This window comes from Vigna unguiculata, chromosome 3 (assembly GCF_037176805.1).
Source record: "Vigna unguiculata cultivar grain cowpea cultivar isolate G323 ecotype 2 chromosome 3, ASM3717680v1, whole genome shotgun sequence".
Lineage (NCBI taxonomy): Eukaryota > Viridiplantae > Streptophyta > Magnoliopsida > Fabales > Fabaceae > Vigna > Vigna unguiculata.
Window position 1 is genome coordinate 47230356 of NC_140794.1, and position 72089 is coordinate 47302444.

The 72089-nt window shown below is 29.4% G+C and overlaps 5 protein-coding genes across 6 annotated transcripts in view; all 5 read right to left on the reverse strand.

The window, feature by feature from the left end:
- Positions 1-23692: 23692 nt before the first annotated feature.
- Positions 23693-25082, reverse strand: LOC114176768 (GATA transcription factor 5-like). The gene is made up of 3 exons (XM_028061920.2): positions 24970-25082; positions 24599-24892; positions 23693-24523 (listed from the first exon to the last, which is right to left on the reverse strand). Exons 2-3 carry the CDS (start codon positions 24884-24886, stop codon positions 23921-23923), a joined length of 891 nt encoding a protein of 296 aa, XP_027917721.1. The 5' UTR covers positions 24887-24892; positions 24970-25082; the 3' UTR covers positions 23693-23920.
- A 6494-nt stretch (positions 25083-31576) lies between these two features.
- On the reverse strand, positions 31577-35830 carry LOC146887915 (uncharacterized). The gene is made up of 2 exons (XM_085670759.1): positions 34837-35830; positions 31577-31644 (listed from the first exon to the last, which is right to left on the reverse strand). The coding sequence occupies exons 1-2, from the start codon at positions 35828-35830 to the stop codon at positions 31577-31579; spliced, it is 1062 nt and encodes a 353-aa protein (XP_085526885.1).
- A 10968-nt stretch (positions 35831-46798) lies between these two features.
- Positions 46799-48969, reverse strand: LOC114179812 (uncharacterized). Its single transcript, XM_028066276.2, has one exon. The coding sequence runs from the start codon at positions 48813-48815 to the stop codon at positions 46902-46904; it is 1914 nt and encodes a 637-aa protein (XP_027922077.1). The 5' UTR covers positions 48816-48969; the 3' UTR covers positions 46799-46901.
- An 8468-nt stretch (positions 48970-57437) lies between these two features.
- Positions 57438-59001, reverse strand: LOC114176947 (uncharacterized). The gene has a single exon (XM_028062151.2). The coding sequence runs from the start codon at positions 58802-58804 to the stop codon at positions 57527-57529; it is 1278 nt and encodes a 425-aa protein (XP_027917952.2). The 5' UTR covers positions 58805-59001; the 3' UTR covers positions 57438-57526.
- A 12991-nt stretch (positions 59002-71992) lies between these two features.
- Positions 71993-72089, reverse strand: part of LOC114178021 (uncharacterized) — a 4665-nt gene continuing 4568 nt past the window's right edge. For both annotated transcript variants that reach the window (XM_028063695.2, XM_028063694.2), the window contains exon 8: positions 71993-72089. This exon is cut by the window's right edge and continues 325 nt beyond it. The gene's annotated coding sequence lies outside the window, so the exon portion shown is untranslated.

Sequence of the window (72089 nt, forward strand, 5' to 3'; positions counted from 1 at the left end):
TTTATAAAATATATACAAGAAGATTAATATCTGTACAAAAAGATGCGATTATATATGGTTTTGATTGTAAGAAATATACAATAATAACGTGGAATGAAATACGATCTGTGTCGGGAGTTTTCCGAATTTAGAACGCATTTCAATAATTTAGATAAGAAACTACCCCGATTCCGAATCAAAGACTTCAAATAATTTTATTATTTTAGTCTAATAGGAGTCAAACAATTGAGTGTGGTTTGGCATTTGAATACTTTATACAACACATTAAAAAGTGAGTTTTTTTTTTTTTCAGTGCTTTGCTGTTTATTTGGACTGTGTGACTTATTAGTCCACTTGCCTGCCAGAAGTTCAAATATTTATTGAGAATTAATAAAATATTAATAATTTGTTGGAAGATGCCAATTAGTACCCAAGGAATTCCTTCACATGTGACAGAAGTCCAACGCAGAGGTTTTTCATTTTCACACTTTTATATTCTTGGTTGAGTTTTGTTGCCACGTTGGGTGATGGAAAAGTTCATAATATTATTTTCTTGCACCCTCGTCTGTAACAATTTTGTGATCCATTCTCAGTAAAAGGTTTCCAAACTAAAAAAATATTTTATTTATGAAATTTAAACGCTCATCAATTCAGAACGAACCTAATACCTTATATTTTCTTTACCTTAAAATATTCTCAAACTTTTTTACTTAGATCTAAACTTTGTTCGAAATTTTAATGAAGACATCGTGTTTGTTATATTATTTCGCGTCTTTTTTTCTTTTATTTCTGATGAAAATTTAAGTGCGAGTTTGCGTTTTATATTAGATAAAAATAAGATAATGAAACACTTTATAAGGATGAAGATCCATAAACTTATAGTCTTAATAAAATTTTGGATTTGTGAGTGATGTCAATTTTTTATGTGATTAGATTTACCTTTCAATGTTGTATCTCTTCAGTGAACTTTCAATGTTGTATCTCTTCAGTGAACTAATGAACCATCAATGTAAAGATAATTAATACATCTCTTTCTTCATACATTATGTATTGGACACCACCTATGCTATATATTGAAGTTATGGAGGTAGATGTTTATGGTGTTTGTGGATGTTGATCACTTTGTCCCTCCTCATAATTTGGAAAAACAATATACAAAAAAGACAGCCTAGCTTTATCATTTGGAATCAATAATGGAGAAAGATTAGCTAAAAATCTTATTACTCAACCACAGCCACTCCCCACTTTATCTCACTAGTATTTGGATGGTATTTTTTTCAATACTTGGAGCATTTTTATTTTTGTTTTCAATTGAATGGTGAGTTAAAATCTTAATTCAGTAACTTGATCAACATCTTAACTTGTAAACAATCATCTAAATGTAATCTGTTAAACTCGAATTTGATAATATAATGGTTTTACGCTTTTCAAGTGTGAACTTTTGTTTATGAATAGTATTGGCTATAAATGGAAACTTCATGCTTTTAGTGATTTCGTGATTTCGGAGATATTAAAAATATAATCATAACTTGAACCTTGTTCTTGTTCTATTAATCGGGTAAAAGTAATCTAAGTTGAAATTAAAATAAATGACCACTAAATTGATTAAAGTAATCCTTCAAAATCATTTTGAAAACACAATTAATTACTTGTACGGATACTCTCTCAATAATAAAACTTTTTCATTCATCAAATTGGTTGACGAGTCTCATTCCTCGCTCTTGATATTGGAAAACTTGTGTACTACCTTTCCTTTCAAAATATTAATAAATATCTTCAAGACATTTATAGATAATTTCTTATAATATGATAACTAATTATCGGATTCTAGGTAACATAAAAGATAACCAAGTGGCTTAATAGTCTTTCTGGTTCTCATATTTGTACTAACAATTTAATATTTCTTCTCAAATTTTTATTCAATGTGATCTCTATCTCTTCAATTAGGTTAATATTGTTAGGTTTAAAGAGGGGGTTTCATTAGGGGAGATACAAATACCAATGACACATTAATCCAATTATATAAGGGATTAACATCACTCTCAACCCAAAACCTTAAGACAATAAGATTATGGGTCTTTCTCCTCCTTATATAGTGCTCTACTGTCTCATTTCTATTCAATGTGGGACTTAGACTCACACTTGGATTCCTAACAATCTCGCCCTCAAGGGTGAGTCCCTTCAACCATATTGGTGCACTCCCCTTCTAGCAAAAACATTATTCCCAACAACGAGTACCCCTTTTCGTACTGTCGTTCATCTTAACGGAACACGCTTACCTGAAAGCCTTGCTAAGAAGACTTTCCATATAGGGACTGCATTCATCTGAGTCGATTTTAACTATCAACTCTGATACCACTGTTTTGTTCGTAGGATTAGATAATAAACACATAAAAAGAATGCATAATTGTATTAATAGATGTCAGCTCATATAATCCTCTAAACTACAAGGATCACATTAAGTCTTAAAAAAAACATAAGAATCACGTTAAATTAAAAATAAGTGGGGAAAAACTTGACATAATTGCTATAGAATATAGGGGGTCAAAAATAATTTTAAAACTAACTAAATATACTCTTTATCCATGGGTTCAAATCGGAGATACCAAACTTAGTCAATTTTATTTCTTTACTCATTTTTATATTATTATTCTATATTTAACTATTTCCTTTAAATTCTTATTGACTTAATCAAAATTATCAACTCAATTTCTGAAAGTCTCATTTCGAAAGTATTCCACCCAAATTTGATAACATGTAGAAAAACAACATCATTGTTCAAAAATGTTTTTTCAACTATCTTTACAAGATTGTTCTCATTGAAAATGTTGGAATCTAACTTTCGCATATTGAACAAAAGTATTACTATAGTGAAATCATTTCTTCTCGCCAGTTCTAAATCACCATATAGAAGTTATGAATTGACACAGTAAAATAATGGTACACCCTTTTCTAATGACAAACTATCATATATGATAAATTTACTCATTCTATAATAATTATCTTAAAATCATATCAATGACAAATTGTGAATGAATGACAAAACTAAGAAGCTGTTTACACCACATGATCATTAATCACTTAAAACAAATAAAACGGTAAATAGTTAAGTTTTTTATTATTGAAATTAAACTTCAACATATTTGACAATTAGGAAAAAATAATAAATATTTATTTTAGCAAATAATTTTTATTCATTTTAAGATTTATAATTTTCAAAATTTATATTTTAAAAAATATCATATGAAAAAGGGGGCTTCTCCCTACACCTCCAAAGACTTCTACTACACCTCCAAAAATTTCAAAATTCCAATAATATCCCTCTGAACCTTTCACTGTTCAACGATAAAAAAAAAGTTAAAAAAGATTCTCTGCTCTTAACTCACGGCTGTCATAAATCCCTCCTCCACTTTCTCTTCAATAAAAGTTACCTTTATTAATCTCACACCCCCAAATTGAAAGCAAAGCTTCTGTTGCTAGGAGAGACCCTTTGCATCCAAACCCACACCAGCCACTGCACTGAAGATCTGCAAGGAAAGGTTCTTTCTTTTTCCAAGAGTGATAAATTATTCTTCTATTTATGATTATTGTTTGAATATACTTGTATTTATGATTATTGTTTGAATATACTTGGAGATGTGAATGAATATGCTTATTGTTTGAACATGGAAAAAATATATCGTGTAACATCGTTTATAGCATCGTCCTTAGAAGTTAAAAACGGATTTGGGTAGAACGGGTCTCGAAACACGGTAAAATATTTATCCGGCTTTCTAAACCTGGTAAAAACTTTAACTTTCGTAACCCATGGTGCACCAGCATTTGAAATCCAGTGAGTGATTAAACGGAATTCAAACTCCATTTTATTTGTGGACTGGCATTGGAAACCCGGTTTAATTTTCAACCGGCATTCGAAGGCCGATTTAATTTTCTACCGACAATCGAAGCTCGATTAAGAAATTAAAAATTTACTTTTTAACCAGCATTGATAGTCCACTGATGATTTAAATTTTCGTATTTTTTTATTCATTTGTTTATAAGTTTTAATTTCTATTATTCTATAATTTATGTATTAATTATTTAATTTTAGATTATTTATATTTTATATAAGTAGGTTAAATAAATTTTTATTATTTTAAATTTTGTAGTTATTTTTACTTTGATAATTTTTAACTAATAATGATAATTTTTTATTTAAAATATTTTACTTTATAATATCTAGATTAATAATATTTAATTATTTTTGAATAATTTTGACTTATTTATTATTTGTTACCTCTTAATGTTTTTATTTATTTATATAATTTTATTTATAAGATTTAATTTCAAAATTTTTATATTATATATTAATTATTTAATTTTTATTCTATATTAAATAAAACTATATACCGGTGATAGAAATCCAGTACGTTAACTATTTTTTTATTTAAAATTAATATTTGTGTACCGGCATTTCAATTCCGTTAATTTTTTTATTTATTTATTTTACATATAAAATTTAATTTTAGTTTGATTAATATTATTTAGTTATTGTTTAATTGTTTTTAGAATATATTTTATTAATATTTATTATTTCTTGAATTTTAAACTTCAGTTTTTATGTATTTATTTTTATTTTTTAATTTGTTAATTTTTTTATTCATTTAATTACTTTAATTTTATTTTTATTTTTCATATATTTTTTAGTTACATATTTTATAGTTATTTTTACTTTGTTAATTTTTAATTAATAATGATAAATTATTATTTAAAATATTTGTCATTATAATATCTAGATTAATTATATTTAATTATTTTAAAGTTATTTTTAGTTATTTATTATTTGTTAGCTTTTGATGTTTTTATTTATTTATCTGATTTTATTTATAAAATTTAATTTCAATTTTTTTATATTTATATATTAATTATTTAATTTTAAATTGTTTATATTATATATATAACTATATTAAGTAAAATTATATATCAGCAATGGAAATCCGGTTGATATTTGTATACCAACATTCCAATTCCGGTAGTAAAATTATATGATACACAATAAAAAAACTTTAAAAAATAAACAAAACATAAAAAAAAATATTATTAAAACAATAAACATTAAATATAACATTTTAAAAAATAACAAATAAAAAATTATTAAAAAATTATTTAACATTAAATTAAAAGGAAATTAAATTTTCAACCAATTAATAAAATTAAAAATAAAAATATAAAACAAATACGTTAAATAAATAAAATATTATACCTAAAGCTAAATAAAAAAAATCCAAAATAAATACCGAATTTCGATTTCACCGTGGGTATCATTACTACTGGAAGTTTGGTTTGTATTAAAAATAAATAATTAAAGATTTAACGAAATATTTTATTTTTAAAAGTTGGAAAAAGAAATATAAATTAAATAAAATATATAATGAATCACAAAAAATATAAACAATTTAAAATTTTAACAATTGAACCATTTTCATAAAAATCGGATATCGAAATCCGTGTAATTTGGGAAGCGGATTTCTAAATCAGTTTTTGGTTAACCGGATTTCGAAAGTCGGTGTACGTGTACATAGAAAACCGGATGCCAAAATCCGTTTAAATTTTTAACCGGATTTCTAAATCCGTTAATGTATGTGTACAAATTCGTTTTGTGTAAAACCAGATACCAAAATCCGTTTAATTTTTGTACCGGATTTCTAAATCCTTTTTGTGCATAACTGAATGTCGAAAGCCGGGTGTATGCTTTCTAAGTTTTTTTCTTTTTTCGATCTCGTTATCTATCATTGTCTAATTGTTTATCAGCATCTTCAAACACAAATCAACCATTCATAACCATTCACAAACATGCATTCACTATATACAAAACTTTCAATTCACCTAATTCAGTAAATATTTTAATTACTTTTACCTACTTAAGAGAGAGGTGAGTCAGAAGGGTAAAATAGACTGTGCAATTAATATTTGGGGTGCAGTAGAAGTCTTTGGAGGTGTAGGGAAAAGCCCCTAACTTGAGCATACCCTAACTTGAGCCCATGTGTATATTTTACTTTCTACACACCCGTAATTTAGGTTTGATTAGTTGCTGCATCTTATATTCTGGGCATGTTAATGTTGGGCTATGATACAATTTTTTACTTGGGTTTATGTATTGGATTAGGGTGGTGGTGTATATTACAATTCCATTTAGGTTAATTCTTCCTTTACATTTATTAATGGATAATTTTCTTCATAATATAGTTTTTATGATAAGAAATGTGTAAAAATAAATACAATATTTAATTCATATTTTAGTTCTTAAATTAAAAAAAAAAACGTTTTTCATTCCCTCAATACTCAATTTGAGAAATTAAAAAATATTTTAAAATTTGAAAAACTAAAATCAAATTCACTCTTTAATAAACTAAATTTGTAATTAAAATTAAGTAATTTTTTTGAAATAATAATTCATTAAATAAATAGAGGATAGAAATTTATATTAAAAGAAGGTATGTGAAACACAAAGGTCAAAATTTGTTAGAATTGAGAAAATAGAGCAGTATATAAGAATAAAAGACTTATAAATTCATTGTCTTAAGGTTGTGGATTGAGAGTGGTGTCAATGCTTTATGTGGTGGGACTCAGATCTTATTAGTATTGTATCTTCCCAATATCCCCTCTGTAAACCAAACATAACCAACTGATACACACATCTATAGAAATCTTGGAATACTATTGTTAATAAATAAAGTTGAAGAAGGGAGATTTTATGAATTCTTTCGGAAAACATAATATTACATGGCTTAGCATCCTTCGTATCGATTTAATTCATATACAGACTCGTTTAGAAAGAAATTTTCAATATAGGAATTTACTAATTAAAGTTGTATAGCTTCTAAGGTTAGTGTATGCATAGTCTAAAAATATTAGAAATTTATTTAGTTGAAAGTTGCATGGTCTATAAAGTAAATATAATATTAGATATGACTTTAGGTTTATTTATATATTACGTTTTAAAGGTGAATACTCATAATTGAGTTCAGTGTAATTGATAATACCCTTTAAAATTGATGTTATGTTTGATAAAAGTAGTTGTAAATAAGGAAATAGCCTAAAATAGTAATTTGGAATGTGATTAATTATTGAATGGAATATTTACGTAAGGTAATTATATATTTTTGATAGTTATACATCTCTATATTTTTAATTTATTTTAAAAACTTTATGATCTAAAATACATAAATTAAATTTGAAACAACATAAAACTTCATTTTTTTATAATTCAAAATAGTTATTGAAAATTTCAATTTCTAGAAACATTCTATCTATTTCATTCATCCGTATTTACATCCGCCTATCTATACCCACACCCAGCTTTATATCCACCTGCTTTCACATCCACCCATCCATGCCCACACCACCCCACCCACCGTAGACCCACCAACTCCCACCTCACCCCACCCATGCACACACCCCATCCACACCCACATAAAATTATCATATTTTCATATCAAATAGTATATATATATATATATATATATATATATATATATATATATATATATATATATATAATTATTATTATTATCATTATTTAGTATATCATTGTTAAATACGGTCACCTAAAATATTATATGTTCTTGTATAATAGATGATTATCACATATTAAAGATAATGTAAACCACAATAGGGTTAGTTAGTAATGTATTAAAATTACCATACACTTATAAAATCAAAATTTAACACATTTTCACACCTCATTCATCATCTAATTAATATCATTCAATAACCACATCATTTAACCTTGGCTATGCTTCCAGGGAATTCGTGCATTAAGTATATTCATTGATCATGCACCTTTCATACTATCTTCGCTCACAAAGAGTTATACGTCAAGAACTAAGTCCTTTTCATATGATTGGGTAAATACCTTACAAGCTACCAGATACGATTTTTTTAGACATTGTACTCCAAGTTTTAGGAACCTCTATCAACTCTCAAGACTTAATATCTTCTTCTATGTGAATCCAATATTAATAGAGTCAATATAATCTCTTATAAAATCACCATTCCATGCATAACCTATTATATCAACAACTCAATTATGGCCACACGTCGTGACTCTACTTGCCCTCATACATATACAATTAATAGATTATGGCTACACCCCTGATCTTACTTGGCTACACACACATAAATAGTAGATTGTGGTTTAATCCCTAACTCTACTCAATCTCACACACCACCATCAAGCATACATGTATTCTTATACCTCACAATTAATCATTGATAAAACCTAGAACATTTAAACACATTTTTGAAATTAATTTCATTTATTATACTCTCTCAAAAATATCACTTCTCACTCAGCAAGCTCCCCTGCTCACCTAACAAGACAACTATAGGAGTTTTTTTAAAACTAAAGCTCGTCTAGCGAGACCATACTCTATTAGCGACCAATCTCCTATGAGCTCTCTGAATCTTTATCAAATAAATTTTGCTCATTGAGGGATTTGACTTGTCCAACAATAAGGTACTAGGAGCTCTTACCAAATTAATTCACTCAATGAGACCAGACTTATCCAATGACCAAGTCATCTCCATTGGTTGCTACCCATTTTCAGTTTACAAACCACACAAATTCTTTTTAGTTTTCAAACCCTTAAATTCTAATTTATCTAATGTCTTCACTTCTCATACTTTTTCTTATTGTTGTATAACATAGTATTTCTATTGTTGTTCTTGACGTAGGGACCAACACAGAGATGTTTGTCAAGACAATAGTTATTGTACCCTTTAAATACCCACATGTTATTCTTTCCTTCGTCCCTTTTTTCAATTATCCTTACTAACTCAAGTAAAGCCTACTAATGTTGGATTTTAAATGTCCTTACTACTCTGATTTAGCCATGTGTATTTAGATCAAAATAACTCTTTTTGTTGGTGTCGCCATTTACCCCCCTTTGCTTTATGTTCTAAATTAAGCTATGATGAGTAATTGTTAATCCCAACTTAGCTTTTGTTGAAAATCCATGTGATTATAAGTTCCATATAAAAATGAGAAATTTGAGCACCGTATAAAGATGGAAACCCTTAAATCTATTAACTTAAGGGTTTTGGTTAAAAGTGGTGTCAATCCCTTATGTGTGGGTTGAGCTCATATTTCATTAGTATTGTATCTTCATGATAATCCTCCCTTAAAAGACCTATCAACTTCTTACATACAACACTTCTTTAATTTAACATTATTTATCCATACACAAATTAGTTGAACACATGATCGCTGAACTATTAAAAGTATAGAAAAGCTTAACATCACAACACAAAATTGCTAGACTATTAAAAGATTGACATTAATAATGCCAATCAGGCTAGATGCCCCGACACAAGAGAAACTACAACTGGTTGGTGCATGTTTTTAGGCGATTGTATGATCTCCTGGAAGTGCAATTGTATGATCTCCTGGAAGTGCAAGAAGCAAGACTCAATGTATAAATCTCCTACTGAAGTAAAATATCATGCAATGTCTACAACATGTTATGAGATGATTTAGTTGTGTGGTTCTTTCAAAACTTGGCATCTTATAATAACAAGACCAACTCTATCATATTGACAACACAAGTTCCATACAAATTGTAGCAAATCCTCTATATCATGAAATAATCACGCACATATAGGTAGATTGTCACTTAATCAAGAAAGCCTATGATTGTTAAATTATGACTTTGTCATATTTCTCTACACCGGTTCAACTTTCTAATATATTCATCAAATTCCAATGATTTCTAATTAGGAAATTGTTGATTGTTGACTTACGACCATCAATTTAAGGGGGATATCAAAAATTTGATTTGGTCAAATATTTGGAATTTATTGATAGAATATTATCTATTACTAGTGTAAATTAGTTCATAATTTTACAATTACAATTATATTACTATTACATAGGTTAGTTTTAGGATTAACATTTATATCATATTAATGCTATGATATTATAGAGATTGTATTATTATTATTTAAATGAGAAATCTCTAGAAGGAGAACACATAATTTTCAACTCATTTTCTTGTAAGCTTACTACACGCAAATCTCTCTTAAGAATCAATAGTAAAGCTAGTTTTGAGTGTTAGAAAAAACGCATCATCAATTAAGACGTTATCGTCTTTACTCTCAAGAATCACCTTAAATCACCTTATTAACATAGAAATAAGATAAAAATAAGGAATACAAGAATATGATGTGGAAATTCCAAAAGCAGAGAAAAAACCACAACCATTGTCCAAAGACAACTAGAAAATAATCACTATGTAAAAATTTTTACAACACACATAAAACACTATGAACCCTTTGATCTCAAGTACACTTACACTATCTAGAGCAATAATTTAACTACTCCTCACAACACCCTAGTACAAGAGTATAAGAAAAGTCAAACACTAACTCGAAGTTCTTTGACTTTGGATAATAAACACCATTGATTTAGAGACCATTATATAGTCACAAACATCTATTCCCTAGTTAATCCTAGATGTTGTAAGACTTTTCAAGACGTATTATTTTCATTGGTTCAAGTGTGAGAAATTTGCTTAGGAAGGTTAATAACAATTTGAGTTTTGTGTAAAAGGAAGATGAGAATGGAGGAGTCACTAGTGCAGGGAAGGGAAATGACAACGATTATTTTCACCTTTTGACTTCGGGTTAAATACCGAGGCATATACTACCGAGATAAAAAGCTAGTTCTTTATGCCTCAGTTATGAACCCGAGGCATATTAAGTTGTTACTGCCCCGGTTTCTGTCAAATCGAGGCCTATTGTGTATCAGAAATAAAAAAAAATGTGTAAACCCTAATCCCTTCCGCTCTCGCTGCTCTCGAGTCCCTCTTCCAGGAAAAGCTCGAGCTCGACAAGGATGACGAGGCGTCAACCTAAGGCCTTTCAATTTGTGCAGACAGCAATATATAAAAAATAATAAAGGTTGGTGGATCCATTGTTGGAGCAGCAAGATGCAAGAAGAAGAAGTGGTTCTGGTCCGCCATCGCCCTCCTCCTTGCATTCTCCGCAGCACGTTCGTTCACTTGCTATTCGACGTGGTTCTGCATTGGCCATGACTTTGGCCACTACAACGTCATGCTCAACCGCCACCTTAACCGCGCCGTGCAGATCCTTTCTGGCAACGTTCTCCCCGGAATCAGCATTGCCTGGTGGAAGTGGAACCACAACGCGCACCACCCGCGTGCAACAGCCTCGACTTCGACCCAGATCTTCAACACCTGGCACCGGAAATGCCTCTTCGACGGTGCAACAATGGTGCGACGGCGGTGCAACAACGATGGAGGCAGAATGGGACGACGCGCAGTGGCTGGATTCTCGAAGAAGAAGAAGGGACGACGTTGTGCAGTGGAATGGTTTGGGGTTTTTTAACCCTACGAAGCCCCACTTCATATTGCCTCTTTAATTTTTTATTATTATTATATAAAGCTAATATGCCTTGGTTGGCAGTTTGACTGAAGCGTAAAGGTTTTGCTATCTCGGTTCAATTAGAACTGAGGCATATTCAGTGAGGTAAATGAAAAAAATATTAAAATACTGCAACTTAGCTGCATCAGGTGAAAAGTGACTGAAGCAGAAAGCATATTATGCCGCGGTTGAAGAGTACCCGAGGCATAAAACTATCTTATAATTTTTAAATTCAAAAATAGTGGGAATTGTAAAAAATTTTGAAGCTATATGCCTCGGTTAAAATCATAATTGAGGCATAAAAGTTGAATTTAATTTCAAAAATGCCATCGCATGTTTATATGCTTCGGTTGCTCAAGAACTGAGGTATATACTGCAATGTAAAAAGTCTAAAATGCACTAGTGAGTTATTTCATGCTTTAAGATTGGCCCAAAAGAATCTCCTTGTGTGTAGGGAAAAAATATAGTTCAGCAAGCAACAAGAGAGTCGGTGTTAAATGATGGTATATAAGTAGGATACAACTATGTATTTATCAACTAACTAACTTGAGAATTAAGTTATAGATTCAAACTTATGATTAAGTTCTATTAATTCAAAGAAAAGGGTGGTTCTGAATTCTTCATATTTCTCCACCATAGAATTTCCTTTTGCCTTTCTTGATATACATTTCATCTGACTCAACTAGTTTTTTCAAAAACACTTTTTAGAGAAGAAACACAAAATAAAATAGAGAAACTATACAAGAAATTCTCTACAAATTACCTTATGCAGAGCTAATTTAAAAAAAAAATCTTTCAAGTGCTTATGGATAAACTTGCCCAAATAGATTAATAGTTCACTAGAGGATTGTTGATTGTCACATTTTCTCTAGCAGTTCTGCTTTAATACATAAGGAATGGAGATTTACACATTAATCGTTTGATGCTGCCTGGTTCTTGTATTGAGTTTACAATTAGATTGATCATCTTGTTATTAGGCTGACAAAACGAGACTCAAGGAGCTACTAACTGATCTGAAAGACCTGAAACGGGTGTTAGATGCCATTGAAAAATGATGTCAGAAGAACTACACTTTCAAATTTGAATTTTCCTATTCAAATTGCAAACAACTGAAAATTATCTAAAATTGTTGGTTAAAAAAAACTTATTCAATCATTGGTAAAGGTCTTTTTAGTTTATTATGAGGTTCCTCGTGAACATGACGGGCAATAGCGAGACAACTAGTTATGGTTGGATCATTCTTATTCATGATTGAAAGAGCGGAATTCTATCCGAATGTGAAACATCTAGCATGATTGAAAGATGAAGAATACTGTACCCAAAACCAATCAAAATTAGTCTTTTATTATGATGGAAATAGCATACAAAATTTTTGTATAACAAGACATATCTCACTCTTCCCTATTTTAGGTTTTTCACCAAATGTAAATAACTAATATTAGGGAAACTTCAACTCATAGAAATTTTATTGGCACAGGTCATATAACATAGTAATTAAGTAGAGAAAACACAGTTTATTCAGAACAAAGCCACACCTACAAATACTTTGGTCATTCAAGAGAGCAATTAACCCTTATCCCTTAGAATTTGTTGATTCCATTCCTTTCTTGTAACTTCTTCTTACCACATCCCCACACCCAACATCTCACACTGCCATTTCCTCCACCACCTCCTCCACCCCAACCCCAACCCTCACCACCACCACCACCACCTCCTCCTCCCCCTCCCCCACTTCCACCACCACCTCCCCCTCCTCCACCACCCCCACCTCCTCCTCCTCCACCCCCTCCTCCACCACTTCCTTCACCCCATCCATGACCTTGTCCATTTCCTCCTCCTCCTCCTCCTCCACCACCTGAACCTCCTCCACCCCCACCTCCACCCTTTCTTTTTCGTCCTTTATGTTCACCTCCTCCTCCTCCTCCACCTCCACCTCCATTTCCTCCACCCTCGCCACCACCTCCTCCTCTTCCACCGTTCCCCCCACTGAACTTCATTTCACCTAATAAAACTTCCGACGAGTTCGTCCCACTCACACCAACATCTCCCACCAAACCACGAGAAACTTCAGCGGTAGAGTTGGCCATGCCATTGCCACCCTTTAATTCATGAAAATCATTTCTCACATTACCTGAACAAGGCCCTACAATCACAACAGTCACCAGAAACACCCCAAACACACTCCTCACACACCCCATGTTTTGGTTTTCCCACATCACAATGCATAGCACTTACCTTACACCACCCTTTTATACCCTTCTCATAGCACCGGGAACACTCGTGTATTCCATTCACAAACCTAAATGAAGTACAATATAGTCCCCACCCGTAACCCTTCCACAAAGCTGCAAAGGTTAGGCCACAGTGATGATGATGATGAATGAAGACAAGACCTGCAACTTTGATTTCCCTTCAAGTGCAATTTGTCCCCACCTCTATTTTCCCAGCAAATTTGTTTGCACTCCATGCAATCCAGAAACATATTATTGATAACACTAGTACGTAAAATAACTTAGTCCCAGTTCGTGTCTATCACACATATAATTACTCGAACTGAAAGTTCTTAATCACTTAGCTGACTTATTTTTGGAAAATGTTTCTTCATTATTGGAGCACTCAAGCATGAAATGCCTCATTGGTTTAAGCAGGCTATTGTCCAATTAAGAGCATATAAAATGTGGTGTAATAATGGTCAAATTTTTTATTTGACTTTTCATGTATCACGTAGGTTTCCATACAATTTAGAAACTTCAACCCCTTTCGACAACGTAATTAATTATCCTTGATTTCATTGTATTTATATTGATTTCTATGTTAATCTATAAAATAAATAAATTCTGACATCAAAATTTATTAATGTAGTTCTATTTTATTTAAAGAATAAATTTGTTCATAAGGATTATACTGTAATTGATAATTTATTTAATCGAGAAAAAGTTAAAAAATAATTAAATAATAAAATAATTTTAAATGTTTAACGCTTTATTATTTGTGGTTGATATACTTATAGTTCTTTAAATCTAAGAATGCATTGTCTTATGAAAGACACTAAAGTTATAAACATACACTAAGAACTAGGTGATGATGTCTAGATCTCCAAATGCCTTCCTTTCTTAGTGTATATGTAAAACAAATCATGTATATATATATATATATATGATAACACATGATGCTTAGTCTGCATTGTGTTTGATAGCAGTGCACTAGAGTGTTGTATTTTCTGCACTAGATTAGTTTAAATTTCTGAGCTAACTGCATATGCGTAGCACTTTGTGTATTACAGTTGATATATCCATTAAGTAAAGAGATTGACAAAGAGATTGACGATACTATATATGTATATTGCGTAAAGCACATATGTTGTTGGGTGGGGTGGTGTTGGCTTTTTCTTGAAGATTAGAATTTTGGTGGAAGCTGTGGTAGTGGCCGCGTGACAAAGATTGCATGTGGTGGACATCAATAAAAACAATATCGAATACATGTCAAAAGAAAGATTGATAGTAGTGGAAGTAATGTCAATGTTGCATATTGGTGCAGTTTCTTGGATTTTTGAAGTGCATTCTTAGACAGAAAACAGTTCCAATATGTGGGTCTTCATTTCTTCTTGTCTGTTATCATTTCTAAGTATGGAGCAAAAATTTCGTTCTCCTTCGGTGGTGGCTTGTGCTTTAGCCTTCCAGAGGCTCTCATACTAATAATCGTTTCACGGAGAAACTTGACTAGTGATTTCACGAAAATGAAAACGACAAATTAATTATAATATATTTATTAAACCAAGATAAGTACGGTACATTTTAATTATAAGATTGTGGAATTTGTTACGAAAGAAAGTTGATATTACCAATATAATAGCACTATATATATATTTTTTTTTATTTACCACAGTTTGTGGTCACGACATAGCTGACGCAAACTATATACATACTACATAAAGTTAGGGTTAAATATGTTTTTGGTCCCTTAACTTTCAATAAATTTTGGAATTAGTCCATTTTGAAACTTTGGATCAATTTAGTCCCTCATCTTTCGAAATACGTGGATTTAGTCTTTTAATCAAATTTTGTAAAGTTTATTTGATATCTTGTACACATTTTAGGATTGTATTTGAGTTGTTTATACTGTTTGACATATTTTTGCTTTAATGTTAAGTCAAATACTATTGTGAAACACGTTTGAAATGTCAAATAAACTTAACAAAATTTGATTAAAAGGACCAAATCCACGTATTTCAAAAGATGAAGGACTAAATTAGTTCAAAGTTTCAATATAGACTAATTCCAAAATTTACTGAAAGTTAAAGGACCAAAAACATATTTAACCCCATAAAATTATAATGGTTGTGATAAAAATTAATTAATAAATAATTCTGATAAATTTTGGGATGAATAATATCATCTTTTATTATGCCATTATTAATAAATTTCATAAAAAAAAACATTTAAAATGTGTCAAATTATATGGAAAATGATATTTTTGTAACGATAAGCATCTCACAAAATACTATTACATAATTTGTCATAAAAAGAATGTAGTTTAAGTCTATGAATTTTTGCTTTAAACAGATGAAAATATGTCCATACATTAAGAATGGTAAATTAACTCGTCCCGACAATCCCAAATTTTCAGAAAAGCCTTTTATCTCAAACATTAATTTTTCATCGATCATCTTCCTTTTTTCTTCCAAATCCCTAACACATTCACATGCTTTTATAAAAATCCAACACGAATGGAGTCATGTAAGCGAAAAACTCTATTAAAACCTCTAATCGATCTCTCATTGTAGGTAATTTCATTTTCTGCCATTTTGCCATTTATTTCTCGTCTCTGCATGCAACTCTTTTTTTCTCACTACATGGTGTTTTCCTTCTTTTTTTTTTTTAAATCTCCTCCGACAGAGATACTAAAATTGTTCCTTGATCGTCGATTGGGTCTTTGATTATGTAAATAAAATGTTTTTCACATGTGACATTGTTTAAAGGAGAGAACTAAACTAGACAAACATTATCACGTAGGAGAAGCTAATTTAATTAAAAAAAATTAAGGTCTTATGGTTGAATTTAGAAATCTATGGTGTGAATGTTGTCTTTATATGTTTGTTGAAATTTGGAAATAATCTTTATGGTAAGGGTGATTTTATTTGAACGGTGAAATTATGAAATTGTGTTGAGAAACTATAGTTTTGGATAGATTAATTTTTTTTTTAAATGGAGTGGTTATGAATGTGATTACAAGAGAAATTGACTTATGAGAAAAAAAAATTGATAGTTAAGCGTGGTTGATAATTTATTAGCGTGAAATTTCATATGTATGGAAGAGTTAGCCTATAAGATGAGAAAGGAATAAGTGTAACTTTGATGTTATTATGGTAAGACTATTGTTTGGATTTGTAGGACTGGATGTTTTTGGGTGGTACAATAATTTTTACAGTAATTGAACACTTAAGTTTAAAGAAATTAAAAACATGCGAACTTTAGAATATTGCTACAAAAGTTATGAATATGTTTGATTGAATGTTTGTATTACAATAATGTATTATAGAATGTGGCATGGTATTTGTATTTTGAGATTTGTGATATGCCCATATGATTGTTATAAAGTGTAATTAGAAATGACTTATAGTGTTGCTAAATAGTTTTCTTATAAGCTACCTAAGATAATTATGATTGTATAAATTTATGTTTGCTAGTGTATGTGTATATGTAAAGTTTTTAGTGCGTGTGATAGTAAAGTTAGTATTTTCTAAGGAAAATGCTAATATAGGTTAAGTTTAAAGGTACATTGAAGAGGACTTTGGGAGTAAGACTATCCTAACTCAACTAGTATCTCATTCACATTGAGTCGGTATCTCACTCACATGTTATAGATGAATTTTTTATTATAGATTTCATTTTACAAAACTCAATTCTATTATTAAGAATTATAATGCAATTAGTTGGCACATAATTATTAATGTTGCAGGACTGATTGATAATTAAGCAATATTAAATGTTTGTCTCAAATTTATGGATGGTTGCATTTTGAGTTCAGTTTATAAAAATCAATTCTATTATTAAAAATTATAATGTGAATTAGTAGGCACATAATTATTATTGTTGGAGGGATTGTATGATAATTAAGCAATATTAATTGTTTGTCTTAAAATTTTGGGTAATTACGTTAGTAATGGTAACAAGGCACTAAATGGACAAGTTTCATTATCTCAGTCACATTTAAAAATTCATACACATCCACGTCCTAAAGTAAAAGTTCATATTCATTCAAGTTCTTTATCAAGTAAGTATAAAGTTTTTGTCTCATTCTCATCTTCATCAAGTAATGGGTATATATATATATATATATATATATATATATATATATATATATATATATATATATATATGCACTTCATATCCACTTTTTTATAGTTTCAATATCAATTAGTTACTTTTATAAAAAAAATATCACAAAAAAAACATGATATTTTCAAATACTCAATATCAATATCAAAATAATGTATTCAATGAAAAGTATTTAAAATAAAATGATAGTTATATAAATTTAAAATTAGAGTACCAAATAACAATGAGAAAAAAGTGATAAAATTATATAAAATATTACACAATTACACATAAATAAAATTTCATGACAACCAAAACATTCAATTAATTTTGAAAACATGAAATCAAGTTGATAAAGTTAAATTTTTTTTTTAAATTATAAAAAGAAAACAAACATTCAAGTTTAGAAATATTTTAAATATACCTTTACTTCCTTTTTTATAAATTATAATGAATTTTTTTATACACTAATAAAAACTACAAATACTTAAATAAAATCACACATAGAAAAAGAATAAGCTAGTGATAATTAAAATTTATACATAGATCTTTCCTCTTTTCAACTTTTTGACAATGCCATTAAGTTATTATATTATATTACATTAAATTAAATGTTTTTATACAATTATGGTGATTAAATTACATTTATGAAATTGACTTAGAAAATAAAAAATAATTATATAACAAAATTAAAACAATATTATACGAGATAAAAAAATATCAAATAAAAATATTAAAAATAAGTAAAAATGATAAAATGTGTGTCTTGATATATAATTGAACGAAATTGCACACACAAAAAAAAGAAATATAATTAAATGTATCATAAGATATAAAGTACTCTTCATATATCGATCTGTTAAAAGGTAGTGAAAATTATTTGAGTGGAAGAAAAAAACTTTAAATGAAACAGAAAGTAAGGATAAAAGAAAGAGAATAAAGAAGATAATTTTTTCTTATATTATCAAGTAAATGAAATATTTACATGATTGAACACTTAAAATTGAGAAAGTGAAACATTCTTATGTGAAAAAAATAAATAAAAAATAAAAAATACTAAAATGGACTAGAAATAATTGAATGTGAAACTTAAAAATTATTTGATTCACTAAATTGATAATATGTCATTTAAACATACATAAAAAAAAAGTATAATTAAGATTACGATAAGAGAAAAGTACATATAAATGTAGATGAATTTTGTGGACGTAAATCAAGTTAAATAATTAGAAGAGAGAACCAAAAAGTTGTGTAGCTATGGATAAACCTTAATGGTGAGGTGACATAGGAGAATCTTGACTCTTCCAAATTGTTTTGGTTTTTTTTTTTTTTTTTCAAAACTTAAAACAAATACTTTACATGTTCTATTCCTGAGTTGACTCTGGATTTGAACCTAAATTGAACTTAAAAAAAATCTATATTTTTTTACACCTATAATTTGGAGCAATATTCTCTATTTTATGCTATTTTTTAAATTTGGAATTTTTTTATAATATTAAATGAACCTTTCGAAGTATACAATTTAAAAAATATTTGTAGACGGTATAACCTTAATTACATTGAGAATTTCAGATCTGACTATGAGCAAAAATAAATCTTATTCAATTAATAAATGTAAGGATGATATATGCAAATTGGACTATCTTAAAAATAAGTTATACCCTGCCATCTATTCCTGAAGAGTTAATCCAAAAATATTCTTTTATTCTAAAATAATTTCATACATAAATATTTTTTTCATTCAAAAAATTAATTTCGAAATAATATTTTTTATGTGGCGGAGTAAAATGTTTTTTTTTTACTATTTCACTTGTTTACTACTATGTACTGACATTTTTTTTTTTGTAATCTTTTTTAAAATTTGTCTTGAAATTTTATTTATATACTTAAATTTATGTGAATCTTATTGTTACGAGTTATACATGTGAAATATATTTTTGTTAAGAAGGTTGATTCAACACTTCTAAAAAGTTTAATCTGAAAATTAATAATACAATAAAATAACAAAGATATTATATTCTTTTCTAATAAGAGTGAGATGTTCTTAGTGGGACTTAGTGAGGGAAGGAAGACCAAGAGTTAAAACTCCCCCTTAAACTCTTTAGAAATCTAAAATTGTCCAAGTTAACATGTGATCTAAATAAACCAAAAAAAGTTAAATGAATAATTGTAAAAAAATATTTAACTTTTGTAAATAAAATTAGTTTAATTTTAAGATGCAATGATTTAATACATAAACATGCTTAAATAAAATACCATTACTTTTAATATTTAACTTATAATTATTATTTTTAAAAATTGTTTGGTATAAACTTAGTTAGGTCACCAGGTAAATAAATATTGTCAAATTGGTTAGTTATTATTTATTTTATATTACTCAACCATTTTATTATAATTTATAATGTTACTTTTTAAAATGCTATTCTATTTCCTCAATTTTTAGTTTACTTAATATTATTCTTTTCATTTTCAATATAAAAATTTGAGTGAATTTATAAACAGAAAGATTTTAAATAGTTTTAAATATATAAATATTTATAAACAAGGATTTTTTTTTATTATAAATTTATTTCATGTGTAAACTAGGTACAGAAACCAATTAGTTTATTTAGGCTTATTAAACCCAAATAAGCTATGGGTATAAGTATTGGAAGGCAAAGTAACAGAAAATTTTAAAGTTTATCAGGTTCAATTTAATTAGGTCTTCAAATTCTTGACCAAAGAGTTGTACATGAAGACAAGGAGTGCATGCAAGGATGCAATAGAAATATGATACTAGCAAAGCATGCTCAAATTTTTATTATTGTCTTTTTTTTTCTTTAATTTTGAATTTTAAATTTATCCGTCTTTGTAACTCAAATTTTAGGCTAAGTAACTTACTCTTTTTTATAAAAGAATTTAGATATATTGAATCAACTCAGAAGAGTATTTTTAAAGTTTTTTGAAAATTGGAATTTTTTTTTTAAATCTTTTATTTAATCATTAGATCAACTCGTGACTACACCAACATTTACCTTGAAACATATATAAGTATTTTGACATCTTTCATTCTCTTATAAATTTCTCTTTTTATTTTTGTCATTGGCCAGTGATCGATCCCGCCATGGGCAAGGTACACATCCAGAGAATGCACATGAAGCCTCTCACATCCCTAGAAGCTAAGACTTGAGGGATTGTGTGGTAGTAGATCCAATGGTAGATTTGGCATTGGTTCAATGACCAATCCTGCCAAACGATATTAGGGAATAGGACTTATAGGGATATAAGCCAATGACATAGTCAATATTCAAAATTAATGTTCATTAGAGGAGGCATGACATTATTGAATTGAAATTGTCTAAGATGAAAAAAAAAACAAAGAGATTGAAACCCCTACAAAGGAAAGACAAGGATCCCAGGAAAAAGGTTAAAAGGGAATCTGAAATTACGAGAAGGGAGATCACATTTTTTAGTATTTCTAACTGATCGATCTTAGTACCTTTTGTTAGAACAATTTTCATTTTTTTTCCTTTCAATTGTTGGTTCTACTTATTTTTATTTATTTATCTTTATTTTATTCGTTTAATCTTACATTCATCGTCTTCTCTTAAACTTTTACATGTTACATGTTACATTCTCTTAAAATGACAAGATTTAAGAAGATCTTATTCTACACTTTCATTTGTTTTATTATTATTATTCTATGTCCGTACTTTTACTCCATTCTTAAATGCACAATTTCACACATATTTAATATTATGTGTTAAATTTGTGTTAAATGATGAATACCTTTAAGTTTTTTATTTGTGGTCTAAAATTCATAAAAATATAAAGTAGATTCAAATTTCTTTAAGTCTAATCTACTAATTTAGGTTACACTTTTATAGCATATAAGTTAAAAATTTACATTGAAAAATTAAAGTAACACAAAGTATTAATCATTCACAACTTTCTTCTAGTTTATTAGCTTAAGGTTAATCTCGTTTTTACATTATAATCTTTTTATTTGCAAAAATTTTACATACAAAAGAAGTTAAAGACATAATTTTCACTAAATATATTGTCTTCACAACTTATGGAGACATGATACTTATCTATTATATAAACATTTCAGGTTATTAATTTTTAATTTTCTTCTTGTTTTTATAATAGTTGTATTCCTTTACATTTCCTTTCCCTCAAGTGATCTAGAATTCAAACTCTTGTATATAGTGGACATAGATAACATTTAAATTTTGAACTATCAACTAAGTTTTTGAATCATTTGAATTTTTGAACCATCAACTCTCTTCACTGTATTTTCATCCTTCTTTCCCTCTTTCTCTTTCTTCGTTTAGACATTTTGCTATTTGAATAGTAAAACATTTGTTTAAGATTTTCAACTTCATCATCACACTATGATTCTATTCTTCTTCGTTGTTGTTGTCATTAAATGATAACAGTATCTTATTATAGTTTAAGAAAAAAACATCATACTCATTGATTTGTAACTATGTTAGTTTATAATCTATTACATCAAATTGTTTACAAGCTTTTTATTTATTTATTTTCTGAATCCAAATAATTTCTTTATCTATTCTCTTTCCTTCTTTTTATTCCAATCCCATATTTTCACAAGATCATGAAAGTAATGTAACAGAAGGATTAATCAGGTGGTTAGAAAAAAATAGTCCGAGATCTAAATTAATCTTGAATTATTATTTTTTGAAATTTCTTTTTCAAACTTTAGAGATAGTTTGAGACGGAAGGGGACAAGAAGTAGGCATACGTAAGCAAAATTATACAGTGTGCAGATGGAATCCTTCAGTAGTAGCAGCCATCTCGATGTGAAATTTTGTTTGCTATTTATTCTCTTAATTTTTCAGCTGCGATTAGAGACCACGTTACGGAAGTTGTTGGGAACGGGTGAGATATTGTCATCACGTGATTGTCACGAAACAATAAAGGGTTTTTATATTTTTGGTTAGTTTTATTTCGGGGAAATAAAAGGCCACAACTTTTATAATACGCACTTCTGGAAATCATTGTCATATCAGTACATTTCTTCTAAAATAATGCTTTCTACACCTATCATCATATCTTTACACACTCTCATTTACCCATCCATACTTGCATAATCAACGATCAGATAAACAACGTTGACTCTCTTTTTTTTTTTTTTGTTACCAATTCGTTTCAATCCTTACCCTAAACCTAATATAACGTTTTATTGAAAGAAAAGAAAAACTTTACTTTCGATCCTAGTATACTCCATTTTACTAGAAAAACCTTCTTCACATTTTTCATAAGGAAAAAACTCACTGGACTGTTACCTTGCGCTATGTGGGATCCATTACAAGGTACAACGTTCTTTTTATTCACTAGTTTTCCTTTTCATAACCGCAATAATTAAAATTACAAAATCACTTTACAATGTCTCAAATAAAGCTTAAGATACGGTTAGCAACTAAACATTCAAAATTTCCGTTCTCCTTTGTCTTTAAGCCGCAAAACATGGCAAAGGAAGCTTCAAAACTCAAATTCCTTGCTTTATTTTTGTTAGATTTTCTTTTCCACAAAAAAGAATAGTAAAATAATGGAGACCAATATAAAATTGAAAATAAAATAAAAAAGCAAAATGTGAAAATTCACCTGTCAGAGGGTGTGCCCCGTGGATCAGGCAGCACCAAAATCTAGTTAATCGCAAAAGTCCAAATGAAAGGTTTGGAATTGGTAGCCCGAAGCACAATTCTTTTGTTGGAATGGAAGTGATGTCGAAAGGTTGAGTTCATGACTCCTTCCAGCATCTTGCGTGCAACTTCCACATGATTCTATTTCAGTATACCCACTTTGCAAACAAACCCTTTAACCACTTCTACGCTCTTTCCATTCATTAACTACATGTTTTCCAACCAACACTTCCCACTTCCAAACTCAACCGCAAACACAATGCATCCTTTCTATCTCATTACATAAATCACACTGCAATTTTTCATAATCAAAAAACAAAAACCAACTTCAATATCCAATCTCCTAATCCATAACTCCAAATCAATATCAATAACAACATAATTTAATGTCTATCAGCTAACATTAACAGCTACCTACCGCACCCAACAAGGTTAAAATTAAATTATAAGAAAAATTATACACACTAACTCAGGGGCCCACGGAACCGGCTCCGTTGGTTTATCTCTTCCTATCTAGCTAGTCTCATAAAAAAATACAATAAAAATTAATAATAATCAAAAACCGGGAACCGACGGTGGCGAACCGGTGTCCGGTCCAGGCTCCGCCTCCTTCTTCTGCCGCATCTCCAAAACCTTCCGGTGGTGGTTCGAGTGCAACTCGCTCGAGAAAGTAGGGCTACACGCGGGTCTATATTCGGGCAATAACCGACCCGACTTGTACCGAACTCCACAGGCATTGCACAAGGTCTTCGCCCCGAGCGGTCCGGTTCGCCATTGGGGTGTTTTCTGAACGCCGCAATGGCTGCACCGTCTCGCCGCCCCCCCGTCCGACGCGGCCCGTTTCTTCGCCCTCTTGTCCTCCGGATGCTGGCGGTGGACTTTGGACGTGGCGGCGCAAATTAGCAAAGGGCTGAAGGGAGACGACGTGTTGGTGAAATACGAGGGTGACCTTAGCGGCCAAACCCGAACACCGGTTCTGGTTCGCTTGCTCCTTGGCTTCGCCGGAACGAGGGTTTTAAAAGTGAAACCGGCGTTTCCCGGTTCCGGCGGTTTCTCAGCGAGGCTCTGCGTGACGGTTGCGGGGAAGGAAAGAGAGTATTTGGAGAAAGAATCTTCGATGAAATGAGACACCCATTCCAGGTCCGCAACTTCCTCCGCCTGTAAAAATGAAGACTTTGGTGAAAACAGAAGCGAGAAATTTGTTAACGCGAAATGGGAAGACAAGACAAGTACCGGAAGAGTGAGTTCGGCATTGAAATTGTCGTTGAAGGAGGGTTTGCAATTGTGCATGGTGTGGTTGTTGTTGTTGTGAGGGGAAACAGAGGTTGAATGATGGCTGTGTTTGTGTTGGTCGGGTTCTTCGTTTTCGAGGAGCGAAAAGTCGAGGAGGTCGTCGACGAAGAAGTCGTCACAAGAGGTGACGTTTTGCATGTTAAGGTCCTCCGGGAACGCTTGGGGGCTGAGTTTGAGGGCCATTTCTTTTCTGAAACTGCTCTTCAACACTTCTTCCAAACACTCCATTGCAAGCTAAAACACAAGTGGGTTGATTAATTTTTACGAAAAATTCAAAATTGAAAACAGAATTGTGGAACTGTGGTTGTTACCTGAGAGAGAAGAGAGGGAAAGGTGAGGGATGAAATTGAGAGAGAAAGAGCGGAGGATGGTGAGTTGGTTAAGGCATCATTGAATGAGGGCTGAAATGTGCCTCTTTCTTTGCCCCAACAATAAATAATAAATAAATGAATAATTTTACTTTTTTCCTTTTTTTTATCAGTCTCACCACCAATGTTGTCCTCCCAACTCTTCACCCTTTCCATCACCATTATACAACTTTGTTTTACACATTAAGAATAATAAATAATAAAATAGCAACGGTAGATGCTCTTTATTAATATACAAACATTATTTATAGGATTAAACATAAGTAATTTTTTAATTGAAGTTTTATTAAATGTTTACGGATATCATATATGATAATTATGAGGTTGAGGGTTTTTTAAAATAAAATGAAATAGTTTATAAGTTAGTAAATTTTAAAACAATATTACTAAACACTACCAAAAACTCTCATAAGATTTTTCTTACAAATTTATTAAAAAAATATATAAGAAAAGATTTTTTTTTCTGTCATTTTTATTAAGAATTTTAATTTGTAATTGATTCTTTCATGGATAATCATTTCTTACAAAAATTATTAAATTTGTAAATATTTTTTATAAAATTTGTTGTAAAAAGTATTTTATAAAAAATATTTTACAAAAATATTAGTAGTAATTTTTTATAACATTTTTTTCACAATAAAATTTAAAATTTATAAATATTTTTTAAAAAACAACTCAAATAAAATTGATAGGAAATATGAGTTTTTTAACGGGTGAAATGTGTATTAAAAAGTAAATTATATTAAAATATTATATCTAATGGTATAATTGTTAGAAAAATGGGACGTTATATTTTCCATAACATTTTAGTTTAATTTTGTAAGAAGGTTGGCTTTTTAACATGCTCCAAATTAAGACAAAAACAAAAATAAAAATTTGTGGTTGTTGTTATAATTTTAAATTTGAAATGTTAATTTGATTATCGATGTTTATAATATGAGCTTATTATAGTCTTTTCATAAAGAAATCACCATTATATATTTCATTATTATTATTTTATTACTTTTGTTATCATTATTTAATTATTTTTGTTTTATTTATAAATTGAAAATTTTAAATCTATAATTTTGATTAAAATTAAAACTTCACGCCTCATAATACAACATTATATACATAAATTGAATAAAAAATAATATTTAAAATATGAACATGATTTAAAATCTATTATCTGAAATAAATACAAAATTGAAATTTTAAAAATCAATGTTGAAAGAAGAAAAAACATCTTCGTTATTTTAATATTTTTGTTTTTCAAAATTTTTAAATATTATTTAATTTTAATTATAGAAATAGTAGTATTTAAAATTTAGAAGATAAATATAAATTAATAAATCAAAACATGGAATTCAAATTTAACTTTCAAAAATTGAAATCATAACAAATATATTATTATTAATTGTAATAAAATACTAATCATAATTATTGCTACCTGAATTTAAACTTGTAAATTCATTATTTGTATACAATCAAAACGGTTAAATAAATGAAAAAAAAAAATGTCTTGCGTATAGCAAAATAAATAATAATGAATATAGTTTTAATTGATATATTTATGTAATAAGTTACGTATAAAATATATGTTATGTACTAAATAGCATTGATACAAGAGTTCAGATAAAATTATTATTATTTTCTGAAACTTAACATTTTAAACTTTGAAAATTCGAGAGAAATTTAAGTTTACAATTTAAAATAATTATTTTTATATATAATTATTGTTATAAATTTTAAAATTTATTGCATAATTAAGTATTGTAAACAATCATTTGTCATATTAGAATAAAATAAATAATTATAATTGAATTTTTTTATTTTATTTTAAAATAATTATTCGTACCAATAAATAGTTGTTTACTAATGTAACCGACATTTTTTATGAAATTAAAATGAATTTTTAGTGTAAGTCCCATTTCTAACCAAATGCCTTTTTTCCATTTGTAGATTCTATCCAGTTCTCAAAATAAATAATTAATAAATTAATATAATAAGAAATTAAAGATAGAGAAAAAAACAGAAGGCATCGTGCTCATCTTTTCGACCTCGAACTTTTTCTTTTCTTCAACCTTCCACCCTTTTCATTTTACTCTCAAATTGATCTCCCTTTTTCATCTATTTAAAAAAATCAGAGAGTAATATATAAAAATTGAAGTTCCAAGAACTAGAAGTGATCATGGATTCAATTTTTAATAATCTGATGTACATTTATTTTGGATCCAAATAATTGAATTAGATTTTCGATCCAAATCTATTTTTTCAAAAAAAAAGTATATTGAATTTTTTAATAATCCAGATCCAAATATTTAGATCAAGTTTAAATCCAGATCTAAATATTTGGATCAAGTTCAAAATCCAAAATTCATTTTTCATAAAATAAATTCAAATTAAATTTCTTAAAACTTGTGTCCATAGGGCTGACATCATCGAATTTGGCAGATTTTTTGTTGGGGCCAATGAGGCCAAATTTCAGCATGGGATTAACTTGGATGACTTTCGAACGAATTTCGGTCGAGGACGACGTGACCAAATTTGGGCCAAGGTCGACTTGACAAAATTTCAGTCGAGATCAATTTGACTGAATTTCGGTCAGGGCCGATTTTGCCTAATACGACCAAATTTTGGCTAGAGCCGACTTGGCCATATATGGCCACATTTAGGCCAGGGCCTGATCAGTCAAGTTTCGGTCAGAGTTGACTCCACTAAATTCGACGGTCGGGAACGACTTGACTGAACATGGCCAATTTTCAATCACAGTCGACTAAGTTGAATATAGTCAAATTTCGTTCGGGACTTTGGTCATGACCAACTCGACCAAATACGACCAAAATTTCGTTCGGGACCTAAATTTGGGATAGTGTTGACTCGACCAAATTTTGGTCATGACCAACTCGACTAAATTTGGCCAAATTTAGGTCAGAATCGACTCGCCTAAATATGACCAAATTTCGGTCGCGATCGACTCTAACGAATACGATCAAATACAAGCCAGGACCAACTCAGTCAAATTTTGGTTGAGGCCAACACGACCAAATTTTGACTGGAGTCGACTTGACTGAATTTGGCCGAATTCCGGTCGTGACAGACTCATTTGAATACGACCAAATTTCATCCTAGGCCGTCTCAGCAGAATACGACCAAATTTTGGTCAGAACCGACTCAGCCAAATCTCAATCGGGGCCAACTCAATTGAATTCGATCGAATTTTGACTAGAGCCAACTACGCTAAATACAACCAAATTTTGGTCGTGGTTGTCTCGGCCGAATACGGTCAAATTTTGTCTAGGTCGACTCAGCCCAATGCAGTCAAATTTGGGTCGGGGTGAACTCAACCGAATACTTCCAAATTTTGTCCAGGACCAGTTGGGCCAAATTTCAATCGGGACCGACTTGACAGAATTTGGCCTAATTCAGCCAAATTTTGTATAGGGTCACGCCAACTCAATCAAATACGACTAAATTTGGGATAGTCCGTCCCAACCTTGCCTAACCTAACCAAAAATATAAACTGAAGATTTGGATTAGATATTTTGGATTATCCATTTTGAAAATATAGATTTAGAGTATGGATATACAATCCATAAAATATATAAAATGTAGATCAGATTGATATTCAAATCCAATAAAATGGATTGGATTTTTAATAAAATGAATATTAAATGGATTGGATCATAGCAAAAATGGATTGAATCATGAAAATTAGATTTTTTGCCTATCCTTAGTTTAACTTTTTAGATCATCCTATGCTTCCTTCCGCTCATTTAAGAGTTCAATAAATATAAATTATTGTTGTTATCCTCATAATTTTTATTTTTATATGTTCAACAAACATTAATTATTACTTTTACCCCCATATTTTTATTCTTTCACTTTTATACGTATTTAATATATTTTTATTAATACATTTTTTTACAAGAGTATAATTTAAATTTGTTAGAACAAATTTATTGATATATTAACAATTCTTTTCTTAAACTTCTGAAATTTTCAATTAAATTGTAAGGTTTAAAGTTTATGAATATAAATTTCAAGGTTTAGTGTTTACTCACGTCGCACGTTGTATGTCTCTCACGTCTTACGTCTCATGTCCCACGTCTCACTTGTCACGTCTCACGTCCCACATGTCACGTCCCACGTTACACGTCTCACGTCCCACGTCCAACGTCCCACGTCTCATGTCCCATGTTCCACGCCTCACGTCCCACGTCTCACGCTCACGTCTCACATCTCACTTTTCACATCCCACATCGTCTCACATCCCACGTCTTATGTCCCACGTCCTACGTCTCACGTTTCACGTCCCACGTATCTCGTCCACGTCTCACCTTCCACGTCCCACGTAGCACCTCTCACGTCCCACGTCGCAGGTTTCACATTATTACACTGAAATTGTGACGAAAAAAAAAATCTAATTACTTATTTATTACATTATACTTATAAATATTTAGAGGCAAAAATTTATACACTAATATATAATTATATTTAAAATATTCACATTTATATATATATTTACAATACTATATACTTCCTATATCCACATTGTTTAGTACATTTTATATTTCCTATACTGGAAGAGGAAGAAGGGTTATTTATTTACAGTTTTCCCCTCATATGCGGTTTATCAAACAGGTGGAGGGAAAATGTTATGGATAGGATTCACTTGGACTGTTAGGGGTAAATAAAAGGTAACTCCGATTTGTCCTTCGATGACAATCGGTGCATTCGAAGCAGAGAGAAAAGTAATGGTAGAGTTTCCCGTTCCCTGAAATGTTACAGAATTATTCACTACATTGGTTTGCCATGCATTTCCCGGAAAAACAACCACAATGTCGGCAAAGAAGGGATCAGGCTTGTTCGGAGCAGCCATCTATGATAATGTTGTAAAATTTTGTTTTTCGCACACAATCAAAAGAAATAGGGAAGTGAGACAAATATAAAAAAAAAATAACGTATCATAATAAAATAAAATGAAATAAAAATTCTCCCAAATCCATGAAACTGAATTTTTATTATACTTTTATAAAGATATTGATTAATTTTGTAGTGACTAGTCAAGATAAATGAGCTTATGGCCAACAAAGTAACTCAAGAACATATCATCTTGAGTAATACTAACTCGTTTAAATCCCCAAGGTCATACCTCCAACTACAATAATCAAATCTTTATTTATCATAAATTTTACTTCAATATTAAATCATATAATTATATAAATAAATAGATAGGATCAATGAATAATTAAAATATATATAAATGAATAAAAAGGGTCAATACGTAACTAGAGATAAATATAAATAAATAAATGAAAGTAAATATAAATTGAATAAATAGGACCAGTGCATAACTGGAGATGAATATAAATAAATAAATAAATATTGGGAACTAAATATAATTTAGAATGAGGTTAGGGACACCTCACTTAGGGTAAATATCGAGATAAAATAATTACGAATAGATAAAAAAAAATAATCAAAGTAAAAAGATAAAGTGATGGATGTCTCCTTCCCTTACCTTATTTATCGTGAAAATTATACCAAGGTTGTACTAAGACTTTGATGATAAATTAATTTTTCTCCTTTTTTTTTTCTTTCTCCTCTTTCTTCCTTCTCACCCGCAGAGTTTCTTCTTCTGTTCCTCTTTTTTTTTCTTCTGTGGTTCTCAATATCTCTTCTTCATTCTATTTATACTCCTATGTGTAATGATTACTTTAGTTCAACATTAACCTCATTTTCTTTGGTTTTGCTTTTTACGTTCCAATTCAACTACTCGTTCGCAGATCTTTTTTTTTTCACAATAATCTGATAAAGTGGCATTTATTGTCATGTTATCCTTTCATATTTTATTATTATTATTATTATTTTTTCAATAGCTTTTACGTTATCTACTTATCACTCTTTTATTCTCTATACATATATATAATCTTTTTTTTTCTTTAACAGAATTACCTTATACGGTAATCATTTATTATTAATTCCAATTATAAAGTCTGATAGTTTAATTTAAATATATATATATATATATATATATATATATATATATATTTAGATGTTACACTTACAGATTTTGTTTAAATGAATTTAATAGTGGTATGAATAGGTAATCTTATTTACAGTTGTGCATGTACAAAGAAAATAATTATTTTTAACAACTCCAATGAAGTCAAATATCTAATAGAATATTTATCAAATAAAAATTTCACTACAGTGGTAAAGTTGCCGTGTTTATAAGTATCAAAATGTTGATAAAGTAATTTCAACTTTCATGTCCTTAATTTATCAAAATGTTTATATTATTATATATATATATATATATATATATATATATATATATATATATATATATATATATATATTTTGGATATTACAATTCTCTCCTACTTATAGAAATTTCGTCCTCGAAATTTTATTTTATTTTATATATATATATATATATATATATATATATATATATATATATATATATATATATATATATATATATATATATTTTGACTAAAATAAATGAGGATAAATTCCTCTTATTTTTTCTTCTAATTCCCATGTAATATCTCCATTAGCTTCATTCCACATGACCTTCACTAGAGGGATTCGTTTGCCTCTCAATTCTTTGATCTTCTTGTCCATAATCTGTACAGGCATTGCGTCAAACGTAAGGTTATTCTTTAATTGTACTGTATCAGGTCTTATCACATGAGTTGGATCAGAAATATATTTTCTTAATTGAGACACATGAAAGACATTATGGAGATTGGAAAGGAACGGAGGTAAGCAAATTTGATATGCAACAAGACCTATTTTTCTAAGAATTTGGTAAGGGCCAATAAACCGGGGAGTGAGTTTCTTTGATTTCATCACTCTACCAATTCTAGTGGTTGGTGTTACTTTCAAGAATACATGATCACCTTCTTGAAATTCAAGAGGTCGTCTTTTCTTGTCAGCATAACTTTTTTGTCTACTCTGAGTTGTTCTCAATTTTTCCCTAATCATTTTGATTTTCTCAGTTATATGTTGAATCATGTCAGGACCCAACACTGAATTTTCACCGGTCTCAAACCAACACAAAGGTTACATTTCCTTCCATATAATGCCTCATAGGGTGCCATACCTATGCTAGAATGGAAACTGTTGTTATAGGTGAACTCAATCAAAGGCAGGTATCGATCCCAACTATCAGAATTTTCTAACACACAAGCTCTCAGCAAATCTTCCAAAGATTGAATGGTTCGTTCGGATTGTCCATCAGTTTGGGGATGATAAGCTGAGCTAAGGTGAAGCTTGGTACCTAAGGCTTGATGTAAACTTCCCCAAAATTTTGAAGTGAATCTAGGGTCCCTATCAGATATAATACTTATTGGAACTCCATGTAACCTGACAATTTCTCTTATGTATAAATCAGTCAATTTTTCCAATGAATACCTAATGTTAATGGGTAAGAAATGAGCAGACTTTGTTAACCTATCCACGATAACCCATATGGAATCAAATTTTTGAATGGTTCGTGGGAGGCCAACTACAAAATCCATTGCTATACTATCCCATTTCCATTCAGGTATATCTAAGGATTGTAGCATTCCCGCTGGCTTTTGGTGTTCTATTTTAGCTTTTTGACAAACTAGACATTTTGCTACATATTGCGCCACTTCCTTTTTCATTTTGGGCCACCAAAACATTTTCTTGAGATCTTGATACATTTTTGTTGTGCCCGGATGTATGCTTAATTTGCTTTTATGTGCTTCTTCTAGAATCATTTCCTTAATTTCCTCATTATTGGGTACACACATCCTGTCCTTAAATCTCAAAGTTCCGGTTTTATCTATGCCAAAATTCTCCCCACCCCTTTGTCCTATCAATTTCTTTTTCTTATTAATTAACTCATCACTTCCTTGTGCCTCATGGATTTGCTTTTGTAAATTGTTAATGACTTGAACGGAGTTTAATTGCATTTTATCATGGCTTAGGGTGACCGAAAAATTCATGTCTCTAAATTTTTCTAACAAATTCATTTCATGATTCATTAGTGAAGAGACATGTAAAGATTTTCTACTTAACGCATCTGCCACTACATTTGCCTTACCTAGGTGGTACTGTAATTCAAAATCATAATCTTTCAAAAATTTCATCCATCTTCTTTGTCTCATATTTAATTCTTTTTGGTCAAACAAGTATTTGAGACTCTTATGATCACTAAAAACTTCAAACTTTCCACCATAAACATAATGTCTCCATATCTTAAGTGCAAAAACAATGGCAGCTAGTTCTAGATCATGGGTTGGGTAATTTTTCTCATGTGTTCTCAGTTGCCTGGAACTATATGCCACTACCCTTCTATCTTGCATAAGAACACAACCTAATCCCATTTTGGAAGCATCACAAAATATAACAAAGTGTCCAGTAGGATCAGGTAATGCTAAAACAGGAGAAGTGATTAATCTTTTCTTGAGTTCTTGAAAACTATTTTCACATTTTTCTGTCCATACAAAAGCTTGGCCCTTTTTGGTGAGTTGGGTTAAAGGCAAAGCTATTTTAGAAAATCCCTCAATGAATCTCCTATAATATCCTGCCAAACCGAGAAAACTGCGAATCTCAGTCACCGTTTTTGGTGGTTCCCATTGTAAAACTGCTTCTACTTTGGTCGGATCCACTGACACTCCGTTATTGGAAATCACATGTCCTAAGAATTTAACTTCCTCTAACCAGAATTCACACTTAGACAATTTAGCATATAATTTCTTTTCTTTCAAGATTTGCAAGACAATTCGAAGGTGTTCCTCATGTTCCTCAAGAGTCTTAGAGTAAATAAGAATGTCATCTATAAAAACAACCACAAATTGATCCAAAAATGGATGAAAGATCCTATTCATGTAATCCATGAATATTGCAGGAGCATTGGTCACACCAAAAGGCATCACTTGATATTCATAATGACCATACCTAGTTCTGAATGCAGTTTTTTGTATGTCTTCTGCTTTTACTCTAATCTGATGATATCTGGACCTTAAATCTATCTTAGAAAATACAGAGGCTCCTCTCAATTGGTCCATCAAGTCATCTATTCTAGGAAGAGGGTATTTATTCTTTATGGTGAATTTATTTAATTGATGGTAATCTACGCACAACCTAAAACTTCCATCTTTCTTTTTAACTAACAAAACAGGGGCTCCCAAGGTGACACACTAGGACGAATGAACTGTTTTTCAAGTAACTCTTCTAATTGTTTCTTCAATTCTGCTAATTCAGAGGGTGACATCCTATATGGTGCCATAGAGATTGGTCCAACTCCAGGCATCAGATCTATGGAAAATTCAATTTCTCTGTTAGGTGGTAAACCAGGAATATCATTGGGAAAGACTTCAGGAAAATTTTGAACAACTGCTATATTTTTCAACTCAACTTCCTCTTTTATTTCCATAGAAGATAATAACAAGTACCCTTGAATTTCATTCCTTAAAGGCTCACTTTTTGAATTGGTAGGTGATTTTAGAAGATTCTCAGAGTTTGGAAATATCACTGATTTCTTAGCACAATCCAAAAGGACTTGATTGGAAGATAACCAGTCCATACCTAAGATTACATCTAATTGAGATAAAGGTAGACATATTAAATTTACAAGGAATTTTGTATTCTCAATGAACAGTGGGCAGTCTAAACAAACTCTATTGGTTATTACTGAGTCATTTGTAGGAGTTGAAACAACCAAACTAGTTTTTAGAAAAGAGGTCGACATATTAAGATGTTGAACACAATGATTAGAAATGAATGAGTGAGTTGCACCTGAGTCATACAGTACATTTAAAGTTTTTCCTTTAATAAAACAAATACCTTGAATTAGATCATGGTTTTTAGCAGCTTCAGCTCCAGTCATGGTGTACACTCTTCCTGTTGTGGTAGGTCTTGTCTTGGTTGCAGTTGGATTGAAATGTGGCTTTTGTTGTCCACACTCAGAGAATATGTGACCAGGTTTCCCACACTTGAAACAGACTGGTCCTTTAAGGTGACAATCTTTAGCATGATGACCTTGTCCGCATTTAAAGCATCTGATATGATCATATACAGGTCTACTAGAATTTCCTGATGAAGATTGGTTGGATTGGGTCCTCCATTGTGGGCGATTGTAAGGTTTTCCCTCATTGCGTTTATTTTTATTTGTCTGGGGTCCAAAATACTTTGGTTTGATATTTTGGTTGTTCTCAAAATCTTCCAAAAATCTACACTTGTGAATAAGCATAGGAAAATCAGCAATTTCTAGTATCCCTACTGCTTTTCTCAACTCATCTCTAAGTCCATTTTCAAATTTTATACATTTCATCCTTTCCTCTGGGTGATAAAAGAAAGTAGAGTATTTTCCTAATTCTTCAAACTTGGAAGCATATTCCCCTACAGTCATACTTCCTTGCTTTAACTGCATGAACTCTATTTCTTTTGCTCTCCTCACATCATTAGGAAAATATTTTTCTAAAAACCTTGTTCTAAATACATCCCAGGTAATAATTATTCTTCCTCCTTCAAGTAATCTCCTGGTACCATCCCACCAATATTCGGCTTCTCCTATTAACATAAATACAGCATAATTCACCTTTTGGTTGTCAGCACAGTTCATAACTCGAAATATTTTCTCCATTTCTTTAATCCATAATTCAGCCTTTTCTGGATCATATCCTCCAGAGAATTGTGGGGGTTTGTTTCTCCTAAATTCAGCTAATCCTTGTGATTCAGGGTTTCCTTCAGGTCTTTGATTCCTCATTAGAGCAGCAGCCATGTCTCGGATAGCTTGCATTGCTTCAGTTAATTCATTGTTTCTTCTAATGTTTGCCATCTGGAATTATATGAGTTAGAGAAAAAAAATAATGAGCACATTTCACAGATCTCGCATGAAACGTCGCTCTGATACCATCTAATGTGACGAAAAAAAAAATCTAATTACTTATTTATTACAGTATACTTATAAATATTTAGAGGCAAAAATGTATACACTAATATATAATTATATTTAAAATATTCACATTTATATATATATATATATATATATATATATATATATATATTTACAATACTATATACTTCCTATATCCACATTGTTTAGTACATTTTATATTTCCTATACTGGAAGAGGAAGAAGGGTTATTTATTTACAGTTTTCCCCTCATATGCGGTTTATCAAACAGGTGGAGGGAAAATGTTATGGATAGGATTCACTTGGACTGTTGGGGGTAAATAAAAGGTAACTCCGATTTGTCCTTCGATGACAATCGGTGCATTCGGAGCAGAGAGGAAAGTAATGGTAGAGTTTTCCGTTCCCTGAAATGTTACAGAATTATTCACTACATTGGTTTGCCATGCATTTCCCGGAAAAACAGCCACAATGTCGGCGAAGAAGGGATCAGGCGTGTTCGGAGCAGCCATCTATGATAATGTTGTAAAATTTTGTTTTTCGCACACAATCAAAAGAAATAGGGAAGTGAGACAAATATCAAAAAAAAATAACGTATCATAATAAAATAAAATGAAATAAAAATTCTCCCAAATCCATGAAACTGAATTTTTATTATACTTTTATAAAGATATTGATTAATTTTGTAGTGACTAGTCAGGATAAATGAGCTTATGGCCAACAAAGTAACTCAAGAACATATCATCTTGAGTAATACTAACTCGTTTAAATCCCCAAGGTCATACCTCCAACTACAATAATCAAATCTTTATTTATCATAAATTTTACTTCAATATTAAATCATATAATTATATAAATAAATAGATAGGATCAATGAATAATTAAAATATATATAAATGAATAAAAAGGGTCAATACGTAACTAGAGATAAATATAAATAAATAAATGAAAGTAAATATAAATTGAATAAATAGGACCAGTGCATAACTGGAGATGAATATAAATAAATAAATAAATATTGGGAACTAAATATAATTTAGAATGAGGTTAGGGACACCTCACTTAGGGTAAATATCGAGATAAAATAATTACGAATAGATAAAAAAAAATAATCAAAGTAAAAAGATAAAGTGATGGATGTCTCCTTCCCTTACCTTATTTATCGTGAAAATTATACCAAGGTTGTACTAAGACTTTGATGATAAATTAATTTTTCTTCTTTTTTTTTTCTTTCTCCTCTTTCTTCCTTCTCACCCGCAGAGTTTCTTCTTCTGTTCCTCTTTTTTTTTCTTCTGTGGTTCTCAATATCTCTTCTTCATTCTATTTATACTCCTATGTGTAATGATTACTTTAGTTCAACATTAACCTCATTTTCTTTGGTTTTGCTTTTTACATTCCAATTCAACTACTCGTTCGCAGATCTTTTTTTTTTTCACAGTAACCTGATAAAGTGGCATTTATTGTCATGTTATCCTTTCATATTTTATTATTATTTTTTTTTTCAATAGCTTTTACGTTATCTACTTATCACTCTTTTATTCTCTATACATATATATAATCTTTTTTTTTCTTTAACAGAATTACCTTATACGGTAATCATTTATTATTAATTCCAATTATAAAGTCTGATAGTTTAATTTAAATATATATATATATATATATATATATATATTTTTAGATGTTACACTTACAGATTTTGTTTAAATGAATTTAATAGTGGTATGAATAGGTAATCTTATTTACAGTTGTGCATGTACAAAGAAAATAATTATTTTTAACAACTCCAATGAAGTCAAATATCTAATAGAATATTTATCAAATAAAAATTTCACTACAGTGGTAAAGTTGCCGTGTTTATAAGTATCAAAATGTTGATAAAGTAATTTCAACTTTCATGTCCTTAATTTATCAAAATGTTTATATTATTATTATATATATATATATATATATATATATATATATATATTTGGATATTACAGAAATACCTAATTCTTTCATAAAATAATGGTGCTTTGGTTTACTTGTTGCAGGCTAAGGTTCTTCTTTACTATTTATCCTTCTTCAGATAATAGTTTCTTATTGATCGAAAGAAGGAAGAGAAAGGACATTATTTTACCGGAATTAGAAAAGCTAACCTTATGCAACAACAATAATTTGAAGCTTTTGCAGATGTCTGCTATCATTACATGGAAGATTTTAGAAAAGTGTTTAGATGTTGGCAGACAATATTTTTTATTGGTTTCTGTTCTGACATTCAATATGCGAAGAGATGTGTCACAAAATTCTAATCAAGGGTGGGCAAAAAATCCATTTTTATTAATTCAATCTATTTTTTCTATGATCTAATCCATTTAATATCTATTTTATTAAAAATTCAATCCATTTAAAATCCATTTTATTGGATATGGATATCAATCTGATATATATTTTATATATTTTATGAATTGGATATCCATTCTTTAAATCTAGATTTTCAAAATGGATAATCCAAAATATCCAATCCAAATTTTCAATTTATATTTTTGGTTAGATTAGGCTAAAAGTTAAGACTGACTAGTCTAAATTTAGTCGTATTAGATTGAGTTGACGTGACCTTATACAAAATTTTGCGGAATTCTGTCAAGTCGGTCCCTATCGAAATTTGGCCCAATTGGTCCTGGACAAAATTTGGAAGTATTCGGTTGAGTTCACCCCGACCTAAATTTGACTGCATTGGGCTGAGTTGACCTAAACAAAATTTGACTGTATTCGGTCGAGACAACCGCGACCAAAATTTGGCTGTATTCAGCCTAGTTGGCTCCAGTCAAAATTTGGTCGAATTCAATCGAGTTGACCCCGATTGAGATTTGGCCGAGTCGGCCCTGAACCAAATTTGGTCGTATTTGGCTGAGACGGTCTAGGATGAAATTTGGCCGTATTCAAATGAGTCGGTCACGATCGAAATTTGGTTGTATTCAACTGAGTCGGCCACGACAGAAATTTGGCCGAATTTAGTCGGTCGGCTTCGGTCAAAATTCGACGTGTTGGTCCTGACCTGAATTTGGTTGTATTCGGCAGAGTCGATCGCGACCGAAATTTGGTCATATTTAGGCGAGTCGGTCCTAACCTAATTTTGGCCAAATTTAGTCGAGTTGGTCATGACCAAAATTTTGTTAAGTCAGCACTTGCCCAAATTTAGCCGTATTCCGTCAACTAAATCCTGAACGAAATTTGACTATATTCAATTTAGTCGGCTGTGATCGAAAATTGGCCATATTCAATCAAGTCGGTCCCGGCCGACGAATTTAGTGGAGTCAACCTTGACCGAAATTTGACTGATCAGGCCTTGACCCAAATGTGACCATATTTGGCCAAATCGGCTCTGGCTAAATTTTGATCGTATTAGGCAAAATCGGCCCTGGCCGAAATTCAGTCGAATCCAGTCAAGTCGATCTCAACTGAAATTTTGTCAAGTCGACGTTAGCCCAAAATTTGGTCACGTCGTCCCCGACCGAAATCGTTCGAAAGTCATCCAAGTTTATCCCATGCTGAAATTTGACCTCGACAAAAAATCTGTCAAATTCTATGGTGTCAACCCTATCGAAAATCTAATCCACATCCATTTTGGATCCAAATAATGGATGTGGATCCAAATTTGTGTCCATAGGGCTGACACCAAAGAATTTGACAGATTTGGCCGAATACTTCCAAATTTTGTCCAGGACCAACTGGGTCAAATATCGATCGGGGTCGACTTGATAGAATTTGGCCTAATTCGGCCAAATTTTGTATAGGGTCACGCCAACTCAATCAAATACGACTAAATTTGGACTAGTCCGTCTCAACCTTTAACCTAAACTAACAAAAAATATAAAGTGAAAATTTGGGTTAGATATTTTGGATTATCCATTTTGAAAATCTAGATTTCGAGAATGGATATCCAATCCATAAAATATATAAAATGTAGATTAGATTGATATCCAGATCCAATAAAATGGATTTTAAATGGATTGGATTTTTAATAGAACGGATATTAAATGGATTAGATCATAGAAAAAATGGATTGGATCATAAAAATTGGATTTTTTGCCCACCTTTACCAAGAACCATTTTGAACAAATCAGTTTTCTCATTTAAGTTCTATTACTACTCTTTTTCATTAAATCAATCAAATTTTCACCTTTGAGTAAATCAAAGATGAGAAACTATAAATGATTTGGTGAAGTTTGATAATTGTGAGAGTTTTGATGTTCTGTTTTATGTTTGGAGATGAATATATATTTGATTGTTAATGAATTATACAGCAATGACATAGGTGGTTTGTGTGATTCTTAGACATTAATGATAATTAGGAATTTCCTTAATGAAACCTAAAGTTGTGTTACACCATATTGGTCATATAGTGATGGTGTTGGTGTGATTGCAATTTTGACAAAAAAGAATGGGGCTAGCATATATGGAAGAAAATGATTCTTGGTGAAAGGGATAAGTATATGATTTTCTTCTGGATTTTTGTGATAGTATTCTCGTAAAGAATAGTGTTGATAAAATTGATAAATTGAGTATGGTTGGGAAACACGCACTAAGAAAATGATATCTTCAAACAGAAACATATCCACAAATAAGAGCAAAAATATAAATTAAATTTAACGTGGTTCGACATCTCAAAGCTTTCATCCAAAAATACTCAACAAAAAGTATTATTACTCAAAATTCAATTTTTCGGGAAAAAATTGCAAACCTATTGAGCTGTGATGATAACTCCAAATATAACTCTTTATTTTTATAATAATTTTTTGCTACTATCTTCCCCATATTACTCGATGTGAGACTTTGGTGAATACTCACTCGAGAACCAACAAATATCATATTTTGTTTAAATTGTTTTTGTTTTGTTTAGCTTTATAAATGATAAGTTTGGTTCTTAGTGACTATTTTCAAGGAAAATATTACATTTAGGATTGAAAAAGGATTTCGAGAGTGAGACTATCCTAAATCAACTGGTATCTCACTTACATAGAGTGTGATATTTAGGTGGTGTAGTCGAAGGATCATACCTATGAAACTAGTGGGATTAACATTGTCATGGTTTGGTTTGAGTCATTTGGTCTTAGGAGCTCAAAAATTAGTTTAGGACTTGGGAGTAAGTATGACATATGCAGAGTTTCACTAATTCATTCAATACATTGGTGTTTTGAAAGACTAAGTCTAAATATGATTCTTTAATTTAATGCTTGATCTAGTTAATTGATTTTATTTTTACACTTTTCAAGAAAGAATTTATTTTGACAGTTTATAATTTTTGTTATCTTCTTATTAGAAGTTATGTTATGTTGATCATATTTTGTTTTACGTATTCTCTAGATTGAGAACTGTGATGAATTTCAGTTTAATTATATTTTTTTATGTTAAAGTGTTATAATATTATTTATAATTAATATAAGAATGTTTAGAAATTATTTATAATTACTACGTGAATGTTTAGAAGAATAGGGTTGGTATATTTGATATAGAAAGTTTAAATCTTTTATGAACATCATACAAAATCTACTTTTATGTCGATTTTAAAAGATTCGTCGGTCTCAGAAAAAAATATTAATTATTATAACTCTATAAGGAACTGCCATAACTCTATGAAAGATAATGTTATATTGTATTAATTATCAAAAGTGATAATGTTAAATTATATAAATACATTAATAAAAAAATAAATCTATGGTGAAATATTTACATATTAGGATAATTACTTATTAAAAAATTCAATACATGACGTGTATTACCTATACAATTGGATTAGTTCATTTTTTATTTATTTTTCTTTCATTTAAAATTGTCGTAACCAAATGTTTTAAATGATAGTTGTGATTGTAGTTGTGGTTGCAGTTTTTATAATGATCCTTAATATTGCAATCAATTATAAACAAATATGATTGTCATAGGCAATAGCAGTCGATGGACCGCAAAAACCTTGACGTTACAGCTGCAATTACAATTACAGTAAAAAAATGGTTCTTATCGAAATGAAACACATACTCTTCTGGATAACCCATATTTGATCGACACCAAAACTCGAAGGGTACCTCCTGTATTCATAAATTTTTCATGCAATATATGAAGGATTTACGTGGAAATTGCACTATTGATGTTACATAATCACAGCATTGCTTCCTCAATCCCACATATTGGTCCTTGTGCCCCCCAAAAATTCTAATATATCCATTATACCTTTTTCATTTATAACATTGGAAGGGTGAAGAAAAAGATTTAGGTTTAAAAACTAACTTGGAATCAATATTTCATAAAATAATATAATAGAAGCACATATTTAAAACATGCAATAGGAACAATATATGAGCATTTGTGAATGAAAGATTCTAAAATACATTATCCCCCGTTCCAATAGTAAACTCGTATCAAGAATGTGCCATGTAACTAACTATCTTTACATTATAAATTTGAAATCTTAATCTTAATGTATTCATGTTTCTATATAGTACATATTAAAATAACAATAGTTTTCATCATTAAAATATCACTACTCAATTCTTACCATTGCAAATTATAACATTTTCATTAAATTTTAATTATTTTATATATATTGGTTCTCAAGTGAGTATTTACCAGATTTTAAATTGAATAATATAAAAAGGAAAATAGTAGAAAAATAAATAATTATTTTGATACTTGTCACTAAAACTCAATAAATTTTTGGGTATGTGAGAGTTTTGGTAGTTGTATGTCATTAGATTTATAATTTTGTCAAAATTGTATTCAAAGATTTGCTATTTTTTTCAAAAAAATAATACACTTATCAAGAGAGGAATATGAACAATTTGACATGTGCATCTTTGAAGGGAGGTTACTACCAATGATTTTTGTATGTAATGACTTCATTCATGTATGTGTGGTAGGGTCTAGCTTGTTTAATAATGAAGATGGTCAGAGCTAATGATAGGGAAGAAGTATTGTCATGAATGAGTCTATGTGTAAGTTACTAGTAATAAGAGTGGATCAAGCATATATGTAAAAAATATGTTATATGTTTGTTTCAAGAAGAAGGGATCATGTTGAAGGTTCATTGTGGGTCTCTTATATGTGACACTTTTGGTGAAGGGTTGATATATTAGTTTTTGATTGAATATTTACCAAAGTTTCACATTAAGTAATACAAAGAGCATGGTCGACTTAGGGTCCAAAGAGGTTAAACTCTTGTTTTAGGCCCTCTAAAAAGACCCAAAATAACTTTTGTTTAATACATTTATATTAAATTAATTGTAAAATTGTGTTTGAGAATAAAATTTAATTAAAATATTATGAGTGACTATTAATTTTTGTTCGTACTAAAAATAATATTTAGTAAGCTAATAAAATTTTCAACTAATCATAATTTTGTTTAGGAAAAAAAGATTGATTAACTATCTCTATTCTCTTACTAATAAATTCTGATTAATTATCTATTTTTATAATTTATCACAAAAGGGAGTTATGGAAAAATTATAAAAATAGATAATAAAAATGAATTAGAAAATACAAGTGAATGTTCTTTGAATGAACAAGTTCATAATAATATAGATTTTAATAATTTAAAATATATGAAATATGGATGACAAATAAACACGTTTCAATGGGTATTGTTCGAACTCGTCTCCATTTTGATGGAGAATATCTGTATTGATTTGGCACGAGTATAAGTATGGATAATACCCGAATGTTTGAATTAGATATGGAGACAAATATGAGTATGTACATATCCGACTCATCCTCATCCCTATAGTCATCTTCGTTTAAATTACTAAAATACTCACAAGTTATTAGGTAACCAGTAACACACTCTTTTATAATTAATTTTATATTCCTTCTTTTTTCTTGTTATATATTTCCCCCTTCCCTTATAGTGATTTGACTTTTTTATATCTAGGAAACCCACTTACATCTCCAATGCACTTTTCTTATCAATTACAGTGAATTAAATAATTTTTATGTCTCACATATAAATATTACTCTTTTTTAATATTTTTATTTATAATTTTGTTTCACATGAGAATATTTGACTCTCAGGTAATTCAAAAAAACCTTTTTTTATTCTCTTTGGTCTTTAATTTTTATTTTATTTGAAGAAATTTTGTTTTGCTTAAACAATTTTTATCATTTCTCAACAATTTAAGTAGTTTCATTTATGAAGGTTTTCTTTGATCTCTTGGATACTTTTCATCTTATTAAACCCTTAATTTATACATTTATTTTCCTGTATTTGATTTCATTTAATGGTGTATCAAATTGTTTCTAAGACAAACATTTGAACATTTTTACTTCTTTCTAATTTTATTATTTCTTGTTTATTTTTATCATTTAAAATACTAATTTTACATTTTTTATATAATTATTTTTATTTTCTAACTCATTATCTAAGTGTAATTTTATCACCGTAATTGTATGAAGACATTTCATCTACTATAATATATTAATTTAATGTTATTGTCATTAATCTTTTTTATCACCCTCTAACATAAATTGAAGTTTAAACAATGAAATATCTATGCTAATTTAATAATTATTTAATTTAATCTTTGTTCTTATGTAATTTCGTTCAATTGGTGTATTATAATTTGTATTAATGTATAAAGAAAGAGATCTCATTAGAATTTAGACAAAAGAAGTAAAGAGAAATTTCAAAATATTTAAATATTTGTTTATTTGTTATAATTTTTTAAAACTATATTTTACTTGTATCAATTTTGTTTCAGTTGCATTTGCAAATTTAATAAATATTTGTGTTGTCATGAAATTTTATTTTGTACTCTAATAATGTATACAATTATAATTTTTTTCTAAATATTTGATATTGAAGAAACTAAAATACGTCTTTTTGATCTTGAATATTTGATAATATCATATTTCCGTTGTCATGTTTTTTTTTAATATTAACTAATTGATATTGAAACAGTAATAAGAATGTGAAATAATGAAACTTGTTCCTGTCTGGCTCCGATTTCATCCCTAATATGAAATTTAAAATTTTCAAAAATTATTTAGAATTGATTATTTTTTGTACATTGGAGGTAATGCAATTACTATGTTTCAAAGTAAATTTGAACAATTTAAAGTGTACGGAAATATTTTTGGTTTTGTATTTAGTATTAAAAATTAAAGTCATTAGACTATGTATTTTTGAAAGAAAAATACTGAAATCTTGAAAAATCTTTAAAACATACTAATTTTTTGGATCTGAATTGATTGGATCTATTTTCAAAATTAAACATCTTAAATAAAATTATAGGATTGAAAAATATAAATAAATTGACATTATTAATTATATAAAAAATATATATTATTTTTCAAATGCATATATAACTTATATAATAATGTTGACCATTGGTGCATTAATTGCTTCCGTCGAAGAGTTTTTCAAAACTAAAAGTAATAAAAATTTATTTAAGAGTAACAATGTCTTAACAAAGATAAAACAAATGGATCTTATTATCTATTAAAATAAAAAATATTAAATAAAGTTAATTACTACAATTTAATAAATAATTTTGTATCAAAAAAGCTTAAAAGATAAATTTTAGATAAAATTAATTTTAATTATATAAAAAAATATATATTCTTTTCTAAATGTATATATAACTTATAAAGTAATGTTGAAAATTTTAATATAAAATTACTTCATTTAGTAGGACTTTTTCAAAATTAAAAGTAATAAAAACTTACTTAAAATCAACAATGTTTCACATAAAATTAAACAAAATGATTTTTTATCTATTAAATAAAAAATATTAAATAAAATTAATTATGATAATTTAATAAATAATTTTGTATCACATAAAGTTTAAAAATAAATTTTAGATAAAATTGATGTATTTCAAACAAATTGTTCTATTTAAAGTAAGATAAACATGGATTCAAATTAAAACTAAAAACTGATTTAAAACAATATTTTTATATAATGTAAATATCATTTAAATTTATTTTCTATACTTGTATTTCAATTTACTTCCAAAACTCTACAAAAGATTCGTGAAACTCAAATAGGGACACACAAAGACAGTCGAGAGTCTAAAATGGTCTTGGTTTAAATAACAAAATTTTTCTAAACCTTTCCAAACGTAAACCTAAATTGAGTTAGATATTTTTTTTTTTCAAAACTAAAGTTAAAACGATTATCTTCCAAAAAAGTAAAATTTTGGCTCAAATTATTCTTCCTCGATGTCCGAAAAAATTATCTTTCAACTTCTATTTTTCAAACACAAAATAGATTTACCGTTATCTTTGATCAAAGCATTAAAATTAAGATTAGAATACGAGATTGATAATATGTACTCACATTTTGAATAACATAAATGGAGAAAATTGTTGTACATAAAAACGAAATGGAGGCTCACTTTGCATGTCACGTATGAGCATCAATGTGAGTTTATCTCACCGAGACTCCAAAGGAAAAGTTTTAGAATTTATTTCTAGTTTTATCTAAATATAATTCGAGAAATTATACTTTTCCTTTCATTTTTTCTAACTTTCATTCTTTATTTTCTGACCAGCTTAGTGTGAATTATTGATTTTTAAAAAAAAAAATACATTAATCAATGATTCACACTAAATCATTATGTTAAGAAATAAAAGATATGAATCAAAAAATAAAAATAATAGTATCAAACTTTTACAAAATTTCAGCCATTACTCACCTGGTATGGCTTTGGGTTTCTATATTAAACATTGTCTACAAAATTTGATGAAACTTGCACTTTGCTTGGTCTCCTTTGAGTTTAGATCATTCCAAAAACATTAAACAACAAAAAAGAAAAACGAAGAAAATATATACATGAAATCAATATATAGTTAAGCAAGCAAAACAAAAAACATGCAAAGCAAACAAAATCATTAATGGAAGCATCATGCACGACCGTGGTTGAATCTTCAAAGACTTTTCATGATGTTTACTATTTATTTCCTCATACACATGAACATGGGAATCAAAATCTCTAATTATATGCTTAAAATAATCTGTCTGATAGTGTGCTCATCTATAACGAAGTTTACAAGGAGGAAGAGGTGGTCCACACAATCCACGATTACCCACAAAAGCTGAAATAGGAAACATGGCCTTATGTGGAGGGATCCTCCCTCTGAGTCTGTTTCTTGACACATCAAACTCTTCAAGCTTCTTCAAATTTAGGACCTTCTCTGGTATGTTGCCACTTAATTTGTTGTTTGAAAGATTAATCTTTGTTAAAGTTTCGGCATCACCAAGCTCTTCGGGTATATCCCCCGAGAGTCCACTGTCTTCAAGCTCCAGAATCTCCAATTCTCTCAGTTTCCCAATTGACTTTGGTATCGATCCTCCCAACGGGTTGTGTGACAAAGCAAGAGATTTGATTGAACTCATTGAGGCCTTTTGTCCAATGTTGTCGTCAATGGGACCGCAAAACTTGTTGTTAGATAGGTCGAGGGAGTTGAAATGGCCTAGCGAAAATTGAGCCTCTTTCTCAAACACCACTTTTAGGGACCCTGTGAGGTTATTGGAATGGAGGTCAAGGTCCATCAGAGAAGAAAGACCCATGAATGCCACAGGGATTGACGAATGAAACTGGTTGTTTGACAGGTTCAGGAAGGAAAGGCGAGTCATGTTTCCGATCCACCATGGCAATTTCCCCGTTAATGCATTGCTTGACAAATCAAGGGTTGACACTGATGAATATGCAAGCCACTTTGGAAGTTGACCTTTGATCCCTGTCTGAGCCAATTTCAACTGAAAAACTCTAGACTTGGAAACCCACTTGGGTACTTTGGCTAGTCCTAATGGGTTGAATGACAAGTCTAAAGTTTGCAAACTCTGTAGTTTAGCAAGTTGAGGGGGAAGTAGACCAGAAAGTTGGTTTCTTGACAAATCCAGTGTTTGCAGGTTGATTAAATTGCCAAAGGAAGGTGGAATTTTGCCACTGAATTCATTGTCTGCGAGAAATAAATCAGTTAAACTAGTTAGATGGCCAATGGTGGAAGGTAAGTTCCCAGTGAGTTTATTGTTCTCAAGGATTACCCTTCGCACATTGCCGAGTTTTCCAATGGAATAAGGCAAAAGGCCTGTTAGCTTGTTCTCTGATAAACTACAAAACTTGAGAGAACTTAAATCCCCAATAGAAAAAGGGAGGTTTCCTGAGAGATTATTGTGCATGAGATCCAGAAAAACCAATTGTGAGAGTCTCCCAATTGACTCTGGGATTCTTCCACTAATCTGGTTATAAGAGAAATCCAAATCCTTGAGGTTTACAAGATTTCCAATGGTAGAAGGAATGTTTCCATGAAAATCGTTTTGATGAAGGTGAAGCCTGGTGAGAAATACCATTCTTCCAAGGGAAGAAGGAATCCCCCCAGAAAGCCTGTTCCCAGATAGACCAAGTTCTGAAAGAGACTTGAAGGAGGCAAAGACAGAAAAAGGAACATTACCAAACAATTGGTTGTTATCGAGGTACAAACTCTGGAGCCGTGAAAGCTTTTCAAAAGACGCGGGAACCCCACCTGAGAGCTGGTTTGAATAGAGAAAAAGTTTTGTCAAATGGGATAGCTTGGCGAGTTGTGGAGGTATTGGACCATGCAACTGCTTCAGATTGCTAAGGTCCAAAACTTGAAGAGCAGACAAGTTTCCAAGATAAGGTGACAAGGTTCCTGACATGTAGGTTTCGAGAGGGATGTCATCAACGTCGAACACAACGCCGATTCTAGTAAGGTTGATGACCCTGCCAGTGGAACCACATGCGATGCCCTCCCAAGTGTGGCAGCAGTCAGAGGAAGGTGTCCAGGAATCTAGCAGTTTTGAAGGGTCAGAGATGATCCTGCTCTTGAATTCTAGTAGTGCTTCTTTGTCCACCACGTGACATGGCTCCGAAATTGAGGTAAGAGATGACAAAATGAGAAGCAACATCATGACTACTACCATAGTTCAGAATTATGAATAGGTTGCTTGTACTTGGCTGAGACAGCTTACGACTTCGTATTTATCAAGTGTTGTACGACTCTTTCTATACGATTTACGATTTGATTGTGATTTAATTTAGTTGGCTTCCTCCATGAAAATTTATTTATATTCAATTTATCTATCATCGAAGTGGTGTATGTATGAAAATGGCATCGGAGATGTTTGAAAAGCGAGAACTGTTGATGCTTTGCATGCAGCATTTTGAAGAGAGGCATGTGCCTCTAACGGCCACTTGGATTTCCCTGACTTGGCTATTTGGAAGCAAGTGGCTTTGGTTCAACAAAAAACCCTGAAAAAGAAGATGGGATTCTCCGTGCTCAAAAGTTTGTTATCATGATGATTTTACAATTATACATCCCATCACTGTAAGCAATTTTGATGTTTCAAAATCTGTGCCTCCTCAGTGGAAAATGACTGGGATTACTAACATTTAGCAACTACTCATCATATTCACTACTTTTGGTTTAAAATCATACTATACACACACTTTCACACATGCACGCACTTACAAGTTACAAATACAATATATTTATTTTTGAAAATTAAATAAATTAAGTAATAGTTTGTAATGTTTATTTCACAGATTTTGAATTAAAAAACCATTGTTAAACAGTTTTAAATTATTTTAAATTCGCTTTATAAAGGCCAAAGAATGAAAAGAGAGACAAACTTGTCTGTCATGAACCATCTGACCTTTCTTTACAAGTTTAAGATTCATTTCAGTTGATACATACTATTAGGTTCAAAATTTTGATATCTAATTGAATATAAATATTCGATCAAAAGAATAATCAAATTTACAACATTATTTTCAATAAATATAAATATCGTAACATCTCAAATTTATAGTACAATGATTTTGATATAATAATATCTAAAATTTTATAATATATTACTTTTCATATATTATATATTAAAGTTATAAGTAAAAATTACATTATATATATATATATATATATATATATATATATATATATATATATATATATATATATATAAGCGTATCTCTTGTACGAAGAGATAGATGATTCAGGATTCAGGATCCGATTCGTAGTTAACAGATGACACTTTAATTAATAAAAATTTTATTCTTGTACTGCAAATCTTTGGATAGGATTGAGTGTATTTAATGAAGGAATCTTTGCTATTTACCGCATAATGCCTCTATATAAAGAGTACTGGTGTAATGAAAGCAATGAGAGTGAAAGCAACGAAAAAAGAATAAGAGAGAAACACAATAGATAAAAGAAGAAAAACGTAACCATAAGAAGCAAAGGGAAATCATACTTGAATCGTGCATTTATTCATATATTTTCCAATCTCCGAGGTAAGAGGAGAAGATATTGATCATTCTATCTTTTCATTTTTATTTTTTTATCTTTTCATAATAATTTTTATTTCTATATTTATCTTTAAGTGAGGTGTTCCTAATCTCATTCTAATTTCTATTTAGTTCTCATTCTTATTTATTTATTCATTTATATTTATCTCTAGTTTTTGCACAGGTCCTATTTATTTAATTTATATTACTCTCATTTATTTATTTATTTATATTTACCTCCAGTCACATACTGGTTCTCTTTAACTATTTATATTTATCTTCAATCACGTACTGGTCCTCTTTAACTATTTATATTTATCTCCAATCACGTACTGGTCCTCATTATTTATCTACATTTGTTTTTAGTTATGCACTGGTCTTATTTATTTAGTCATACAATTATATGGTTTAATATCAAAATGAAATTTATGATAAATAAAGATTTGATTATTGTAGTTGGAGGTATGACCTTGGAGATTTAAATGAGTAGATATTACTCAAGATGAGATGTTCTTGGGTTACTTTGTTGGCCATGATGAGGCTTATTTATCATGACTAGTTACTACAAAATTAATCAAAATATTTATGAAGTATGATAAAAACTCAGTTTCATGAATTTGAAAGAGTTTTCATTTTATTTTATTTTCTTGAGATATGCTATATTTTTTCTATGTGATATTTGTCTCACTTCCCTATTTTATAATTGTGTATAAAAAAATATTATAATCTCATTGTAGATGGCTGCCCCTAATATGCCCGATCCATTCCTTGTCGATATAGTAGTAGTATTTCCGGGAAACGCATGGCAAACCAATGCGGTAAATAATTCGGTAACATTCCAAGCACTGGAAATTCTACCATTATATTCCTAAATGCTCTAAATATATCAAGGACATATTGGAATCACTTTTTATTTACCCCCAATAGTCCAAGTGAATCATATTCATAACCTTTTTCCTCCACATGTTTAAAGGTTAACCTACGAGGAAGGAACTGTAAATAAATAATACTTCTTTCTCTTCTAGTGTAGAAAATATAATATGTACCAAATGATGTAAATTTAAAATTCAAACAGTACTGTAATATATATATATATGTGTGTATATATATATATATATATATATACATATATGTATATGTGAATATTTTAAGTATGTTATATGTTATTGTAAAACTATGTGTTAATTTTTTTTATAAGTATAATATAGAAAATAATAGTAACAAAAAGAATTTTGGTCGTCTCAAATATGAAATAATGTGATGTATTAAAATTTGTTAAAATATACATTTAGATTCTATTTTTGTTCAGTTCTGTTAATTCAGTCATAAAATTCTTCTTCTTTTTTCAATTAGATCCCAATTTTCGTTAATTTTATTCAATTTGATCAATTTTTTGCTAATTCTGTTTAAATGATTAATAGTAATGACGAGTTACAGCCACATGTCAATTTGGTCTTTTTTTTAAATTTTGTTAATTTTTTTAGTTTTTTTTTAATTTTGATAAAATGTTCACGTGTCAATCTAACAGTATATCACGTGTCAATCTAACAGTATATCACGTGTCACAGTCAATGTTTTATATTTAATTTAGTCCTTTTTAATTTTTTATTTTATTTTAATTTAGTCCCAAATTTTTTTAAAATGGAGCAATTTTATCCGTCTCTAAATTGAGATAAAATTTAATTTTTATGTAAACATTAAAATGATGTTTTTATTAAAATTTATAGTTTTATTAAATATTTTTTGTTTATGATTATAATTAGTTTAAAATTCGAAAAAAATTTCAAGGATTAGAAGTAACACCATATTCACCTAAAATTTTAAAAGGTTAAAAATTACATAATCACATAAAATAATGGTGCTCCCCCAAACTTTTTAACCTCTCAACATTTTAAAATCACAATTGATTTTAACAATCACATTTGATTTTTAACCTCTCTTAAAATGTTGTTGGATCAATTGTGTTAGTTTTCATCCTTAAAATTTTTGTTCTAATTTTAAACTAATGTAACCCTAAACAACAAATATTTACTAAACATGTGAATTTTAATAAAAACATCATTATAACATCTATATAAAAAATAAATTTGATCTCAAATTGGAAAGGGACAAAATTGCTCAATTTTAAAACAAATTGGGACTAAATTGAACAAAAATAATGAATATAGGAACCAAATTGAATATAAAATATGTCAATTAAATATTTTTATGTCTTACATTTGAATATTTCTACTCTTTTTTTAATATTTTTATTTATTATATATTTTATTTTCACATGAGAATGTTTAACACTCTCAATTTAAATATTCAATAGCATAAACATTTCATTTACTAGGTAATATAAAAAAATGTATCTTATTTATTCTATAATTATTAATTTTTGTTTCATTTGAAGATTTTTTTTTGTTTTGCTAAAACAATTCTTTTCTATCTCTTAACTATCGACTAGGTTGATATTTGAAACTTACATCTCCAAGTTATTTTTCATCTTATCGTACTCTTAATTATGTATTTGTTTTTCATTGTGTGATTTCATTCAACAATCTATCAAATTGATATTTTTTAAATATTTTTTTTATTTTCTAACTCACTACGTATAATATTATCACTATAATTGTATAAATAAATTTTATTTACTATAATATAATAATTTAATGTAATTGTTATGAGTATTTTTTATCACCATCCAATATATATTGAAGTTTAACAAATGAAGATTTATATAAAATTATATTATTAGTTTAATTTTTGTTCTTTGTGTGATATTGATAAAGTGATGTATTATAACTTTTATTAGTGTATGGAAAAAGAGATTTCATTAGAATTTAAAAGATTGAAGTAAACAAACATTTAAATATATTTTTCCTTTTATATATTTTTAATTTTTATCAACTATATTTAATTAAAGTTTGCAAATTTAATAAATATTTTGGTTCTTACAAGATTTTATTTGGTTTTCGAATTTGAAATGTATACTATTATAATTTTTTTTTTCTAAATACTTGATATTGAATAAACAATTATCTTTTTAATATTGAATATTTGATACTATTATGATTATTTTACCATAACTTTTATTATTTTATAAAATTTAATTAGTTGATATTGAAACAATAGAAAAACAGGTACGAGTATGAAGTAAAAAAGTGGGTACGGATATGAGTACTAGTATATCCTCTTGTTACCCAGTGGGACGAAGATGAGATAAAAGTTTGATACTTGTTAAAATTAGGATTGAGGATGAGGATAACATTTTTCTTTAGGAATGAATATGAGATAATGAAACTCGTCCCTACTCTCCCATGTTGTTATCCCTAAATGTAGGGATGTCAACGGAGCAAGTAGGATAAGAGTAGTAGTTCTCCCGTACCCTACCTGCTGGATAAATATTTGCCTACCTGTACCCATATCTGTGTGGGTACCCGCATATTTTTTTAAAATCCACGGATATCCATGGGTACCGCGGGTATTTACAAAAAGAAAATTTTAATATTTAACAACAAATTTTAATTATAAATTCAAAAAAAAAATACAATGCATAACATTTATAAATTTCAAACAAAGTGCAAATAACTCATTTAAACCGTGTTTAATGACAGTTTACAAATAAATAGAGATTTTTTAAAACTAGTTGATAAAAAATAATCCATTCAAAATCAATGTGTTAATATTTTAATCATTTTTTTAATTTAAATTAGAATATAGCGGGTACGTGTATCCACGAGTACGAATACTATGATACTCATACCCGTCCCGTTAACATGCGGGTATAAAAAATACTCGTACCCGTTACTTGCGGGTATCCATTTTCAATTCATTTTCTACCCGTTATGAGTTTTATCCACAGATACTCGCAGGTACGGATCTTTTTGACATCCCTAATCATACCTAATATAAACTGTCTTATATTTTTATCTTATAATTTTCTGGAAAAAAAAAATAGATGATACATGATCAAAGGTAGACCATGTATGCGTGGTAAAAAAATCTAATTTTTAAAATATCTTATATTGTTTATTTCAAGTATTTTAATAATAAATTAATATTCTTTTCAATATTTTAAAAATAGTAAAATCAATATTTTTTTTAAACTTTTTTTAATTCAATCCTCTAAAGTAAGAGGAAGGAAAGATTGAAGAATAAGAATAAGAAAACTAGTTTTAGAAATTTCATCAAGAGTTTTTATAAAATATGATTGAGAACACAAATATATACGGAACATGCGATAGATATTTCATTTGTAAGGTAAGTTGTAATTTAGTTAGAAAAAACTCATTAGTGGAAGTCTTGGGAATTAAGCTGTTTGTGATAGATAAATCAATATATTTCATCAAACTTTATAATATTGATATGTCAAAAATTATAATTGTTAGGAGACCATGTCTCATTTAGGAAGAATATGAGTATTTTATGATGTTTATATATTGAGAATTCATTAAAAAAATGAAATTATTATTAGTTTGAGAGGAATCTATTTAATCTACGAGACTTTCGAATCAAAGAAGTATGAATCTATACATTATCAAATATAATTAGAGAAGTCTAATTTTTTCATTGAATCACATACACAGCAGCTAACAATTTACTAACATTGGTTCTCATTGAATTCATTTTAGTTTGATATTTAGTATTTTGTTCATTTTATGAGTTTTTTTATATTTATTTTTGTACGAATATAAAAAGAAAAGGTTATGTGATATATGTTTTTTCATAACTACTTCTTAGCATATATTTTCTTTTACGTCTTCCAATTTTAGATTAGGTTTTGATAAATTATTTTTTAATCTTAATTTTTTTAAATAGATATATTGATGAAAAATAAAATAATAGACTCATTTTTGTTAAGCATAATAATAATGATCAATTGTTGAATTAGATGAAATCTTTATGAAGATTCAAAGGACTAGAAGTGAAAAGTTTTATATTAATTTTTTGAAACTTATTTAAGAAAAAATATTCTCAAATATGAAAATATCTAACAAGGGGGAAGAGATCAAATTAGAAAAGGCTTATTTAAAATGTGTTTCATATCAAATAAAACTTCAAAACTATCATATTTTTCTAAGAAAAAACATACAAAAAAATTTCAATACTAAATTATATATACTTTTGTTATATTAGTGACAATGGTTAGATATATAAATTTTAAATATATTATTTTGGTCCCTTAAAATTTTTTATCAACATCCCGCCACTGTTCATAAAATCAAATGTTCAAAAGATGTATTCTCAATTAGATGAAATCAAATAATTTTTACATCTCACATTTAAATATTTTTACTCTTTTTTAATGTTTTTATTTATTATTATTTTTTAATAAATCTTTCATTAGGTAATATAAAAAGCTTATTTTTGTTTAGTATAAAGACATTTTATATACTATAATAGATCGAAGTGTATAAGTAAAAATATTTTATTATAATTTAGAGAGAAAAAATAAGAAACATTTAAACTATTTTTAAACTTGAATACTTGTTTTTTATAATTTTTTAAATATTTTATAATTTTATCAATTTTATTTTATTTATAAAATTAATAAATATTTTGATTCTTGTGAAATTATATTTGGTATTTTAATTTAAAATATATAATTATAATCTATTTTTAAATATACGACATTAACAAAATACATTTTTTTTATATTAAATATTTAATAGTATCATGATTTTTTTTGTCACAATTTTTTATTTTTTCAAAAATATTAATTAATTGATATTTAAATAAAAAAAAATACATACGAGCACAGGGACATGGGTAGATAAAAATACGAATGGGACAAAAATGTTATATCCGATGTGATATGTAAATGAGGATGAAAAATTTCTTTAAACATGGATGAGAATGAAATTCTTCCTCACCTCGTCTTTTAATCCTTAATTTGAACAAACTTCTCTACACTCATCCTATAAGAACAAAATAAGAAAAAAATAAAATAAAATTAGTTTCATTATAGTGTAGGAACTAATTTATAAAAACTTTTTTCATAAGGTCATATTTGATAAGTTAAAAGTATATGAGAATTTTAAGCAGAGAAATTATTTACCTGTCCCCACCCACTCTCTACCTGTCTCTCTTTAAACTAGAGAGGCCAAGGAATCATTTATTGTTGGTAAGAGACAGAACTGGGAAAATTAATTTCAAACTACCATTTGGGCTTTGATCCAAATGCTTGGTGGTGCTGTTGGTAGTTGCCCAAAATCCGGAAACACCATCAGAAAGTTAGCCCAAAATAGAGCCCACCACATTCTGACAGTGGGCCAGACCACTCCATGCATTATTTTGGGCATGCCCCGAATGTGCATGTCTCTGTCTGACACGGTCACATGCTGGCAACCCTTGTGAGTAGTAAAAGACACAAAATCTTGCAACATAGGAACTACCATCTTAAAATAACGTTTCCGTAAACATGAACCTTAAAAACAACACACTCATAATCTCCTTCCTCACTAGTAATTCCCTTTCAAGAATTCCCTTTCAAGAGATCACGATTCTTTTTATATCTAACTAACATTCTTTACCATTAAATCACCATTTTTATTTATTAATCAAAACGCAAAAACGGAAATTATATTTTTCTTTTGATCATATTATAAAGAGGACAAAATTAAAGGCTCAAGTACACTTTTAATTAACTATTTGTCATTTTGTAAAATCTTATTCATATTTACAAATTTGGATAACACTAAACTGAACTTAAAATGCCTTCTTACCTCCAGAATGACCTTCTTCGTTTTTCTGCTTCATGAATTTGAATGTTATTGTTTTAATTACATAATTTTACGTCATCTTTTTACTCTCACCTTCAATATTTATCAACATAACGTGATATAGTGTTAATATGAGTAACTTATCACCTAAAATAATGACAGAACAATACTTTTGTGAAATATTGAAAACATAAACAGAAATTTGTTCTTGTCCTCATTATTAAAAAGACAAAATTATTTACTAAAGTTTATATTTAATTTATATTTAATTTATTTTGAAATCTATTATCAAAAAATCTACCTGTTGTCCTTAAAAGTATATGTATTTATCAAGTCATTAATAATATAAAAACTTATTCCTCAAACTATTACTAACTGGATTAAATATAACTACTATTTAAAACATTTAATTTTATAGATTAATTATGATAAAGTAAAATGTATTAATTAAAATTAACTAATTCATTCAAGGATGTAATAGATATTTAGTTGAATGTGGTCTTGAATATATAAAATAGAGAAAACTTCATAAAAGAAGAAATAGGAGGAAGAAGGTGGAAAAGTTGCAGAGTGTAAGAAATGAAGAAAGAAGAAAGAGCATGGCAGCAAAGTTGAGACATGAAAATGTAGATGAAAGGCATAATCTAGGGAATGAAGCGGCTAAATCTCTTACATTCTTCAAATGATTTTTGTTGGCCTCCTTGACAAAAGAAGAAACTGATAGGACACCTATACAAGCAATTATCCACAAGCCTCACCATGGCAGAACCCGGTTGAAGCGCCATTAGAGGACTCGGAATAGCTCCAAACAAGTAGTTTCCCCCCAATAGAAGCCTCTCAAACGGAGCTATCCCAGCCTCGGGGAAAACGGTCTTCAACGCGTACTGGGTCGGAATCATTCCCACGAACCTGTTGTTCTCCAACGACAGAGACGAAAGCCTCGGCATCAACGCCGGGAACAACGGCAGAAACCCCCCAAGCTCGTTGTCGCTCAGATCAACCGCTATAACCCCGCTTCGCATTTCCAAAGCGTAAGGCGCTTCCATGTGCGAGAACTCGTTGAAAGAGAGCGTCACCTGCTGCAACGAGGGAAGCTCGAACAGCGCAAACGGAACGGCGCCGGTTAACCTGTTGCCACTCAAATCCACCACTTCCAAGTAGTTCAAGTTCCTCAGAGATTCGGGTTCCAACGCGCCGCTTAAGCTGTTGTTCCGCATTGAAATCTGAACCAGAGATTCCGGCAGCCCGGAGGGGAACCCTCCGGTGAAAAGATTGAAACTTAGGTCCAAGAAGTAAAGATTGTTCAGAGAGCTCAAACCGGGAACGACGCCGTTTAGCTTGTTGGACTGCATTTCGAGGCGTTTAAGGTTGGTGAGGCGGTTAAAAGAGACGGGGATCGGTCCTTGGAGGTTGTTGTTGTCGAGGTAAAGCTCTTGAAGGTTAGAGAGGGAGGATAAGGAAGAGGGTATAGTTCCGGTGAGGAAGTTTTTCGATAAACCGAGTCGAGTTAACCGAGTGAGGTTGGAGAAGGAGTCGGGGATTTGGCCTGAGAAGAAGTTGTTTGAGACGTCAAGAGTTTGGAGGTAGGGGAGGTTCCAGGTGGCGGCGGAGAGCGTGCCGGAGTAACCAGCGGGGTCGAGTGTGAGTTCGGTGAGTCGAGTGGTTCCGGAAACGACGGCGTCGCACCTGAAGCCGCACGTGAACTTGTCGGTGAAAAGGTTGTCGCAGGGATCATAGGAGAAGTCCCAGGAGAAGATGCAGGAGCCTGGGGTAACGGAAACAGGGTGAAGGTTGTTCTTTAGTTCTTTGAGAAACTGGGTGTCGCTCCAATGCGTGGCTGAATCGGTAACGAATGGGGTTAGGAACAGTGAGAGAATTAGAAAGTGGTGAAGGTGAAGGGAAGTGAGTGTGAGAGAGAGCATTTTTTGAGTTTGAGTTTTGTGGTTGAAGACGGTGGAGGATGAAAGAGCTTGGATTAATGGGTTCTTTTTTGAACATTAACTCACTTTTTTTTCTACAATGAATGGTGTCAGAGATCTTTTGGGTGAGTGGCTTCACGGGTGTCAGAAGCTTCTGCAATGCATATGTTCTGTTTATTACATGGAGAAAAGAAAAAGGGAGAGAAGAATAGTACTTTTTCTTTAATCGTACTTTGTTTGTAGTTTTGTAGGTTTTTGTTTGATTGTTGGATTTTTTTATCAGATTTACAGATTTAGATAATATCGAGGTAGTTATTCATTTTTTTGTTTTTCTTTACGTTAAAATAGTTATTTAAGTGACGATTTACTATTTTTATTGTTTATATTTACATAAATTAAAATTATTGATGTAATTAATTAAAATTTTTATCGTTTATAACTTTTACTTATAATAATGTTATTTTATATCCTTAAAAGCAATGTTTAAGTAATTAACGAGGTTAGTTTATTTTTAGATGGTAAATTTTGAACTTGCTAAGTTGAGTTTTGTTCATATAATTTAAAACAGGAAAATAAAATTAAAAATAATTATGGTAAATGCTTTGAATTAGGAAGAATTTTGTTCAATACACGTAGATTTTTAATAAAAACGGTATTATTACATGAAGTAGCCAAATTTCTTTGTTAAGAAGATATATCTTTCTAAAAGAAATTGTTTAACTTTATAGTAAATGGAATTTTTAATCTTGAAAAAAAAAATCAAGAATAATTTGTATACTCATTAAAATTAAAAGGAATTATGTTTTAAAATATATTTTTTTATCTTTTAAATTGTATTATTGCAAATCAGTTATTCAAATTGTCAATACATTTTAACTGGTACATATCATGTTAGTTTAATAACATAATGAAATTGGAACATTTTTGTACTAATATTTGTAATTGTTGGATGTAAAACAAAGGACACACGGATATGGTCTTTCAACTTTTACGAGAATACATAGCACCTAAACAAAACTTATATAAGATCATAAGCCCACTTTTATTTAGTTTCCTAATATTTAAGGAATATAACACTCTTGAATCTAAAGACCGGTCCATAGAATGCTAAAGTCTTTAAAGCAGTCAATATCCTTTATTTACAATTCATTCTGAAAAAATCAGTGTCCTGACTCTCCCATTTTCTCTCCACAGAACCTCTGCTAGGGTTTGGAAATTTATCCAAGTTCAAGTGAGCTCAACCTCCTTCTTCCATTCGCGTAAGTTAGTTCTTGAACCTAACCTTTTCTAAGTTATTTTCGTGGTTTATGTTGGGGCTCACTGTAGTGAATCCAATCTTCTTTTTTGTGTCGCTGTTTCAGTTCATAGATCTGCTCTTGGAGCTACTGGTTTCGTTGGCTTAAGAGTTGAAGTCTGATATTAGCCCTTTTTCAGGTAAGGGAAGCTAGGGTTTCAAGTTTTAAATCATTTTTGGCCTGTTTTTGAGTCTGCTTGGTATTTGTATGGATTATTACATTGTTGTGAACATGTGGGATGCCTTGTATTGTTATTTGGATGTGAAAATGTGACTGCTGCAGGTGAGAACAGGGGCGGGAACTGATAAAGGCGAGATTGACATAGGCTCGCCCATACCTTCTGCGCGAGTTGTCGCTCAAGCGGGCCATCTTTGTTTTGAGCGAGAGAATGCCTCGCTCAGTCGAGGAGATCTCGCCTAAGCGAGCTAGTGCGAATGGCCATTGTTCCAGATTGTCGAGCTCTTGCCTAGGCGAAGGGAGCTCGCCTGAACGAGACCCTTCAGCTTGAGTGAGGAGTTGGGCGAGGGTACTGTAATTTTTTGTCGTTTCTCTGTTCTTGGATGGTTGGCAATTGCTTGATTTGAATTGTTATATTAAAAGCATGAGGAGAATGATTATGCATGTATGATATGGTGCATGGGTGGTAAATGATAGGTGTGGTATGATCTTGGCATGTGATTTTATGTGGGATGGTTGGTTATCAAAGTGGCATGGTGTCGATATGAAATACACTTTTATATTCATGGATTGGGAAGGATGAGTTGGAATGGATTCAACATGGCATATGAATGAGGATTGATTATAAAGGCTGACATGAGATTTATATACATGATAAATATTACTTGATTGATTGAGTATGATTGGTATGTGGTCAGTATGTAATTCCATGACCCCTCTTAGTGAGAGTTCATGGTGGTGTCCCATCTATATAATTTGGTAAGGATTCAAGGTAAGGTTGCATCCTAATACTCTAAGGAGTCAATTAGTCTCACTTAGAGCGGACTAACTCTTGCGGTGAGAGTAGTAGGAGGCCTGAAATCCATTAAAGGCTAACCTTGTGTGTGGGGGTTGAAACATTGTAATACTTAACTCGAGTCTGAGTCTTAGTGTATTGTTTGCGAGTCATAACATGATTGGTTGACATATATTCATTGGTCTGTGAAGTAGCATGTATTTGTATGATAAACTGTTTTATACTCTAGCTTATCCTTCTGCTTGTTTGGTTGCTTTGTATGTGGTTCTTCTTTTGCGATGATCATCAATTTATTGATGTGAGCAGATGCGAGAGGTACTCGAGATCAACAAGGAAGGGATGATTCGGCTGCATAGTCTACCTAGACTGAACTCCTTTTTATTTGGGCTTTTCCCTAGGACTATGACCCATGTACTGTTTTGGCCTTTGGTATTTTATCAACTACTGTTAATTCCTTGTACTTATTTTTGTATTGACATCTTGGTGTGTATTTTTTTCTGCTGAGTATTTTGGATATTAATATGAAGTGACGTTATACTCCGAATCTTAGCCGCTTATATTATCTGTGTGACATGTCATTTAATTAGAATATTTATTTAAAAGGGGTGTTTAAAAAAATAAAGAAACAACTATATTATCATCATTAGAAGTTGAAGAAGTTGTTTAGGAAGCAAAATGTTTAACATGACTTTACTAAATTACATATATTGTGTCAAACTTAACCAAAAATTAAGAGAAATGATTGACCAGTGTCATCAACATAGATATACTTGTATATTTTCACTTTTATAAACATTTAACATATTACTTATGGCATAAAATAATTTACCTTTTTTTTATTCCATCGAGTACAAGATTAAGCAACTGACAATTAAGTTAAACTATGTGCAGTGAAGTTAGAGTTTCGACATTATTAGATGAACAATTAATTTTATGGTGAAACTAAATAAATAGTGATGAGATCATGGAAATTTTAATTAGTGTAAAACTTTTATTTGGTTTTAATTATTAATTTGATATTTTTTTTATTTTTATTTTTTCAATCAAAATTTATTTTTTGTTAAAACAATTCAATTAATATCTTTTTTACATTTCACATTAAAGACGACGTTAAAACTAATAAAAAAATGACATAATCGAATCATTTTAATAAAAATTGAAACTTAATTAAAAAAATCAAATTAAATAATTAAAAATAAAATATAAAATTTAAAGTTAAAATAAATAATTACAATTAGTAATCATAATGAAATGGATGGACTTGTTCGAAATAAGAAAAAAAAATCTCGTTAAATGCATATAAAAAATAATCATTGTAAGTGTCTATAGATACAGTGAAATAAATATACAATGACAGACCTTTGATACGAGCCCAAAAAAATTTATATAACAAATATAAGTAATTTTTTTTTAAAATTTAATATATTTTATATGTTTCACATTCTAATTTTTTTTATTTGTTACAACAATAAAATCTTTCTATAACAATTAATTTTGATGACAAAAAAATGTTAAAAAAATGTTAGTTATTATATTAAATAATTTAGATAATAATTTACAAAATAAAAATTAATTGATTATTAAAATAGTAATTATTTATAAATAAAAAAATTATAATTGATCTTTAAAAATTAGATACCAGGATTTTAATTACAAAAATAATTAATTTATAAATTGATTACTAAACATTAACGACTTATCAAATAAATTAATTTTGAATTAATCGATGATTTTAATAATCAATAATTTTTTATTTCATAAATTAATATCTAAATTAGTTACTATAATAATTAATAATATTTAACAATTAAAATTTATTATAATTTAATTTTTTTTTAGGGTATATAAAGATTTTGATATCCTCAAAATATTTTTTGGTTGGAGATCCATTATTAAAAATATATATGGTGACATTTTACTACCTTCATTATAAAACTAATTTAGATTATCCCCTAATTTTTTTCAAATTTTTTTCAATAATTTTAAATAATTTATACACTGCTTTCAATCAATGTATGTGTTAAATATTGTACATATTTAACGGTTATTTAAAATATAAACATAATTTTAATTATTCATCGTATTTCATTTCAATTTTTATTTGATATTTTAAGTTATATGGACAAAATTATGTATATGAAAAAGTTATATGGACATAAAAGCTGTCCTTAAATTAAATTTTCTATATTAAAAAAAATACTAAGATTGTTATTTGAGTGACAATTTTATAGTGAATTTGCCAACCCAGTAATTATTAATCCAAATTTATAGTTTCTTTTAGAAAAAACACCCAAATACGTAAATTGGCATTTAACGCAAAAACCGCACTTTCGTTGCTTATAGGTCTTAAGTAAAATAATTTGCTTTTGTTTACTGTATTCTTTTTGTCAGACTTGCTTTCAATTCTTCTACTTCTAAAATTTTCTTAAGGTAATGACTCAGTTTTCTAACTTATCAATAATTTTTCTTTTATTATATGTATTTAAACTTAACATTTGGTGACAGTCACTGAATTCAAGGCTAACTTTATCAATTTAAAAAAATATAAAAAACTAAGATAAAGTTTGACCAAAATCAAATAATTAAAAACGTATTTTTCCAGTATTAAATTATGCCTTGTCGTTTAGAGGGATGACAAAAAATTTGTGCAGCCAATATCTACAGCTAAAAAATGTATAATAAATATAATACATCTATCTATAATAAGCAAATATATTGGTGAGTATAATTAATATGGTATTTATATTTGTGGATATCCGTACTCACTATTCTAAAAAATTTAAGTGTCATATGAAATTTTACATCTCAAGTGATATTTTAAAGTTTACCGATTATTTTTTATTATATAAAAATTTATTAAAAGAATAAATAATATGAAATACGAAGAAATTATAATAAATTTATATATAAGTTATACTTCATAAAATATAGGTAAATTATATTTATCATAAAAAATTTAAATAAATACTTAGAAATAAAACATTAAATCACTCGTTCTTTATCAATTTAAAATAAATTAATTAATTAAAAATAAATTAATTAATTTATCAATATAATTATTTTTACATAAAAAACACAAGAAATTTTAAATTGTATATATTTACAAAAATGTAAACATTGACATTATTTTTTTCTAAGATTTCAAATGAACCATTAGTTGATCTAAAAAACTATGATAAATAAAAGAAGAAATATTCTCCAACCAAAACCTCTCAAAAAACTCTCCTAAAAGCATGTTTCAAAACATAAATGCCCCGATAAACTCAAAATAAATAGAAGTTTGTACTCCTAAAAATACTGAAAAACTACTAACATAGTCAACCTGACTTCCACTAATATACCACCACATGAAGCTAAACAATGAAAATTCCTATCTGCACCATCACTATTCACCTCAGGCCCGGCTCCAGCGTAAAGTAAGTAAAGAACTCGCTTTGGACTTCCAGAAAAATAAGACTTCAAATATTTTTTACTACTAATATTTTTTTATTAAATTAATTATAAAATTATCTTTAAAAAAATCCTCAATTTTTTTTGTACTAATATACTTTTATTAAATTAATTCCAAAATTATGTTTAAGAAAAAAAAAGCCAAAAAGAATATTTTATTACTAATATAGTTATATTAAATTAATTATAACTTTATATGTTTGAGAATAAAATTTAATTAAATAGTTATTAGTGTCTATTAATTTTTATTAGTATTAAACCTTGATTGAGTAAATTATAATTTTTTTACGAAGAAAATAATGGTTAATTATTTTTATCCTCTTATAATCAATATGTATTCTATTTTCTTCTTTTATCTTTTTATGATTTGTTTTGTCTCTCCTTACTTTCTTCTATTCTAAGAGTCATATTTTTAGGATTTTGGCAAATTATTGAATCTCATATTGTCTGTGTGTACCAATTTTTCCATCTCCTTTTAGTTAGTATGTTTTTTCTTTCTATTCTTATTGTGTTGTTAGATTTTTTTTTTGAATTTCTATTAGAATTAAAAATGTGTTTCTTTTTCCCAATTTTATTTTTCGGTACTTTTTTATTTACGAGTTTTGAGTATTTTTTGAATATATCTTGACGAGAAATTGTAATTTTTCTACATTGATTACATTAGTGTTTAGTCTTTTGGTGGATAATAGATTAATTGAAGTATAATTCAAATTTCAGTTTTTTGTACAAATACAATTCTAGTTTAGGGAAAAAAGACTTATTATCGAGTTGGCGAAAACAATAAACTTTTTAATTATTTTTATTAATGATTAAACTCAAAATAAATTTTACAGGTGAATTTAGAATTGTCATAGAAAGTGTTTGTAATTTATTACAAGAATGTCAAAATGTTAGTTATTATGAAAAGTGGATTAGAATCGTCATAGAAAACATTTCTAATTTCTTTCCCCCATGGGGCGTGAAGAGATAGAGGAGTTGCAAAGTGGAGGTGGAAATGCAAAAGGGATGCGTGATTGAGGAGCATATAGCAATTGCTATATGCCTTGGGAAAGAGTCTTCATATTCTCTTTGGTTCCAATTTCTTTCTTATTTCTTCATTTTGTATGCTTTAAGTTCTCCAAAAAAAATGGAGAGCTAAATCAATTTGTTGGGATTAGATGTAATAAACTTAACTTCTATGTATTTTGTGTTGATTAATTCATATATTTTTCCATTTTAATGTTAGTATTTTGTTTCTTTGCTTAATGTTTGTTGTGACTTGATCATCCATGACTTGATTATTACTGTGAAGTATCTTGTGTAACATAGAACAGAAACAAAATAGCTAATTGAACTTGCATTTGTTGTATAAGCTGACAATAACACAAACAAATCTTGATTCCCGGTGTGTAAATTCATTGTCCTTAAGTACTTATCCGTGGTGTATTGTGCAAGTTCCCTAGGATACACCAGGAATTTCTCGGATGTTCTGAGGATTTCAAAACTAACAAGGAACTCTGAAAAGAATACATAACAAAACCCAGTATAATAAAATAAACAAAGTAGGATAAGAGGGTGATAGAATAAGAGAGACGAGAGAAGAAAAGTGAATTGTGTTTTTGGAGGAAGCAAAATGCATGTATTTATATAGATGGAGGACGGAGATTAAGATGGCCAAAAACCCATGGCTTCTAGAGGATATTTGTAATAACCCAAAGTTGACGATCGTGCCTTGCAGAAAAGAGCTGCAACATTCACAAAAATGGTAGCAACAGTGCAGAGAAAAATATGATTGCTTCCGCAACGTGGAAAAAGGTTGCAAATATCTGCAACAACCTCTAAGTATATTTTGCAATATACTTTATCCAGTGTTTATTTTATAACGATCCCCCATATATATTACAAAAGATAAGAAAAGAAAAATTGAAAGAAGAAAATTATGGGTCTCATATAAAATATAATGAATCAGAGTTGGTATAACAAATTATGTGAACCAGTCTTAGATTGAGAAACTTAACACATAGTGTAGTTGGTATAGCAAACCATATGAACCAAGGACATTTGATGTGTGTTAGTGGTTTATCAATCACAATACACCTCCACAATCCTTATTGTTATCGTTGTGTTGTGCTAGATTACATATGTGCTTGGTATTCATGAGTGCTATAGAGATTATGTCAAAATCTCATGCAAGCATCTCCACCCCGACACTCATATTCATCAAACGTATGTTGCAAATCATACACCACCTATAAGTAGTGGCGGAAGAACGTTGTGACAGAGGGGAGCCACGGCTCCCCCAATCATTTTATTTTATTTTATTTTTTATTTATTTAAAAAATAATATTATATATTATTATTTTATTTATATTAATTGATTTTTATTTTATTTTATTTTTTATATATTTAAAAAAATATATTTATATATTATTACTTTACTTATATATTATTGTTTTATTTATATATTATTATTTTATTTATATTAATTTAGTTTGTATTTTTTTTTAAATTTAAAAATTATGTTTTTTTTTCTATTATAATTTCTTATACTTTTTTATTTAGTTTTTCTCTTCCGTGTCTCCATCTCTTTCTCTCGTTTTATTCTCATCTCAATTTTTACCGTCAATTCCTTATTATTTTCAAAATCAAATTGCACTACGACAAAATTGAAGAGTTAATGAACATTTTGGACGGAACAATTTCTTCTTTCGAGTAAGTTCATTTTTTCCTTTTTTTTTTGAAGCAATTTGTTTCACTCTTGTATGTGGCTTTTCTACGCTCTAGGCATATCTCTATCTGTTAGAGATCATAAAATCATGCTTTAATTGTTGATCAAACTCTTCTTTGTGTAAATAGAGCTATTTTAGGCTTTGAAGTTGTGTAAGGAAACAACAAGATTAGGAATTTACTCTAAGGTAAGGGAACCTAATCATTTAGAAGTTATTAGTTTTCTTAAAATATTGAGTCTTGCTTTTAAGATTTAATTTGGGGTATTCATAATTTTATTTTTTTGTAAATAGGTGAGAGGTGACAAATTTATATTAGAAAAATTATGATAAAGAGTAAAATAATTGATTCTTTTTTCAAGAGGAAACTTGTGATGAAGATGAAAAAAATGCATCTACGTCATCTAAAATTGAGAAACTTCATGAGAATACTTTAGAACGTGATCCGGGAAAGCGTCTTCAAATTTGACAATACCCACCAAGTCAAATTGATAAGGTACAATGGGCTTATCTAAAATGGGGTCCATATCAAATGCATTTAGAAAATTATCAGTTGTCTGTTAAAGATGATCGTCCAAGAACATTTCAGTACACATGGTTTAGCTTATTTTCTTCATGGTTAGAGTATTCGTCATTAAAAGATGTTGCATATTGCTTATCGTCCTATCTTTTTAGTAGAAAACCAAGCGGATGACCTATCTCATATGTTTTCATTATTATAGGTAATTGAGTTTATTTTCATTGAATTCTAATTAGAAATTTGAATAAAAAAAATTATGTAAAGAAATTAATTTTTTTAATTAAAAAAAATAATTTATATATAACAAATATAATTTGGCCCCCCTAAGATTTTTGGTCAAGTTCCGCCACTGCCCATAAGAGATACTAAAATCATAAAACTTTGTTCAAACTAAAGTTCTTACACCTTATAGAATTTTTATTACAAAGTTTAACCTCTCAATAATGCGGTCTCTAGCACTTTCACACACATCATAAAAATGTACAAAATTGATTAGAGATCAATTTACTGTTATCATAACTACCAAGTGAGTGTTAACTATAACTTTTAGGTTAAATTATACTTTTAGTCCCCATTTTCGTAACAAAATTTGAATTTGGTCCCTCAATTAATTTTTATCTCAATCTGGTCCCTATTTTGGGAAATTTGACCCAATCAAGTCCTTTCCGTTAGTGGTGGAGTAACGGTGTTAAATGGGGTGTCACGTGTCAACTTCTGGATTTTTTGAATTTTTTTTGAATTTTTTTTTGAATTTTTTTTTTATTTTTTTTGAATTTTTTTAAAATTTTTAAAAAAATTAAAATTTTGCCACATGTCAAACTGACATCGTGCCACGTGGCAGTGACAGTGCCACGTGTCACTATTTGGGAGGTGTCATTTTTTCATTCTCAATTTGGTCCCTCTATTTTATTTTTTGTTTCAATTTAGTCTCAATTTTTGTAAAAATTATGCAATTTCGTCCCTTCCAAATTGAAACAAAAATTATAAAATGTTATACAGATATTTTTAGTAAATTTGATTTTTTTATTCAAATTGATATTTTTATTATATATTTTCAATAAAACCAAGTTTCTTTAAATTTGTTTCACATTAAATTTTACTTAAAATTGTTTTCAAATTTTAAATTTATTTGTTTTTTATTGTTACATAAACTAGTTAATTTTTCTTAAATTATATAATTGTTATTTTTATACTAACTAAAATATTTGTATATAAATTATTGAATTTTACACATTTTAAAAATATGTAATTATTTAAAATATAAATTCAAATAAAAAACAATATTAAAGTATAATGTAATAAAATATCAATATAATTTATGAATTTTTTTATTAACATTATTTTCTATTAACAACTTTAAAACAATTTTAAATAAAGTTTAACGTAAAATATAAATTAAAATAAACTTAATCTTGTTAAAAATATTTACTTGAAATATCAATTTTGATAAAAATATTTGTGCCTATTTATATAGAAATTAAATTTGGTTTCAATTTAGAGAGGGACAAAATTGCACAATTTTTACAAAAGTTTGGAATAAATTGAGATAAAAAATAAAATACAGGGACCAAATTGAGAATGAGAAAATGACAACTCCGAAATAGTGACACGTGGCAAAATTTTAATTTTTTTAAAAATTTTAAAAAAATTAATAAAAAATTCAAAAAAAATTCAAAAAAAGTTCAAAAAATTCAAAAAATCTAGAAGCTGACACGTGGCACCCCATTTAACACCGTTACTCCATCACTAACGGAAAGGACTTGATTGGGTCAAATTTCTCAAAATAGGGACCAGATTGAGATAAAAATTAATTGAGGGATCAAATTCAAATTTTGCTACGAAAATGGAGACTAAAAGTATAATTTAACCTAATTTTAATATAAGATGAGAAGAAGATGATAAGTAAACTAGAGAGCAAAGTGAATGCAACAATATTCAAGGTATATTGTAAGGGGTGTGTCTGATGTCCAACTAGGGAGAGTGTGGTGCGGTGTGACACATTCGATACATCCATATAATAGTAAAAGCGCTTAGAACCTAACATGCGGTGATTTAAAATTCAGTAGTCTCAGTACAATGTCCCATGTTGTGAGTGCGCGTCATGGCAAGATGATAAATGATAGAAACTGTTGCACATAGCATCGAGTAAAAAGAGAGGGTGAAAACGACTTGACTGGAGCGAAAAGCATCAAGGTCTTGAAGAACCACCCCACTATTAACCACTAGTGCTTGCCACCAGAGGAGAGTGATGTATCATCATGAAGCAGATTAACCCTTTAGGCCATGTTAAGATCTCATTTGAGAAAGAGAAAGAGAGTGCTCTCTAAAAAGGGGTAAATATAATTCATGATGAAAAGAGAGATACAAAAGAAAGTAACAAGAAGCATTGAAGAAAAGGAGAAAAAACATATGATACGATGTGATATAGCTTGTTCTGTTGGAAAAATGAATTGATCAGAATCCCCACAAGTTCTTGTAATAAGAAAGAGAGGACACTACCTCTGTATTTAAGGGAACAAGAAGGCTAAAACCTTGAAAAAAACTTGATATATTAATTATGTTAATTAAGCAACCTGATCGCTGCAGAAAGGCAATGAAGGGATCAAATCAAAGACTGAGGAGAGAGAAACTGCATTGCGTTTCATCACATTGATTTATTATGTGATGATGAAGACACCGCTTCAACTAAGATAACAGGATCAGGAATGAATTAGTCATCCACCGGTTGTAAGTACTGAAAATACTCAAGAAATGGCAAGGAAGCAAGATTCCAAGAATAAGATGAAGGACAAAAGTAGAAAAGTAATACCCTGTTACGAACTTTTTCATTTACAAACTCTTCAAATTATCTACTGATGTTTGTTGGGAGAATAAGCACTATTGGGAATGGAATAACTAAGGTATAAACTAATATAGTTATGGGAAGCAATTGACGCTTTTACTGGAAATGGTATCATTAAACATGTAGTTCATAAAGTTTCCAAGGTAGTGACTAACATCCCTCTATTCTGAATCAATGTTACAAAACATTTTTAGGAATTTATAAAGCAAGTTGTCCAAGTAAGAGGAGATGAAGATAGTGACATGTGACATGGAATGCTTTTAAATATGGAATTACTTAATATCAGATTGTTACTTCTCTGCACTTTATGTATATTGTATAACTAGAAACAAAATTTATTCTTGTATATGACAATAAAAGGAGTTATCCATATATGCACCATTATGGAGGTGGCTTGTTCGGTTTCCACTGGGGAGATGCAAACAGCGAGAATAAGAGGCAAGATATTGGCTTCTTTGACAAGGAAACACAGTTCTTCTTCAAGAAGCCAAGGAAGAAAGGTATTACTAGACAACTTTTCAAGGTCCCAATCATCACCATTTCATCTATGATTAAAAATTAAAGTCATATTTACATATAAAAGTACTTCACTAAAACCGCAAAAACTGACCATGTTTACATATTATAGCTATAAAATATGTTTATATTAACTCTCAAGTAATATGAGATTGAGTATATCAGACAGAAAATTACCTACAAATCATCTTAATTTTTTTTACCTAATTCCTTTTTTTTTGTTTGGAGTTGTGTTATCTTAATTCTCGTATTCATTTCTCCAAATCTTAGCTCTTCTGTATATTAAATGTCGATAAACCAGCTTAAGAAAAGTGATCTTCTGTAACTTCTTCCCCTCAATATTTCTGAGGTCATTTTCACCTACCATAGGATCCCCCTACCAATATGGCTAAGAGGACTGAAATAGAGAAATCCGAGGAAAGGAGTTTGTACTTGATTCTTTTGTTGCTCACTGGGGCAAGGCATGTAGTTGATCAATAATACAAACCATGTGGTTTTTGGCTCTTAAAAATAAATTGATATGCTTGAGCTGCAGACTTACTGAAGTTCTTGCTGGTGGAATGTTTAAAACAAGGGCTAGCCTTCATGGTGCCACCATATGGTTTTTGATGAAGTTATTGCCCAAAAGCTGTTCTTTAACCTTTTCTCCTATCTTGAAAGACGTGATATTCCGACAAATCAACCGGGGTATTTTTTAAGCAGTGAAAGGTGAGAATGCCATAAATCAATAATTAATAAAATGGGAGGTTCAGTCCTCCAAGTTCAACAGAAAAGTTTATAAAATAATAAAAGACATAATCCAGAATTGCTCATGGAAAACTGACACAAGGTAGCATCGAAAACCCTTATATTAAATAGAGAGAGCTTCAGAAATGTGGGAAACCATACCATTGTTTAATAATTATTTATTGATGATTATTCCTACTTGGGGGCTGGGACGTCTGTTTCATTAAAAAAGACCTATTACATCAAAATGGGAAAAAAAAA

Excerpts from the sequence above, each read along its gene's own strand:
- LOC114176768 (XM_028061920.2), bottom strand. The coding sequence starts at position 24,886 with ATGGAGTGTTTGGAAGAAGTGTTGAAGAGCAGTTTCAGAAAAGAAATG. Across the intron at positions 24,524-24,598 it reads ATGCCGAACTCACTCTTCCG|GCGGAGGAAGTTGCGGACCT; the intron begins GTACTTGTCTTG and ends TCATTTTTACAG.
- LOC114176947 (XM_028062151.2), bottom strand. The coding sequence starts at position 58,804 with ATGCTCTCTCTCACACTCACTTCCCTTCACCTTCACCACTTTCTAATT.
- LOC146887915 (XM_085670759.1), bottom strand. The coding sequence starts at position 35,830 with ATGGCAAACATTAGAAGAAACAATGAATTAACTGAAGCAATGCAAGCT. Across the intron at positions 31,645-34,836 it reads AAACCATGATCTAATTCAAG|ATTATGGACAAGAAGATCAA; the intron begins GTATTTGTTTTA and ends ATGCCTGTACAG.
- LOC114179812 (XM_028066276.2), bottom strand. The coding sequence starts at position 48,815 with ATGGTAGTAGTCATGATGTTGCTTCTCATTTTGTCATCTCTTACCTCA.